Source organism: Aristolochia californica, unplaced genomic scaffold (genome assembly GCF_029961685.1).
Source record: "Aristolochia californica isolate CCGP_79_NKW_82.1479 unplaced genomic scaffold, dmAriCali1.0.hap1 SCAF_12, whole genome shotgun sequence".
NCBI lineage: Eukaryota > Viridiplantae > Streptophyta > Magnoliopsida > Piperales > Aristolochiaceae > Aristolochia > Aristolochia californica.
Window position 1 is genome coordinate 1235128 of NW_027181793.1, and position 72089 is coordinate 1307216.

General features: G+C 38.6%; 2 protein-coding genes across 2 annotated transcripts; one reads left to right on the forward strand and one right to left on the reverse strand.

Annotated features, from left to right (window-relative positions):
- The first annotated feature begins 9441 nt into the window (after window positions 1-9441).
- Window positions 9442-44539, forward strand: LOC137946018 (protein root UVB sensitive 6-like). The gene is made up of 13 exons (XM_068792166.1): window positions 9442-10082; window positions 11167-11265; window positions 11358-11471; window positions 11765-11836; window positions 11980-12090; window positions 12286-12405; window positions 12675-12776; window positions 12976-13048; window positions 26999-27082; window positions 27167-27231; window positions 27323-27424; window positions 27549-27752; window positions 44092-44539. The coding sequence occupies exons 1-13, from the start codon at window positions 9708-9710 to the stop codon at window positions 44155-44157; spliced, it is 1587 nt and encodes a 528-aa protein (XP_068648267.1). The 5' UTR covers window positions 9442-9707; the 3' UTR covers window positions 44158-44539.
- A 23370-nt stretch (window positions 44540-67909) lies between these two features.
- Window positions 67910-70351, reverse strand: LOC137946356 (zinc-finger homeodomain protein 4-like). The gene has a single exon (XM_068792618.1). The coding sequence runs from the start codon at window positions 68885-68887 to the stop codon at window positions 68111-68113; it is 777 nt and encodes a 258-aa protein (XP_068648719.1). The 5' UTR covers window positions 68888-70351; the 3' UTR covers window positions 67910-68110.
- Window positions 70352-72089: the final 1738 nt, after the last annotated feature.

A 72089-nucleotide genomic window follows, 5' to 3' on the forward strand; every position in this document is an offset into this window, starting at 1 on the left:
ACACTCTTTATGATCGTGGAGAGACAACCTTCTCCCTTGAAATGTCTAACGCTTGACTATATGAATGTAAGGAGCAGGATGAGGATGACTTGGATTTGGAAAGAAGGTTATTTCTTTCTCGCAAATGGACTTAGGAAGGAATTTCAAGTTAGAGAGTATTAAATGCAGCGGGTATGCCAATAAATGCTGATTAATGTTAGAACTTAAGATTTAATGAAATGTGATCAAAGTAGAAGAGGATTAAGGGTTGAAAAGAGGAAGAAGAGTTGTGGAGAGAAGGTTTAGGAGGAGAAGAGTAAGAATGATAAATTTGGAGAAGGAGAAAAGAGGAAGAAGAATAGGATTATGAACTTGTTTCAAACCCTTCCCCTTTAGTTCTATTTATAAATCATAAAATATAATATTATAATTATACCATTCACCCTATTAAGAGTGAAGAAGAGACATAAAACATAAACTAATTACATCAATGGCCCTCTAATATATTCATATCTTCAAAAACTCACCTAAAGCTGGTAGGTAATGACAGTGATCCCAACTTGAAACAAATAACATAGATGCAGTAATAAGCTCTTCCATCACGGTGTCCCAAGGATAAGTGCGACACCGGGTACAGACTTTCAAATAGTAGAAATTGGTGATAAAACATAAGTCAAAACCAACCTCAAATGATTTCGAACAAATATAGTGATAATAATCATTAAAGTGGGTAATGTTTATCATTCATAAGATGACGATAAAAAAACCCAAGGGTAATAATAAAAAGTCTTAAAGGACTTAAAAACACCCATATATATATAATAGACCAACTAAAGCAACATTCCAAAAGGATTTGTTAAGGAGAACACATACCCTAGAGCTCGTTGTGGAGAACTCAAAATCTCTAAATCCAGACTTATACTTTCTCATTCCTTTCACCCCTTAAGTAGGGTTCACGCTAACAAGGGTTCAAGAGAAACAATTACAATAATGCCCCTATGGCATACTAACTCGTCAATTGAAATAAAAATATAGTAAAAGCAAATTGAAAGAAAAACAATTAACTGAATAACTCAATGACTCAGCCACAATTCCTCTCAATGACTCAGTCTGCTATTGAGTCCATAACAGTATTACATCCGAACTAAATGTGATCCATCTACAATCCCATTGGGTCGATGGCTTGAGTTGGAGAAAGTAGGTCCATGTGTTACCCATATGAATGCGAAGGGGAATATAAGACCAATTTAAAGTCTAAAAAATAAAAATAAATAAAAAACTCAGATAAATAGAAGGGAAAATAAACATAAGAGAGTGGAATATTTGGACTTGCATTTTTTTTCTTTCTTTTCCCCTCTCATTATCTTAGTGATTGTCTCCTGAATTTGGGTTGGTTCGTTACTCTTTGGTGGTCTTGGTTTAACCCCCATTAAGAATTTGGACCCATCCTGGTCCGATCCACCTCAGCAAGACCCTCGAGCTTATCGGCCAGCTATTGGTCGGCAACTCAACTCCCGATCATGCAAGAAGCGCTGAAAATGAAAGCCACTACCCCCATTCCCCGTATTACCCTTCCCACATATATGAAATCCCGAATATAACCTAATGAAAGATTTTGTTTCCAATTTGGGTTCGGTTTGAGTTGGGTCAAGAGGGAACCGGAGTTGATCCGAATCAACCTAGCACTACTTTCAATATAGTGCATTTTAGAAATAATATATAACTTCAACAAGATAAAATCAAAATACTTAATAAATGAAGGACTTATGTTTTTCTTTTTATCTATCTAAACAAAATTTGTGCGAATGAAATCAAGAACTTACAACCATGAAAACGTAAAAAAAACCACAATGAGAACGGATGAGTTTTTCTTCTTCTTTTATCGTTGGAAAGGTTAAATATGGTTTTGACAGAACGATTCTTCATACATAATGTTAGGTAAGAAGATGTTAATAATGTCAGTCTGAATGGGTCATCTCAATGAGGACTAAATGGTGCTATTACATTGATTTTCTTGTTTTTATGATAAGCAATGCTTTTGCTACACTAAAATTTTAAAAAACTAGTACAAGTTGTTCATATATGTCTAAGGAAAAAAAAAATTATCCACACCTTCTACAAAAGACCACATAATCATAAGAAAATCTTATCTGGTCCCAAGGGGAGGGATCCCCTACCCCATCATCTAGTACAAGTTGTTCATATATATGTAAGGGAAAAAATTATCTAGACTTCCACAAAAGACTAAATAATCAAAATTGGTCATGATTGTAACATACAATAGCCTCACTTGGAGTATACTCAAGGTTTTAAAATCTAACCTAATCATTGACCCAACAAAGTCCCTGACCCCTTCCTCCTTTGGGTTTTCTATGACAAGGGAGGGATCATGCAATCGTTAGGGACCCCTTCCTCCTTTGTGTTTTCTATGACAAGGGAAGGATCATGCAATCGTTAGGGATCCCTCCCCTGTCATCTACAAAGGCACAATGTCCCTCTTCCTCCTCTATCCCTCTTTATCTCAATGGAAAGCGGTCAACTCCTTTCTTGTTTGCACTACACTAAGAAATTCCCCTATGTGAAGAGTCATCTGAGTTGTTAAACTAGTCAACCTAGCTTAGTCAGTCGGGCTTTGACCCTCCTCCCTTCCGGTATTAACTGGGACAAGGCTTGAGGTCTAGTTGTATCTAATTCAATTAATTGACCTCGTTCAAGTTTTAAAACACTAATCATACTTTGAGCTAGCCTACTTTGTAAATTAGTAGTTCACCAAAAAAATCTATTGCTCGGATTTGGGGAAGCGCATCACTAGCCATTGAGCATATGGTAGTTCAATTCACCATCAGTTAGAAACATTGATACCATTGATGGGTCACCCCTGAATGTTTGTAATGAGAAATAAAAAATGTAATGGAAGAACAAATACAAAGAGGAATGAATATATTTGTTAATTTTTCTACTAATGTTTTACTTCTTTTTAATTAAGCTAAATTGTGTTTATACTTTTACATGATCAATGTGAAAAATGATTTTACAATCAAAGTTCAAGCACAAGTAATAATTTAAACAACAAACATACAAGAAATACACAATAACTTATTGTCATCCACAATCCTCTCTCTGGATTGCTAATCTACTCACTATGTGTTTTGCACCTTGGAAATCCACTATCTTGCCAAGTGGCACTTACATCAAATTGCCTTTAAGGCCAATTACGATGCTACCCATAAAGAAACTTATGCCACTCAATTTACTATAATAACCAATTTATAATATAAACCTTCACATTAGTTTATAATAGCAAACTAGACATACAATCTAGACCCACAAAGGGATTTTCAAACAACTAACTAGGCTACATAAGCCTAGTCCCACAATGGGATTTGTAGTAGTTAACTAGATACACCAATTTAGACGTATATAGGGATTTCAACATTGCCTACCTACACAAGGTCTTACTACTCACACAACACCAAACATGGTTTCTCAGTCTTTACTCTTCTGCCGCACAAACTTTTTCTTAATCAAGTTGAGCTGAAGACGGTCTTGTCTACACAAGGCTTGACTAGTGCTTGCAAGGGTTGCTTGTTTATACTTCAAAACATATAAGAGCATCTTCAATTTGTAGATATCATAGATCAAGCACAAGAATATAGGTACACCAATCCAAGTACATACTTTGTGTAACGTCAACTCATAATAACTTGATTCCAAAATTTATTGCTTAAGGCCAGTCGCATTATTGGTTTTTAAAATGTAGGAAACACACAAAATAAATCAATAGAATAAATGATTTTAAAGTATAACACACGAGTACTAACCTAAATTTTAATGAATGATTTGAAATATAATGGAATTTAATTCAATATACTCAACCAAGTATAATCAATAGGGTTTAAAGTAAATATATTTAGATATTTGGATTATTAATTTCCTGCTCCTATACTATAATATTATGCAATAGCCTCTTCAAATGCCCTACATGCTAGACTGTCTAACAAGATTTGAAAATAAAAATGCTTAAACAAAGGGTTATCAAAGTAGTTTTGAGTGGAAGTCAATCAAACAAGTACTAAAGGTAGAAATGCTAAATTAAATATAACTTAAAGTTATTTGGCACACGATCAATGGAGAAAACAATCAAGTACTTAAATACTTAGCTCAATAGAGAAAACTATTAAACTTGACTTCCTTTTGATCTATGATGGAGGTACAAACTCTCCAAATTGTGTGTGAGGGCTTAAGAGAGTTGGAGCTCACTATGGCAAAAAATTTAGGCTATTTGGGGCAATCTTTGGTTAAATAGAAATTTCTCCATTATTAAAAAAACTTATCATTATGGTGAAAAATGACTTTGTCATTTAGAAAAAAACTAGGTAAAATAGATAAATAATTATGGAAAGTATTTTTTAAATGTTATTTTGCTAGTAGACAGAATGGTAGGTCACCTACATCATTTGGAGACCTACAACCCTTGGGTTTAGACTTGAAAGTATGACCGTTTTAATTTTTTTTAAAAAAGGGGTTGACTCCTTCCATTGTGATCGACTCCTTTTGGTCTTTTGGCTTGACAAAGGGGTCGACACTTTTGTTTTTGAAAGACTGATTTTTTTGCACTATTTTGTAAACTCATTTTTCCAATTCACAAATTATTATTTTTTAGTGGTCGATTACTTTAGGCTTTGGCACTTTAAGACTTCAATTTTCCTATTTAAGTGGTCAAATCCTCTTGCCATTTTACTTTTATTGTCTCTTATTGCTACCTATTTTCACAAAATAATTTTATCTCTTGTTTGGTCAAACAATGCTGCTAGGCTATTTAGAGAATTGCTTGTCTCCTTTGTGTATGGATTGTTTGGACAATCTTTGACCGTTCAAATGGTTATACTACCAAAACTTTCTTTGGGAAATTTTTGTGTTGAAAATATTCTAAATGGATAATATTGTTGAAGAACGAGTATGAAAGAGTCTTACGTGACACTCACAACGAAAAGTCTCACAAGAGCCAGAACTAATATGATGCAATCTACGAGGAGTCTCACATAAGAGTTTATTTGAAGGTGTTTTAGTTGTATTAATCTTCTATTTATGTTCAATTGTTCAATTGTTTTAAGATTTATGCTTTAGTGTTTAACTTTGAGTGCAATTGGGACAAATGTAGTTTAATTATAATTGGATTGTACTTGTTTCCTTTATTATAAATAGAGTCTCATTGTACTCAAATTATATCAAGTTAGTGAAAGTATTTATTTTTCAAGAAATTCAACATGGTATCAGAGTGGGTTCTATGAGTTGACTTGGTCAACACACAAGGATAATGTGATCCTTTTCTGATCTATCATCTCTAGTAGCTTAGGTTCGAATTCTATCTTTTTTTCTTGGCATTCGTACCTCCATGCTAAAAATTTTATATTGTGAATTATATATTTATGGAAAGATATTTGAGTCTACTTTCCAACTCAAAAATAATTTTGGAAATAAGTTTTTTATATGTTAGCCTGCAAGAGAGGTTTGAGAAGCAGAAAAAACTTCAACTTTCGAGACATTTTATACCATCAAGAACGAGACTTTATATGGAGAATTATATATCAAAAGAAATCTGCAATTATATTTGCTTACCTATCCATCCAATTCTCAATCTGAGTTTTTTAGAGGGAGATATTGATTTCGAAAGAGTCAATGGTCATGCTGGCTAAAGAAGAAAGAGTACTTAGTTCGGCCAGATTAAAGAAGTTCGAAACCTATCAGATTCTTTCTCTCAAAATAAGTATATTTTATGAAGAAAGTGTATACTTTGTTGAAAGGTATCAAAGTCTATTTTTAGAAAAATAAAATTTTATGTCAATTTGATATATATATTTTAAGAAGATATTCACATTGGAGTCAGCAAGGTCAATCTATAAAATAAAGAAAATCATGAGGTCATAAAAGATTCAAGAACAAAGATTTTTATGTCAAATTAGGTATCCAATAAAATAACTTTGACTCTAATTTCTTGTGCAATAAACCATTTATGATTCTGAGTTATATTTTTGGAGATATCGATATCAAAAGTACCAAATGTCAGTTCTGCTGAAAATCTCTCATTTTTCCTATTCTCTCCTATTCTCTCTCTATGCATTGATGTGAATTGAGATTCATTTTCTCTTAGAACCCTAGTTTTCCAGCCAAATTTCTCTTCTAACCAGAGAGTTTTGGTTAGAATTAATCATTCCAAGATGAACTTGTTCAAGGTAGGCAAAAATTTCTTGTTTCGATGTTACTTTTAAGTTTTACGTTTTTTTTACTTGGTTGTGTATCTTAAGAATTATCAACTCCGAAACTTGTGCCTCCCTCGCCCCCAAAAAAAAGTTATATTTGGTCAAACTACCATTATAGTCTCTCCTACGTTTTTTTAAAGGTTATATTCCAGATTCATTTGGAAGTATGAGTGTTGCATAGTTGCCTCCTAGTTAAAATTATTTTCCTCTAATATTTCTTCAATTTATCTTCTTGTATTTTCATCATTTCAAGCAATGCCTAGACCTACTACCTAAAAAATATAGGAGTGTGCCTAACATCCAGTTTGAGTCAAGTTTTTTATTCTTCACCCAATAGGTGATTTGTGTTTGAACTATCCTTAAAAAGTGAGTAGTCTCTTTGTTGCGGCCTAAAGTTGGGTCATTTTTCACCTTTAAAATTGAGTGGAGCGTGTTTCAGACTATAACCATTTTGACTAGTGTATGGAGTTTTGTTATACAACTAGGAGTGATTTTCTTTGCCCATATTGCATTTTGTCCAAGTTGGGTCTTTATGTCTTTTTTATCCCCAACTTAAAGGGGAGAAGTAGAAGTACAAGAAAGAGGTATGTTATTCCATATGTTGTGGTAATTTTTATGTGATCAAAGTATTTAGGAAAGGGGGAGCACAAAAGAAGATTTTTTTTGCATATTTGAAGAATTTTTCAGCAAAAGAAGATTGAAAACCAAATATTTTTTTTTATTGCAAGCTTCAACATGAGGGGGAGTGTAGAACAACATGTATGAAATAGTCTTACGTGATTATCACACCAAGAAGTCTCACAAGAGCCAGAGCTAATATGGTGGAGTCTATGTGTAGTCTAATAGGAGGAAGCCTCACAGAAGAGTTTATTTGAAAGAGTTTTAGTTATGTTAGTCATACGTTCAGTTGTTCAATTGTTATAGAACTTTTTTTTAGTGTTTAACATTGGCTGTAATTGGGACAAATATAGTTTAATTGTAATTGGATTCTACTTGTTTCATCTATTATAAATAGAAGATCATTGTACTCAAATTATATGAAGTTAGTTTTCTTTTTTTATTTTAAAAAATTCAACAACATTAGTAACTTAAATGTTTGTTATCATCAAAATTCAACGAAATGTTATCGCCATTGATGGGTCACCCACTAGTTGCCCAAAAATAGAAGTCATAAATGACTGCCAAAATTTTTGGTCACCCTACATGCCCAAAAATATCAGTCGCCTTTATTAATAAAGTGTACTCTATTTAGCTAACTGCAATGGGTTAATGCATTTAGAAAGTAGATGATGTAGGGAAAATGGAAAGTGAGAGTGAATTCCAAGGTAATCTACTTTTTCTAGAGTGTCACATTTTTGCATTACTGTGCCCTATAAAAAGTCCAACAACATATGGAAAGATGTAGGAATTTATTAGTAAAATGATAGTTGCCTACCTTCAAGCTAGTTGAACTACCTCGAAAAGTTGATTGAGCTACCCAATGGATTTATGAAGAGATGCGTAGGAGAAAAGGGGCAATCATGCAATTATTAGCTACTCCAAGTTATACAATATTTTTAAATTACATAACATAAAATTGACTTTTGAAGATAATTAAGAATTCATAATTATGCCACATAATTAAAATAATTCATTTAATAAAAATAATTAAAAATATTGAGTACTTAAAAATTAAATATATAATAGTTTAAGTTAAACATTAAACATTAATTAATTAATTTTATTTATTTATTTATATATTGTTTAAATAACATTTTTAGTTAATTATTTAAAAAATTATATTATGAAAGATATTTTTTAAAAACTTGTACCTTATAAAATTATTTTTATTACACTATTTTTAAATATTCATTAGTCAATTTAACTTAATCTTATTAAAATATTAATTTTTATTCATAATATTACAAAATATTTATATTAAAATTAAAATTATTATCAAATAAAGAAAATAATTTTAAAATTAAATAATTATTATCTTAATAAAAAATATTTAAATTAGATAAGGTGAATTTTAATTTTGATATGATTGAGAATTAAATCTATGATTGATTCGATTTTTGAAAGAATTTTATTTTATTTACTTAATATAACTAGTTGATGATAAATAATCATGCACTTTTATACATATTAACTAAGCAATTACTAAGTAATATAGGTTTAATTTATAAAATATTCATGAACTAAATATATAATAAATTTATTTACTTAAAATAAATAAATGTGTGTTATTAGATGAAATGAGTGCTTAGAATACTTAAATTAATGAGCCTCATATAATATTTAAGTAATGAAATTTTTAACTCATGGTTTAAATAATAAATTAGTTAATTTTATCAACTTACATTAAAAAATAATAAACATTATGTTGTGGTCTTAGGTTAAGTACCTATGTCTTCCGCTCCTACCAGGTCGATCTTTTGGGTAGTATTGGCTAGGTGTTTAACAAATACCAAATGTTAAGCAACTAGCCAATACTACCTAAAAGACCGGCCTATTAGAAGCGGAAGACATAGGTACTTAGCCCAGGACCACAACATCACACCCACTTTCATGAGCCGACGAGCACGGCAGCCACACTCTAGCGATGACAAATGTTAAACACCTAGCCAATACCATCCAAAAGACTGGCCTATTAGGAGCGAAAGACATATATACTTAATCCAAGACCAAAACACATCAACCCCAACTTGTAGATAACATATTTAATGGAGGGTGAAGAAAGAGAGGCTCTTTCCTTACTTTTATTTGCTCTTTTTCACATAGAGTAGGTAGTGATAGGAAGAACACCTTCCCTTACCCTTGTCGCTCTCGCATCTCCTTCCTCACTCTTCTCTGATGGTTAAAACAGATGAGAGAATAAAAAAAAAGAAAGTGAACTTTTACCCTAAGAAGTGAAATTTTATATTTTATTGTTTTATGGAAAATAGAGTAAAAATTAAATTCCATAAAATATTTTGCATAGCCTAATGCATTTTTTATCAATTAAATTAATCAAGAAAATTCATGTTCCACTTCAATGTTAATGCTCTAACATGTCCAATGGAGAAAGCAATAAGCTCGGTTTGGCATATGGCCTGGGTTTTTTTTAGAAAATGGAGGGTATTTGAGGCATTAAACTTATTTTGTTATTTCGTACAAAATCGTAACTGTCATGTGTGTGGCTCCTCTCTCTCGCTCTCTGTCTCGCTGGCTGCCACAGGGAACTCCTCAGTCGAGTCAGAGGATCTCTTTCGATTCGAGACGAGGGAAAACCGAAGTTTTCGTTGGAGCCTTTTTCTCTCCCTACTCCGAAGTCTCACTCTCTTCCTGTCTCTCCGTTCATTACTCTGCGTCTCCCACACACGGACATAATCCACGCGTCTCCTCCATCGGCGAAACCGAAGCTCAGGTCCTTCCTCTTTCTAAACGACCGCCGCGCTTCATTCTCACCCAAATTTCACCGACCGCCAATCTTCTCTCCTCTGTCTCATGGCTCCCATCCAAATCAAGCGATCGACGCCGTCCGCTGCTCAAACGTTTGCGAGTGCTCAGGACGCTCGGATCCTCGTCCGGGAGACCATGAGAATAAGTGCCAATCTTGCCTCGGCTTCACCGCCTTCCACCGCTTCTTCTTCTTCTTCTTCTTCTTCGGTGGTCGCTGAGACTTGCGGCGCCAGGCCGGACCTCAAGTTCGGCCTCGTTGAGGACGATTTTGTGGATTCCAGCTTGAGAGTCTTGTGCTGTGAGGTGGTTGACGGCCGGAGGTGGAAGTATGTCGCGGAGAGGGAGAGTGGCGGAGGGGGAAGATTCCGGAAGGGTTCGATCCGTGCCTTGGGATTGCCGACAGCTGACGTGTCCGTTAACGTGAGTTTCGCTGTTCGTTATTTAGCGTCTTTCATTGTTCAATTTTTTTCTTAATCGTCATTACCTCAACATCTTAACTACAATAATATAGAGGCACCGGACGCGACCGTTAACGTGAGTTTCACTATTCGTTATTTAGTGTCTTTCGTTGTTCAATATCTTTCTTAATCGTCATTGTCTCAACATTTTAACTATGATAACATATGTCATGCATCCTCTGAAATACCCCTCTAAATTTGGTGCTGATCGCCCAAAGTTAGTGGTGATGAAGGTGGATGTAACAGTTGACAGAAGATGGAGTTAGCACAACTTCGGTCATTCTGCTTTTGCTTCTGCTTCCATGAAGGCTAATTAAATGGTGCAAGAGGCAGGGGGTGCTACGTTAATACAGTTTAAGGAGCTATCTAGAGTAATTTGTTTTCTTTCTCTTTTTTTAAATCTTTATTTTTCATTTTGTGGAAGTTTTGTGATTCCAAATTAATGAAACTAATTGATTCAGTAACATGCATTTGATAATGAAAAATTTTCCGGGAATATTCTAGCACAAAACTATTTCCTGAGATGCCGATTACATATTTTTACCTGCAGTTTTCAAAACGAAAAAAAAAAAAAACACTGCATCTACTTCTTCATCAGCTGGATCTTTTAAGAATCAGCCAACTTACGCTTATCGGTTACAAAGTATGGGAAAATATAAGGAAATCTAATTGCACACTCCTCATGGCAGTGGTCCTCATGGCAGTGGTAGCAAATGATTCTTCAGATTTCCAACTCATGGGCAGAAAAGATAAAAAATTGTTAGAAGATTATAAAAGTTATTGTTAATTCACTTATTTCTATACTGAGTGGTGGTTACTTGTTGCGCATGGGTCTTTTTTATATTAAAAAATGTGTATTAACGATTGATTGAAGAAAGATTCAAAAAGTTGGAAAGTAGAGTGCTATGGTTTTCAATGTCGGTCTTATAAGTCATAAGGCCACACAGCTGGGAAAAAAAAAAAGAAAAAAAAACCCGAAAGGAGCAGCATATTTGAAACTTTAGCCAATTGAGTTTGATAGTAATGAATGTTGAATCTCCCTGCAGGATTTGATGGCATTTATAAGATCCTATGTAGTACCTGAAGGATTTCCTGATAGTGTTACTCATTCCTATGTGCCTTACATGACATGGCGAGCTCTAAAGGTATTTGTTTTCATTAATTTTTCATAATGTCATACTTCTTCCTATTTCTCTTTCTCTCTTTTTATCTGAGAAAATGTCTATGTTGCTTTTAGCACTTCTTTGGAGGAGCCATGGGTGTTTTCACTACACAATCATTGTTAAGCTCAGTTGGGATATCTAGAAATAAAGCTTCTTCGGGAGCAGTGGCTATCAATTGGATTCTCAAGGTAATCACATTCTGCACAATTATGAGAATTCCATCTCTAAGTACAATACATTTTTTTTTGAAAAGCCTCTTGGGTTGTATACAATTCAAGGTGGTGCTTCATATTCGTCCTGCAAATTTAAGTATACTTGGTCTTCACTTTAGTTTAGCATCAGTGGGTTTTGTTATAGTTTGTTCTCCTCATATGTTTCATGCTGATGTATCTTTCTGGAGTCAATGGCTTTTGCCTAGCAGATTTTTTCTGTTTCTTTGAAGTGTCAAAGTCATATTTTTTACTTTTTTTTATTGAGATAGGATGGAGCAGGACGTATTGGCAAAATGCTCTTTGCACGTCAAGGAAAGAAATTTGATTATGATCTTAAGCAGGTATAAATATTCACATTATTTATGGGTTTTTTAGTTACAAATTTTGTTTAACTCAAATGACTAGCATAATACTCCTCTAAAGGAAGGGGAGGGCTAAAGTGCCTGTGAATTTCACATGATGACTGGAATTCAACTGCTTCCAGCTGCGGTTCGCTGGTGATCTTTTAATGGAGTTAGGTGCTGGAGTGGAGTTGGCGACTGCTGCTGTGCCACATCTTTTCCTTCCATTGGCTTGTGCAGCAAATGTGGCAAAGGTAGTTTTCATTTTTTCATCAGAGACCATAAGTTCACTTTATTCTGTCAATGTTGGTGGGAAAAGCAATAAATGTAGATTTGTTTTTCTTTCTTAGTAATTGTTTCTTCAGTGGAGACCATAAGTTTTCTTTATTCTTCCAATGTTGGTGGCAAAAGCAATAAATGTAGGTTTGTTTATCTTTGGTTCATTTCAGAATGTTGCTGCAGTGACATCAACATCAACTCGTACACCAATTTATAAAGCATTTGCCCAAGGAGAAAATATTGGAGATGTTACTGCTAAAGGAGAATGTGTTGGAAACATTGCAGATCTGGTATGCTATGCCATTTTCTTTGCATATGTGTACACAATTCTTGAGTTAATTCTCTCATAAAAATCTCATAATTTTGAAAGGATAATAAGCCCCAAGAGTCCATGCTATGTGTAGTCATTCAGTAGAGAGATGTAGCTCAAAACAACCAAATGGTCTTGAATTATAAGCATTTGTGGTTCACAACTTCGTTTTTCTAGTAACTAGTGATAAACTTTTGTTGGTTGCAACTATTGTACTGATTCTGTTATTAACTGCTTGTCATGTGAAAGTTGGGGACTGGACTAAGTATAATGTTGTCAAAAAGAAATCCTTCTCTGGTTACAACTTTTGCGCTCCTTTCCTGTGGATATGTTTTCAGTTCATTTCAAGAGGTTTGTACTCTCTCAATTTCTTCCTCTTTTCTCTCCTTCCTTTCAATCTTTCAGTTCATAGGTGCATGGTAGACAAGAAACATTGAACCTGTTTGTCCCTCTACTACTTCAGGTTATTAAATAGCCAAAACTAAGTTAGCTAAATAAAGGAGTCATCATCTTTGAATGTTCTCATTGGAATGATGGATGCTTTTGCCAGGTTAACTCGGTAGTATTGCGGACATTGAATCGGGCAAGATTCACAGTAGCTGTGGAATCCTTTCTTAAGACAGGTATTCAATTCCTGTAACTTATGCATGTTCTTGTGGATGTTATGATGTAGCACATGGCTCAATTGTGGAAGAACAGAGTCATCCAAAACAATTAAGATGCATAAAGGAAGAAGGAAGAAGACTGAAATACTGTTGTTTCTATTTCTGGAAAATTACTATTCTAGGAAAATATTCTATTTTGGTACTTGTTACATAGGAAAAGTCGGCATATTTCTACTTCTATTAGTATCTTAGTTTGTTATTAAGTCCCAATTAGGAGATTTTTATTTAGGATAGTATTTGGTTAGTACTTTCCTTTATGAGTAGTCAAATTGGGTAAGTATAAGGGTTCATTATTGGTATTTTTTATTTAATTTAATTGCTTGATTCTTTTCCAGCAAGAGTTTTTCAGTTTAGTAAGTCAAAATTCAATTGTAATTAGGAAGTCCTGTCCTAGGAGCGTTCTATCAAAGTGACGTATCCATTTTGACAAGGTCAAGGTAGTTTTAGAGTCTATAAATAGGGAGATATGCTGTAACTTTCATTGGTTTTTCAAGATCAATACATATTATCTGTTTTGGCTGTTGGAGCACCATTATTTTCTCTTTCTTTTGCTGAGAATAATTTCTTTGTAGATTTTTCTCTGTTGTTAGCTATTGTTAGTTATAAAATAGCACATGAAAATTCAAGTTTTACTAAATGCACCTGAAAATTAAGTTTTTTCTTTGGAACTTGAAAACCAATTATTTCCTATAGTTGAAAAGATAAAGTTTGGGTTGCCCATATTCCAGCTTTCTCAATCAACTTTATTTCTTTAAGTTGGCGGTGTGACTTTATGAATCAGATGACTAGTTTTTTGTAAATTTTTTTTGAATTTATGGAAAAGAGAAAAACTTTATTGGCTTATTGTAATCAGAGTACATGAACCCCTATTTATAATAGAGGAAAGTAGTAGAATCAAATTACAATTAAACTACCCTTGTCCCAATTACATTCAAACTATCCACTTGTAGAGCCACAAAAGAGGGCCTACACAAATGATAGGCCTTGGACCCAACTTCACACTTTTAATGGTTGGAGATGTAGTTACTTGGTTGTTGGATTGAGTTATTAGATTATCTTGAACCACTGCTGCTTGTATTTATTGTATTAGTTGCGCAAGAAGTTTGTTTGTATACTACATTTCAGACTTTATCCATAATGTTTGAAACCGTATTTCAAAATTTGCTTTTGTAAAATAGTGAACTTTAGGGTTTTGGAGAAATAGAGAAAGAGGGAGAGAGGAGAGATAGAAACGAGAGTGCTTAATAGACTTAAGTAGATTTCTAACACTCCCCCTCAAGCTAGAGCATATATATCCGTAAGGCCCACCTTCCTTTGGAATACTTCAAATTCATGTTTCCCTAGTGCTTTAGTAAACATATCTCCAACTGATCACCGGATCTCTTTAGTAAACATATCTTCAGCTGATCACCAGATCTCACATAGGGGGTCACAACTTCATTTTTCATCACAATGTTTCGAATGAAGTAACAATCTACTTCAATGTGTTTTTTCTGTTCATGACACACTGGGTTTCTTGCAATAAATATAGTAGCTTGATTGTCACTGTATATGCTCATTGGCCCCTCCTTTTGTAATTTCAACTCTTTGACCACAAATCTTTCACACATCAATTCACTAACTGTATGAGCCATGACTCTGTATTCAGCTTTAGCACTGGAACGAGCTACAACATTTTGTTTCTTACTCTTCCAGCTAATCAAATTTCCTCCTAGGAAGACGCAATAACTAGTGGTAGATTTTCGGTCAAGCTTAGATCCAGCATAATCAATATTTGAGAAAGCTTCTATCTTCATGTGATCTTAAGGCATAAAAACTAGTCCCTTTTTGGGTGCCCCTTTCAGATATCTCAAGAACCGCTAGGCAGCTTCTAGGTGAACCTTGAGAGGACACTCATGAACAGACTAACAATTCTCACAGTAAAGGATATGTCACGATGAGTGACAGTAACATATACGGATTTTCCACAAGCCACATTCTACTTCAATGCATATTCTCTTGGAAGATGTGGACCCTCATTCTTAGTAAGTTTGGGTTACAATTCTGCATGGCGGCTGATCTACTCTCGTTCAGTAAGTCGCTCATTGGTATCCCACTGCCTGCGTTGGTTTCATCCCGTGGGGGCTTTGGAATGAGCGCAATAGAAGACGATTTGATGCAAAATGTGAATTTGTAGATTGGGTAGCGGACCGAGTGATGGGTCATATATCTACTTGGTTTCTGACTAAGAAAGCTTTCTCTTCTTTTTTGGGCACCCCTATACGTGAAAACTGGAGAATTTTGGCTATGATGCATTCTGGGACAAAGATCCCGGTTTTGCAAGAATGGACTCCTCCTGCACTTGGTTACTTCAAGTTAAACTTTGACGGTTCGTCTCTTGGTAATCCAGGGATTTCGGGTTTTGGAGGAGTTATTTCAGACCATTCCGGCAATCAACTTTTCTCTTATGCTGGCCCTCTGGGCATATCCGACTCTACGTCTGTAGAGCTACATGGCCTTCTCTTCGGTCTCCGTGTCTTTAGAGACAATTGCAGCGGTCCTCTTCATATCGAAGGAGATTCAAAAGTGGTTATTGAATGGTGTGAGAGTGCTTCCCTTCTCCCGTGGTGGTATTGGGATACCTTTCGGGAAATTTTAGATATTACCTCAATTGTTTCTTGTATTTGGACTCACATTCCGAGATCCGCTAATTCGGTAGTAGATGTGCTTGCTAGGCAGGGAGCTAACCTACAATCGCTGGTTGTAAGGGACTTGCTCCCCCAAATTTTGTAATTTTCTCTCGTTTTATTAATACATCCTTTTTTTTTTAAAAAAAAAAAAACATATACAAATTTTCCAACTAACCGTCGATATATTGTCTTATCGCGAAGTTCATCACTCTGTTCATCATGAAGGTCATGTCCCACCTCCATAGGAGTTTCAACAGGCTTAGCACCCAACAGTCCATACTCGTGTAACATGTCAGTGACATATTTTCTCTAATTCAATACTAGACTAGCCTTGCTTCTAGCTACTTCAATACTCAGGAAGTATTTTAGTGACCCCAAGTCTTTAGTCTAAAACCGCTTTGGTGAATGTGCTTTTACCTCCTCAATGGCTTGTATATCATTGCCAGATAAAATGATATTGTCTACATATACCACTATTACCACAATGCTAGATGATGTCATTTTAACAAAGTGTGAATGGTTACAATGGCTAAAGACATCAATCCCATATGTTTGTGTATAGCCCTTGGCCACCAATCGAGCCTTGTATCGTTCAATAGAACCATTTGGCTTATACTTCATAGTGTATACCCATCTACAACCCAAAACTATAGCACCAGTAAACAAGTCACACAACTGCTAGGTGCCCTAATTCAGTAGTGCCTCCATTTCAACATCTATAACTGTCTTCCACTGAGGGGAAGAAAGTGCAATTTGTACAAACGGAGGAATAGTGTAGGAGGACAAGGACAATGCAAACTATTTATACTAGTCAGTACGAAAACCACAAAGTGAGACAAGGGATAATGAGTACTTTTTCTAACACCTTTCCGAAGATTAATAGGCAGGTGTATATCACTTACTTTAGGATCAATAGACAAAAAAGGTTCTTTGTCCAATGAGAGACAAGGAACAACTTTATCTTGAGTCACTTTCTGTTTGATATACCTGTAGCAGCTTATCTGCAATAGCATCAGGAATTGGTCTAGGAATTTCTTTCACAGGAGCTTGATCAACAACATCAAGAAAAGGAATGTGTGGAGACACATTTATGGAGGATGAGGAAAAGAAGGGAGTATCCTTAAAGAATGTAACATATGCAGAGAAATATGTTTTTTAGTAGATGAGTAGTTGCACTTTTATCCTTTTTGTGTGCGTGAATAACCCAAAAAATACATACGACGGCTCAAGTGGACAATTTTTCTATGGAGGAACCAAAGACGTGTAAAACAAATGCACCCAAAGACCCGAAGAGACACCGGAAATAAGGTGATTGATGGTAATAGTACTTGTATAGGAATTTTACCATTGATAACTGAGGATGACATTCGGTTATTGAGGAAATAGGACAACATCACCTTAATATAATTTGCCAATATGATTTGGGTACATGCATATGGAGACGCATAATACGGGCCACTTCTAACATATGACGATTCTTACGTTCAACAATACTATTTTGTTGTGGTGTAAAAACACATGAAGACTGGTGTATAATACCATGATCTTTACAGGATAAGTCAAACTTTTGATTCATAACTTGATTCCTTAAATCAAGATCTAGACTATGAAGTGGCCAGGCCATAACCTGACTCTCCTTGGCTTCCTTGTCATCATTCAATGGGACAGGAGGGTCATCTCTAATGAATTTTGTCTTTTTGCTAGCCTTTAAATATAAAGTGACTGATTGTGACTAGCTTAGATAGTTTTGGCCATCCAGTCTCTCAGTAGTGATCATAATAGTTTCATTTCCTTTCGACTTTACAAATCCCTTTAAAGGGGTAAAATTCTTGGCAGAATCAGCGATGTATACTGCCAATATGGTCTCTAAACATCCCTAGAAGAACGCACAAAAAAATATGCGCAGGTGTTGTGGGCCCCACTTCGCAGAAAAATTAGGTTTTACAAATTGGAAGGCCCCTCTTCGCAGAAAAATTAGGGTTTTATAAATTGGAAGAACCAATCTGCCCTAATATGCAATTCATTACCGCTGTAGGTAATATCCTGAAAAATCCACAGATTTCTCAATTTCTAGGGCTGATGTCAACCCACCCAGTGTTGATGCAGGCAATCTCAGCCCAATAGTGGGCTGCACAGCAAGAAAAGAGAAGAAATTAAGGTAAAAAACTCTCATTTAAGTCATAATTCCAGTTTTCTGCACTCAGATTTTCATAAGTCATGAAAAATTCCAGAAAATTAGGGCTGAAGTAGGCAGACCCAAATATGATGCAGGCAGAGGACCCAATACTGGGGTGGCACAATCCAAACAAGTGATTCTTATCACTCAACTATCATTCATAGGGCAATAAGTAGTTCATAATTGCTCAATAGGCAGCAGGAGCCATCAACCCCAGGGTTACGGTAGGAGAAGAAAGCAAAAATTCAGATTTTTACCAAACAGTCAAGGCTTAGGAAAATCTCCTTTCTTGAAGTCACATGTATTAATGGAGGGAACTAGAGAAGAATGGAGGCCTTTGACCAAGATCTACTGCTTTGATACCATGTAAAAGGGTGAACTTTAGGGTTTTCGAGAAAGAGGGAGAAAGAAAAGATAGAAACCAGATCGCTGGAAAGACTTGCTTTTATATAGTTTGAAATAAAAATTACAGAGATGCGCCTAGTCACTTAAAAACACTTAAACCCTTATATTTCTTTATATATTCAAATTACATTCAAATTGAACTAGAGATAAAAACTAAACAAGTCGGTCTCTCAAGCCGGCTGGCTGTTCTCCTGGCACGGGTTTTCTCTAAACGAGACTATGGCAAATGAAATCACCTGTTTCAAATTCAGATTCTCTAGTTGTTGTTTTGAGACACTACAGTTCACGTTCTGGGAAGATGATAGCCGGATTAACGTTTGGTTACTCTGGTGTGTATTTGATAATTTAATTTTTTTAGGATTCAAAATGACATTGTTGAAATGAGCGGGTGCAAGTGTGAGCAACCAAGCGTACAGGGGTGGCCCCACCAGCTACTGGCCCTAGTTGCCCCCACCTTGTTGGCAACCTCATCGCCGGCAGCCCCGCTATCATCAACTCCGACGCAGGCCACTGTCACTCCGAGCCCGTGCTTCAAGAGATGAACAAATGCAGGAAGGTCATCCCTTCCACCAGCAGCCAGAACACCGGACGAAGGTCAGAAACCCCCCCATGATGAGCACCAGACGTCCCCGACAGAAGAAGCTGACACTGACTGGACCATTGTTTCCTGATGACGGCGACAACAATTTTTTTTCCGTTTCTCCTACCAAAAAAGCATGGTGACTATTGAGCAAGTCAACCGCACCTCTGACCCTGTCGTCCGCATCAGCTCAACCAACGGATCTAAGCTGTCCTTCATCTGCGTTCTGCTTGTGGCCATCTCGGTTTTCGTTCATCAGCTTGATCGTATCACTAGTGCAGAGAAGGACGACTCCTGTGAGCTCTGGTCTGGAAGTTTCGTCTTCGTCTTCTCGGTGACCACTTACCGTGAGTGCCACCTAGTGCCGGGGAACCTCTATTCTGGCCTGTCTCTTCATCCCGGAGCGTACGAACAGTGGATTCGGCTGGAAAGAGCTGGCAGAGGCATTATGGAGCTTCTCTCCGTCCCCGACTACGGCCAGCGAGTCGCAGCATTCCCTGACGCCCCCATTGGCCTTCTCCCCTCTCACCTCTGAGTTCCATCGTAGACAGAAGCACCCCCCAATCCCAAATCATGGGCCTGCTCCCCTTGTCTTGCCCCTTCCGAAACTCCCTAAGCCTGCGTCTGCCCCCCCTCCCATCAACCAACCAGAAAAGTCCCTAGAAATCATCCACCTTCCTTCAAACCTCCTTCACGATGGGCGTTTAGTGCTGGTGCGCTCAGTCGTCATCAATACCAGTCCCGACGTCAAAAAATCTGCCATCCTCTAGTGGCTGAGCACTGAATTAAGCCTCCCATATAACCCCCGAATCTCTTACCTGATCTCCCAAACCTGGCTTGTGCACTTCTACACCCAACGAGACATGGCGGCAGCCCTCACCCTCCAGCCCAACCCCCTTGCTGGAATCATCAGAATCTCAGAGTGGCTTCCTTCGATTCCTTCCAGCCAATTTGGCCAATGGGTGTCCATCATTGGCTTACTGGTGGAGCTATGGCAATCAAAGGTCTTCTCGGGCATTATCCCCGAATTAGGGTCAATCATCGCATTGGACCCCCTCACTGAGCACTGGCACTGGCTGGATGAGGCCCGAATCCACGTCAACCCCCTTCGCTCTTGTGAAGGTCAGTACTTCAGGTGCATTGTTGTTGACAATGCTCGGTTCTGGGTCCGGATCACCTTTTGTGCCATGGCGGATTTCCGACATAGGGAGAATCATCTTTTAGACGAACCATCTCGCGACGCGCTGCTCCAGATTGCTAGCTCACCCATGCCAATAGAAGGCCCCTCCCCCCCCTCCCCCGAGATTAACCCTTCAGATTTCCAACAACCTTCTGTCAGTCCCCAACTACCTCCAACCGACATCTCCCCCATCTTTACTCTAGAAATAACCATGCCATTAACATCACCCCTCTCCCCTCCCCTCTTCCCCCCCCCTAAATTATCATTCTGATGTATGGGACCAGCGAACAACTATCCGTCAAGGCCGCCCCCAAAACCACTCCCCGCCTACCGGCACCACAATCCCCCCTCCCTAAATTATCATTCTGATGCTGAATCCTTCTCTGGGACCCGCGAACAACTCTCCGTCAAGGCCGCCCCCAAAACCACTCCCCGCCACATACCGGCGCCACAATAGAGGCTAGCCTCGGCAGTTGCTTCAAGGTGAGCCAAGTGATCACACCTGTTTCCCCCACGACTCAGCAATGGGACTTTTTGTATTTCTAGAACCAGGCGAAAGATCCCAACACTTCGTGGAGGCATTATAGTCTGAGCAGCACAAGTGTGACCCTGAAGCTGGGCGCAAATGATGGAGTTAGTGAAAGTAATGGCCTTGTTTTCTCGGGGCCACTTCCTGGGGACCACCACCCCTCTGAAAAGTCAAAGAATAAAAGGAATGGTCAATGATTGTGCTCTCATGGAACGTTTGTGGAATTGGTTCGTCGTGGCACTGAGCATCTATTTGGAGCTTCCTTTTCTCTGCCAAGACCAGCATTGCTATGCTTCAAGAGACTAAGGTTGCATCTCTCCCCCACAGTTTTGTTTGAGATATCTGTCCTTTGAAGGAGCCAGGCTGGCTTACTATTGACACCGTGGGCACGACGGGAGGTATCCTCCTTATTTGGGACATCTGCATTATTGAGGTTATAGACAGCTTTTGGGGTAGCTACTCTCTCGGCGTCAAGCTTCGGGATAAGTGTTTGGGCAACACTTGGTGTCTTGTGGGGTTCATGGGCCCACTAGGCATAATGGAGGCACCTCTTATGGGATGATCTCCTTTTGGTCTGTCAGAGATGACCTATCCCTTTGTTACTCGCCGGGAATTTTAACATGATTCGTTTTTGCCACAAGAAGTCTCCGCCATCACGGAGGATCACTACCTCCATGAGGCTTTTTACCGATTTCATTGGCTATTGGGATCTTGATGAAATTGCCTTATCTAGGAAAACTTTCACTTGGTCCAATGGTAGACAACCCCCTATCATGTCAAAGTTTGACAAATTCCTCGCCAATGAGGATTGGCTTTGGCTCTATAATAATGCAACTGGCAAAGCGGTTTTAGATCATTGGCTGATCATGGTGGATACTCATTTTGGAAGTTGGGGGCCCTCGCCCTTCAGGTTCAACAATACTTGGCTTAAGGATGCCACCTTTGATTCTTCTTTGCAATCCTTTTGGAAGAAGATTGTGGCTCTCAGTCCTAGTGGGTGGTTCCTTCTGATGAAACTCAAGCTTCTCAAGCCCCTTTTGTGCTCATGGTCCTTGGAGCGTCAATCTTCCTTTTCGTCTGAGAAGGTCTCTGTTCTTTCCTAGGTGGCTGCCCTTTGACTCTGATGAGGAGTCCAAATATCTGACCCCCTCTAAAATAGCTCAGTGCTATGCTCTTCAAGGGCAATTGCAAGTTTTCTCTCGTTGCGATCTCATGCATTGGAAGTAGCAGGCCCGTTTCAAGTTGCTGTCGGAGGGGGATGCGAACACAAAATTCTTCCATGCCATTGCCACTACCAGGAGGAGAGCCAACCGGATAACCTCACTTTGCATCAATGGCAAGGTTACCTCGGACCGGTCTCTTATTTCTAACAATTTGGTGAGCTTTTTCTATACTAAAAGCCAGCCAGTTCTGCCTTTTTTCCAGAGTGTTAACATACTAGCTATCCCCGCGGTGGGTGCTGATCTTATTGAGCTTCCTTTCTCCAAGCGAGAAATCGAGAAAGCTGCTATGGGCCTCCCTTTGGACTGAGCCCCGGGTCCGGATGGGTATAATGATGAATTTTACCGTCACTGTTGGTCTTTCATTGGCAAAGACATCACTGATATGGTCCATGCGTTCTACCACCGAGGCATCACATTCAAGAGTATTGGGGCTTCCTTCATTGCTCTTGTTCCCAAGAAAGACGGGGCGGAGCAACCTTCAGATTTTCAGCGTATTAGTCTCACCACCAGCACTTACAAGGTGCTTGCTCGTCTTCTTGCCAATTGTCTCTGGGTGGTTCTTCTTGTTGTCATCCATCAGGGGCAAAGTGCTTTCATCAAGGGAAGGAATATTCTGGACTCGGCAATGACTTGTCATGAACTCCTTCACTTCAAGGCCTTGAAGCTTCCTAGGTTTATCCTCAAGCTTTTGAGAAGGCATTTGATAGAGTTAATTGGTAGTTATTGGACACCCTTTTGGGAAAAATGGGGTTCGGGAACAAGTGGCAGTTCTAGCTCAAAAGTCGCATCTCCTTAGCCAGCTATTTAGTGCTTCTTAATGGGACGAAGTGTGACTACTTTAAGGGAACTCGTGGCATCTGTCAGGGGAACCCTCTATCCCCATTGCTCTTCGACGTGGTGGCTGAATATCTTTCCTCCCTGATCTACTCGGGCAAAGAGTTGGGGTGGCGCCTCCCTGCTACAATATCTGAGGCACTATGGATCAGATTAGAAAGCTAAGGGCTGTTCTTGGCTTAATCAAGTTGGCTTCGGGTCAGAATATTAATTGGAAGAAAACCGCTCTACTTGGGTACTATATAGACAACGCAGTTCTTCGAGATGTGATAGATTTTTTTCGATGTGCTCTTGACAACACGCCAGCTACTTATCTAGGCCTCCCTCTATTTGATACTCGCCCCACGGCTGCGCTTTGGCCTCCTCTGATTGAAAAGTTTGAGAAGAGGCTTGCCACTTGGTTTGGAAAGCTCTTTTCCACATCGGGAAAAGTTACATTGTTGAAGTCGTGCTTGGCGGGGCGGCCCAATTATCTCTTGTCCTTCATACAGTGCCCGTCCTTGGTGTGTTCTAAGATTGATGCTATCCGTAGGTGTTTCTTGGAGAGGCTCCGACGACACCTTTAGATATCATCTTGTTAGTTGGAAGGAGGTACCTCGGGTTAGGGGTGGTCTGGGTATCCGGCCTATGAAAGACATGAACTGTGCCCTCCTCCTTAAGTGGATTTGGAATCTCAATTCCATGCATAGCGGCTTGTGGAGGAATATGGTGAGATTCTCTCTTTAGCTCTCGAGTCATTGGTGGAGAGAGGGAGGCGCTCCTCACTGTCTGTCCCCGATTTGGAAGTTTGTTTACAAGCTGCTCCCCACATTCAAGGCTGCAACTTCCTTCTATCTTGGGAATGGGAGGACTCTCCTCTTTTGGACTTATGACTGGTGTGGCCCCCGCCCCCGCCCCCTTATTGAGGATTACCTGGGGCTATCTAGGATTGCTGTGGATTTGTCCTACTCGGTGGCTTAATTGTGGAACAATCAGTCTTGGAGCCTTCCCTTTTCGTCGGGGTTTGAATGATGAAGAAGTTGTGGCCTTCTGCTTGCTTCTATCTTGCCTCAGCAGTGTCATCATTCGGGACCGGGTGCATGATAAGTTGATTTGGAAGCCAAGTATCAATGGTATCTTCTCAATTACCTCAACTTATTCCCACATCAGGGAGGATGACCCTAGCACGCCTGAGCACAAGGCCAATCTTGCCTGGAAACTCTCTGCTCCAAATAAGATAAAATTCTTCTTATAGACAGCCATTGGGGAGCATATCCTCATTGCAGTCAACCTCCACAAGCGGGGCTTTACAGCCTCCGATAGCACCTGCCATCTCTGCGGCGTTTGTGAGGAGTCCGTTCAACATGTTCTCCTTCACTATTGTTACTCTTGGAGAGTTTTGTTGAGGAATCGTCCCACATGGATTAGTGAGTACAAAAATCTTGATTTTATTTGTTGGGAAAGAGGTTTCTTAAGTTGGCTAGTCATTTTGGGATGGGCCTTGGACCCAACTTACATGGCATCAGAGCAAGTACTCATATGTGAGCCTAAACCTAAATTATCCACTTGTAGAGCCACAAAGGAGGGCCTACACCTAAATTATCCACTTGTAGAGCCACAAAAGAGGGTCTTCACCTAAATTATCCACTTGTAGAGCCACAAGAGAGGGCCTACACCTAAATTATCCACTTGTAGATCCACAAAAGAGGGCCTACACATGAGGTGGTGTGTTAAGGAATAGTCCCACATGTATTAGTGAGTAGAAAGATCTTGAGTTTATTAGTTTGGAAAGAGGTTTCCTAAGTTGGCTAGTCATTTTGTGATGGGCCTTGGACCCAACTTACATGGAAAGCAATCTTTCAGAAAATTGGCATCCAGCTGGGCCTTCATCAAGATCTTTTTGGCACTGTCTAGATGGTTTTGGGGACTTGACTGCCTAGAATCGGCAAGTTGCTTCTCTCTGCTTGCCTAGCCCATATCCTGTGGTGTCTTTGGCTTGAGCGAAATCACCGGTGATTCAACCTCAAATTCAGCAACCTGGAAAACACTGTCTCTTGTGCTGTAGGAATGATTTCTAGTTGGATGCATACAAGGAAGGAGTTTGCCTCCTAGGTAGGTATATCTCTTCGCTTGAATTGGAGTCTACTGGCTCATATGGCCGGTCCCCAAAAGGTGCTTACTATGACATAATGGGAGCCTCCTCCTTGTGATTGCATCAAGTTGAATTTTGATAGGAGTGCTTTGGGATGCCCGGGGCTAGCGGGTGCGGGGGAGTTTTTAGAAACCACAGAGGAGAGACCATTCTTTCCTATACGGGACTGGTTGGTATTGCAGAATCTAACACTGCTGAAGTGACTGCCCTTCTCCATTGATTAAAAATTTTCAAGGGCCGTCTTCATGGAAAATTGTTCATTGAAGGGGATTCCAAAGTTGTTATTAGTTGGTGCTCGAGCACAACCTCCCCCATTGGTGTCATTGGCCTACCATTTCTTCTATATCTGACATTGTATCTACTATTTCATGTACTTGGAATCATATTCCTAGATCAGCCAATTTTTCAGTGGATAGATTAGCTAAAGTTGGAACATCCCTGCAATCACTCATTGTATGGGACGGTTCCTTCACCTTGTAATTTTGCTCTTTGCAGTTTTTTTATATAACTTGGCACTATTTAAAAAAAAAGAGATAAAACTAAACACATAGAATAAGATAGTGTAACTGCTGGACTTCATAGTAAGTGGCAAATGATGATATTGCCCTTTAGTAGATTTTCTTATGGTTTTTTTACACATTGTTTGGGAAATACTGTATCTAAGCACCCCAGGAAATTGCAATGCATAATCTGTCATAGAAATCAAGATTATTACTTATGCCTGTCCCCTTTCTTCCATCAAATAATTTTAGATTAGAACATATAGAAGGATTTAATAGCTTTACAGAATAGTAAACATGTGTTCTTTGTAATGTGAACAAACTTTCCCACGTTGTAGTGGCTAATACAATTTTCTGTCAAAGGGCCTCATGTTTTTTTTTTTTTTTTTTTTTTTTTTTTAAATGAATGTGTGTATATTGATAAACAGAGAAAGGAATCCAAACCTAGCTTTGGGGGGCGGACTCCACAACAAAGAGTTGGAGAGACACACCCTTTTTAGCCTAAGAGTCTGCTAAGTGATTAGCAGAGCGTGGAATTTGTTTCCATATACAATTTGACCCAGAAAGTAAATTACAGATTTCTTTAAACATATCCCAATGTCGCCACAGAGGTTGACCATGGTTTGCACACCAATTGATGACTACTGTTGAATTGCCTTCGATATAGAGGAGGCCTGTGAGATGGCTGGTGAAGACCTTGAGACCGTGCAAAAGGCCAGAAAGTTCTGCAGTAGTCGAATCTGTGCTGCCAAGGGGACCTGCATAAGAGGAGGAGTTCACTATTTTCATTATGGATAACACCATTAAAGCCTGTAGGATCAGGGCAGCCTAACACACTGCCATCAAAATTGAGCGTTATGTATCCAGGTGGAGGAGGGGTCCATGTGGCCATAGTGGGGGGGCGAGTGGGCTTCATGTTTTAAGTACAACTAAAGACAGTAAGAGAAGTCAGTGCAGGAGGATGAAGAGCTTTAAGGGTTCTAGGGTTTTGAGTAGAAGAAAACAGTGAGGTGGGAGTAGAGGGAAGATGAGAGCAAGATAATGAAAGAGACCAAAATATTTCGTCAAATATAATACTACTACTGAAGTACTATAAATAAACCAGGTTAAAAATGGAAGACTGAAAAAAAAAACAGGGAACAACTTAAAACTGTCTAAAGCTCTAGTTGAGCTTTGCTACTACAATGCCTTTATTTGTAATCAGTTTGCATCGGCCCGATGTGGGACCCATCAAATAGGCCTATGTGTAGCCATGAAACAGTCAAGACAATGTAACTTGTTTTAGGGTTACTTCTATTCTTTTACATACCCATTTTCAAGTTTCACTTGCAACTGGATCACAACGAGGTGCACATGTTTCATGATTTAATGTGCTTGGCAGAATACCATTTTCCAGGAGAATGTGCATAAATTAATTTTCTTTCCGGGGTGGGGGTCCAAAATATGTTGAAAGAAGTTTTGTGGACATTTAAATCAGTAATCCTATACCTCTGAAGCACATGAAAATTCCAATGGTGTTTTTATATCTTTGCTTGTATTTTATGACTACTTTCCTGACCTTTGTCTGCACCTTCACATCCGTTTTCCTTGATATTCTCCTTTAATCTCTTTATATATATCTTGTTTCTTATCGCATCAGATTGGGCTTTGGCCGTCTCTAATCCTTCTGTTGTTTATTTAGGGTGTGTTCCATCATTGGAGGAGGGGAATGCAAAGGAAAATATATTTAGCTTCCCATGGTCAAAACAAAGGCCTATCATACTAGGTATGTTAATGAGCATTAGTTCTTAGAAGTAACTGATGAGTAATTAGAGGCAGCAGCAATGATATTTGTTTCACTGTAACACAGGACCAAGATTTTTGGATGCATTTCAGGAGCCAGCTTCATTCCTGGCTATAGAGCCGCTGTTTGAGGTGTTGTTTTTGGCCCCATTTTCTTAAAGCAGAAAGGTTGTTATTAACATTCTTTACATGTCCACTAAAAAGCTTTGTACTCTCACTACAGAGGGAAAGATACATGGTAACATATAATCCTGCAAAGGGAAATGTGTATGCATTATTCAAAGATCAAGCCAAGTCTGATGACATTCTAAAAGCAGCTTTCCATGTGAGCTTCTCTCTGTTTGTGTGTGTGTGTGAGAGAGAGAGAGAGATTCCTATTATTCAATGGGAATTCTTAGAGGTTTTACTATTAATACTCATACTTAGACTAAAAGATCTGGTATTCTCAGGCCCATGTACTTCTCCATTTCATCCGTTCATCAAGTGCCAACCACCCTTTGAGAAAAGAAGGCGTTAACACTCAATCTGATTGTGATGGATCCCTGATAAGTCATACTAACTTGAAAGTTGGCAACTTAGAGTCTCTTGTTGCAGAATCTTGTCAAGTTGTCTCAAATGCATATGGGCTCTTCAAGAGCAAAGCAGCTGAACAGGTAAACCTGCTTGAGCCATTTGTTTTTTGTGAATGAAATTAAGTATTCTTATGAAAATAAAACTAGAGGAAAATAGTTATTGTTTTTTATATGGTGATGAAATTTTACTATAAGGAAGAGAGAAAGGAGAGGCTAAAAACCCTAATTGTCGAGATCCATATATAGAGAAATTGCATTAAGAGAGGGAAAGAAGGAGAGGAAAATAGTTATTATTTTTTATATGGAGATGATATTTTACTATTAGAAGAGAGAAAAGAGAGGCTAAAAGCCCTAATTGGAGGTCCAGTTATATAGATAAATTGCATTAAGAGAGGGAAAGAGCGGGGGGGGGGGGGGGGGGGGGGGGTCTAAATCATGATCCTGACCATGGATGGCCATATCTGAAGCCCGATATGTATCTGGTCACCCAAAATCCCATACATATCAATCGATATGGGTGACATATTGGGTTGCGCATTGGATGTTCTAAGGTTATGGCCTGATATGGGGATGAAAATACATTTTAGAAATCTAAAAAATCTTTTTTTTTTTAATGAAAATGAGAAATTTATTAAGAGAGGAGAAGCAAAACTACAATACAATAGGGAGAGGCACACTCACGACAAGGAGAGCTTGACGGGAGGCGCCTCTATTAGCTAAAGAGTCGGCCACCGAGTTGGCCGACCGATACACATGAGTCCAAATACAATAAACAGAAAGATACAATGTCCATAATTGAGTGGTAAACAGTCCAATGACACCATTTTGCAATTTAATTTACTTCGGTTGCCTTAGCTACATAATGTTTTTTGAAACATTGCATAAGAATAAAAAAATACTAGAGATACACCCATTTTGCCGTGCTAGTGCTGTTTGAATTTGAAGAAAACCTAGATTAGGGTCTGTTTGGAATTTGGATAGGGGAAATAAGAAAAAGTTAAAACTTGCCTTTTCCATGAATCCATTATAGAACTCTACAACCTCCTCAAGCCTAAAGCCTTTGAGTAATGCATACGATGACACTAACCCGATATGAAATCAATATTAAATATTTGAAGTAGTTGTTATTTATAGATTCTATCTGATATTTATTAATATTTGATACCATTGTATTTATTAATACTCATTTAATAATATACTATTATAATATGCAATAGAAATTTTCTAATAAAACTTTGGGCTTTGATTCTTTGCCCTTGGGCTTTGAAATAAAACTTTGCCTTTCTCAAAAAAGAAAAAAAAGTTTCTAACATAATATTACGTTATTTAATGTTAAGTTAACACAATATTTTAAACCAACCATAAGCATAATCTTATTTAAGTTAATCTTTTATTTTTTAATGACATAACATATTTATAATCATATTTTGGTTAAAATTAAGATATTGATATAATGATTTATTATTAATATAATATCAATATTGTTGATTTTTAGAACTCCATGAATTTAGCTCATGGAGAAAAAGGAGAGGCTCATTGAGAGAAAACAAGAGGAAGACGAGGTTATGGACTTGATGTCCTAACCCCCCCCTGAAGCTCTATTTATAGATTAATGAAATTACTGTATTACAAATACCCCTGAACTTAGGGTTTAGGGTTTTAACCCTGAAACTTTAATCTAATTACATCAATGCCATCTTTGTGAGATGACTCTTTATTTACCATCTTGCCATCATTGTATGTGGGCCTATGGGTCTTCTCCTTGATCTGTGGGCCTTGAGCCCGTCTTCTATCTCTTGGATGCATGGGTCTTTCTTGGTCTTATGGGCTTGGGTCCATCTTCTAATACACTTGGATATGTGGGCCTTCCTTGGTCTCGTGGGCTTGGGCCCTGTCTTCCAACACTCTCCCTCAAGCTGGGGGTGAGAGAACAACATGAACTCCCAACTTGCTGCAAATGATGTATAAAATCTTCTTTGTATAAAATGACACATCTTCCAATATGCCTTCATCTTCCAACACTCCCCCTCACGCTGGTGCTCTTGTTCATGAGGCCCAACTGGCATAATATCAGTGAGAGTAAATCACTCCTAGCCGTTAAGACATTGCTCCATACTCTAGTCTTAAATCATGCTAGATGTAGGGCACACTTGTTAAGCACCTAGCCAATACTACCCAAAAGACCGGCCTGTTAGGAGCGGAAGACATAGGTACTTAACCTAGGACCATAACATCCTAGCCCATACTAGGGTCGTGTTATGGGCCAGCCCATACCAGTCCATAACACCACACCCCCCATCGTGAGCCGACGACCACAGCGGCACACCGACACTGACCCGACCCAAGGATTACACAAGGACCTATCAGTATTCACGCCTTTGTGCGCTTAATCCAGCCTATGCGCCCACCGGGATTCGAACTCGCGACCGAGCGCTAGCTCTGATACCAAATGTTAAGCACCTAGCCAATACTACCCAAAAGACCGGCCTGTTAGGAGCGGAAGACATAGGTACTTAACCCAGGACCATAACATCCTAGCCCATACTAGGGTCGTGTTATGGGCCAGCCCATACCAGTCCATAACACCCTCCGTCTTCTGTAGGTAGTGTGTCTATCGACATTGCTCTGAAGTGTCCACCTCCACCACTGTGTCCCTCCACAGGACAACGAATCTTAAGTGTTAGAGTAATATATGACATTAATGGGGGAAAGTAACTTAAATGTAATAATAAGTTCCTCTGTCATGGTGTCCCAACCTTTGACATTTGATATTTTTGACGGGTATTAAGTTCTTCCGTCATGGAATCCCAACCATTGACATATTTGATATTTTTGACAATAAATAATGGTATGAGGCCACCTCTCCTTCAATAATAATGTCTCATCCAAAGAGACACAATAGCAGCAACTGAAATGGGATTGGGCCCATATAACACGAACCAAAATAATCATTGTAAAATAACCCATGAAATAATCCAATGCAAATATCTGTACCAAATAATATGCTGACCAAGGAATAATCTGTCAATTCTTCAAAGTAATAATTCAGCAAGAGAAAAAATTTACTGAGTCGCACCGAGTCAAATAGTAGACCAATATATCTGAGTCGCGGCAGAAATATGTATAAGCTTTGGTCTAGACATGTATACCGAGGTAGAAAATAAGTGGCCTGAGTCAGGTTGACCCGGACCGAGTTGACTTGGTCCGAGTTGGCCTAGGTTGACTCGGCAGAACATAAGGGAGCACCTTGGGTCGGCAGGTTGGCTAGTTCACTGGCTCGTTGGCTTGACCCAGGCGAGTCTGGGTCTCAGCAAAACAGGAGCGACCCGGTTGATTAATTGAGTTTCCTAACTTAGGAAACAATTTAATTTTTCTACAGTATCTTCTTCCTCGACCAAACAGAGCGGAACCAAAGATCTCGCAGCCTTCTTCTTCCCCGATGCCGAAGGACTCTTGGCGGACTGGTGTGGCTCGATTTCAAGTGGCAGCAAAACAATCCAGAGAGATCTTGAAGACAAAATGAAAACAAAAGCTTTCCGAAATAAAAGACATCATCGAGAATCAAGCAGAACGTTGAAGGTAAGATTTTGACGACGTCGGCAACTTCCGAAAAACAATAACGTAGAATAATTTTTCGAAGACAGGTAGTAATGAACTTTCCGATAGCAGTAGATAGAAACATAACAGAGTCGTCTTCTACCTCCAGAACAGAATCTACGGCAAGACAACTCGGATTGTAAACATTAAAAAAAACAGAGCAATGCTCGGCAACTTCCTCACCGTGAGAAGTTTTCTCCGGCGTAGCGGAAAAATACTTCTAGTTGCAGTAGAGGCTACCGGCAGAGCAGAGTGAAGGCCGGCGAAGAACATCGATAATTTGCGGAGAGAAGTAACTCAGCGGCAGGTAACTCTGCGAAAGTTCGACGGGAACACAGTCCTCGCCGTGAGAAGTCCGTCTCTGGCGCTATCAAAATTTGAGAGCTGGACAACAGCGAGAGCAGAGAGGTTCTAGAAAAACCGCTCTCTGTAAGGTGGCAATGGAGCTCTGATTTCTGCAGCGGAGCAACAACAAGAGAGTTGTGTTGGCGATGAACCAGCAAGAATCAGAAATAGCCGGGCTTCGTCCTCCGGCCAGAGCCTCAAAATAAAATAAATCGGCAGATGATGGTTTTTGGAAACTAATATCACGAGCAACTTTAGGAAAAATAAAATAAAACACGAGCAACAACAAAAAAAACTATGGGAAAAACGAAGGAGAATGAATTCTGAAAATCAAAGCTCTGATACCATGTTGATTTTCAGGACTCCATGAATTAGCTCATGGAGAAAAAGGGAGAGAGACTCATTGAGAGAAAACAAGAGGAAGAAGAGGTTATGGACTTGATGTCCTAACCCTCCCCCTGAAGCTCTATTTATAGATTAATGAAACTATTGTATTACAATAATACCCTGAACTTAGGGTTTAGGGTTTTAACCTTGAAACTTTATTCTAATTACATCAATGCCATCTCTATGAGATGACTCTTTATTTACCATCCTGCCATCATTGTATGTGGGCCTATGGACCTTCTCCTTGATATGTGGGCCTTGAGCCTGTCTCCTATATCTCTTGGATGCATGAATCTTCCTTGGTCTTATGGGCTTGGGCCCATCTTCTAATACACTTGGATATCTTCCTTGGTCATGTAGGCTTGGGCCCTATCTTCCCACAAATATGTTACTTTAATTATAATATCATAAAAATAATTTTAAGTAATATCTAATTGTATTATATATTCATATTATAATGGCATTTAATTTGAATCTTAAGATGTAATCCATAGTTAATAATTTAATAATGTTATTTTTATAATAAATGTTACATATTTAATTATTTTTTCATAATATCAAGTTACAAATCAACAAATATTACAAGAAAACAAATATACTTAAATTTTTAACCCTAAACTTTAGGATAGGACCACATTTAGCAATAATTTTTGAATATAAGTAAAATCTAATCAAATTGTAAAAAAAAAACAGATGAAGGGTAGTTTGGTCTTTTTACATTGATAGTTGCCTCTAGAGTAGATATTATATTGTCTAGTATGTTTAGATCTGTCTCGAATTCAAGTTTGGTGTAATTTGAGTAGGTGTATTGGGAGATACAAGGGTTTAAGTGATTTGTAAGAGAATAAGGGCGTACTTGTAATTGTTCATCACTTAAGTTATAAAGAGGATACGAAAGTCATTCCAGAATTTTCTATCCTTCTCCTTCTCAATTTCTCTTTCTATACTCTTCAATTTTATACTTTTTCACAAATATCCTCCAAAATTTAGTATCATTTATGACAGACTTGGGTATGAAAATTAATCAAAGCTTAGGAAAATAGGGATTTTTTTGGTTGGAACCAATTATTATACCTGGGTTGGATTCGAAGTCCCATTTACCTGTATCATATCAACCAAAACTCCTAATGTTCTTTTTTTTTCCTGGGCAATCTTGACGAGATTTCTTAGTATTTTGTAGTTCTGGAGCTCCTCTACTCAGATCTGTAATAAAATCATGGTTTTAGGGCACATTGTGGGAGGAAAACGGAAAAGAGACAAGGAGCTGATGCCTAACTTACCAGATCTGACTTCTGGCAGCTTGTTCTCTTCTGGCTAGAACGACAAAACTTTATTTTTTTTTTTGAAATGGTGATGATTTTATTTCAAAAGATAGCAAGAAAATACATAAAAGGAGGCCTCCCTTTACAACAAGAGATTGAAGGGAGGGACCCAATTTAGCACAAGAGTTTGCACGACGAAACTTGAATGCTTGGAAATCCCTCAAGAACCCTCTAAATTTCAAGATGAGATTCACCCTACTTTGCTAGATGTGAGTGAAAGGGGTGTGGAGAGGTCTGATTTAAGGCGTAAGGTAACAATATATGTCAGCTGTATTGACCAATATGTAACCTGTAACCCCTGATACCCTGGTTTTTAGAGGGGTAATGATGTTGCAGCTCGATACATTGGCCGATACCTGATCCAAATTGATGATACATGCAACCGTGCCTACCTATCAAGCTAGTCAGGTATTTAGATAGCTCATCTGGGCAATGGTTTGAAGTAATAAGAAGCTGCTTAGAAAATTCAATTGCATCTGGGCAGTGGTTTCAAGTTATAAGAAGCTGCTTAGAAAAGTCAATTGCTTCCTCAAAGAATTGACTCACTCTTTTCTGAGCTAATTGAATTTGGAGATAGGTTATTTTGGACAGTGGTTCTAATTGATAGGAAGCTGCTTGGAAAAGTGAGTGACTATCTCAAAGAATTATGAGATTATAAGGAGGATCTTTTCCCTCCATTGTAAGAGATGCAAGCAGGGGTTTCCCTTCAATCTCTCATTATTAGGGATCCCCCTGTTTTTTAATACTTGCCTTTGGGTTTGAAGAGTTCCATCTTTTTCATAAAAAACAGACAAAAGATGTTTTAAAAAATTGTGTTCCTTGAAGCAGGGAATGAATCTCTTTGTCGTTTGAGTGAGTAATCTCAAGAGGTCAAAAGAAACTAAGATTATTCCATATTGTTCTCTGACAATGCCTCAATAACCTGCTAGCCTTGGAATGGCTTTAGAGCTGTCAGTTCATGCAAGTTCAGAACTTTCATGCAAGGCAGCACTAATGTTTTTGGAATTCTACTCTTCAATAATTAGTCTTCCTTGGAAGGAAATCAATGCAATGGTATATCTGCACATGATGGCACTGGAATGATAACGTCAATTCAAACCTAATGTAGAAAAGTACAGAAAATCCTATTCAAGGCCTTCCACTATTTAGCCGTGTGTAATTACATAGGAACAGGTAACATGGTTGGCTAATAGGAAAAGGCTGATGTTAGTGACTTTTGAAAGAAAACCTAAAATTAGAGTTGGTCTCTCTACCTGATGTAATCAACCTGTTTTGATCTGGGTTCAGATGAATCTTGTTCAAGGCCTCCATCACATAGAAATTTCTCAGCCCCCTTGAGATCCTACTTTTCATTTATTGTGCTGTAAGATGTGTCGGAAGGTGTAATTAGATCTTAGTTGTTTATTTTATTTTCTAGGAAAGTGTTTTTCTATAGAAAGTAGTTTCCTAGGGTTTACTAACAAGATATTATAATATTTTTAAGACATCTTGCTGCATTGCATCTCGTCACTCAAAATAGGGAGCTATGCTCTTTCTAAGTTTGATATGATTGGTGCTGGCCTCATTCTTTCTTAGATTGTGTGAAGTTGGGTCCAAGGCTCATCCCAAAATGACTTAGCCAAATCTAGGAAACTTTTTCCCAACTAATAAACTCAAGATCTTTGTATTCACTCATCTATGTGGGACTATTCCTTAACACTCCCCATCACGTGTAAGCCCTCTTTTGTGGCTCTACAAGTATATAATTTAGGTGTAGGCCTTCTTTTTGTGGCTCTACAAGTGGACAATTTAGGTCTAGGCCTTCTTTTGTGGCTTTAAAAGTGGGTAGATTAGGTGTAGGCCCTCTTTTGTGGCTCTACAAGTGGATAGTTTAGGTGTAGGCCCACATATGAGTTCCTGCTCTAATACCATGTTAGTTTGGGTCCAAGACCCATCCCAAAATGACTAGCTAACTTAGGAAACCTCTTTTCCAACTAATAAACTCAAGATCTTTGTACTCACTAATCCATGTGGGACTATTCCTTAATAGATTGTGTGATTCAAAGTATGACATGTAATGACACTTTGGCGTACCTAGAAGGAGAGAAATAAAGAATTTTTTGTGTGTAGAGTGAAAAAATCAAAGAAGTAGAGAAGTAGGAAAGGAAGAAGGAGAAAAGAGTGTGTTGGAGCAGGACTCTGTTAGGGCTGAAAATTGAGCTCTATGTGTTTAAATATATCACTTATGTGAAAAAAGGTACAAAAGTATAATAATGCCCCTATGTCATTGAATTCAATAACTCTCTAAATACCTATCAGACTAACTTGAAACTTGGATCATAAACTCCTATCATGATGCCTAACTTACTACAACACTTAGAGAGACACACCTACAAATAGAAAATTACCAAAATGCCCTTATACTTGTATTTCAACACTCCCCCTTAAGTTGGAGCATAAATGACAAATAGCTCTAATTTGTGATAGAATGAATAATGTTCATGCCTTCCGAGTGGTTTAGTAAATGTTTCACCAAGTTGGTTAGACGACTTTCATATATGATGTAACAACCTTCCCTTGCATTATAATATCTCTGATGAAATATCTACTTCAAAGTGTTTGGTTCTTTGTGATAGACAAGATTACTTGCTACAAAAATTGTCACTTGATTGTCACACTTCTTAACTATAGGTTTAATGATGTGAATACCTAACTCAACCAAAATAGATTTAACCTACATGAGCTCACTCATGGTATGAGCTATTGCTCTAGACCTTGCTTCAATGCTGGATTTGGCCACTATATTTTGTTTCTTACTCCAACTAACTAGATTACCTCCAACAAAGCATAGTAACCCATTGTGGATTTCCTATCCATCTTGCACCCTGCATAATCCAACATTGAAATAGCTTAGCACATCAATTTTCTCATGAGAGGTATATAACAAACCTTTTCATGGAGCACCTTTAAGATATCTTAGTATGCATAGCTTCCAAGTGTAATTGCAGGTTGCTCCATAAATTGGCTTATTACACCCACTTCAAAGGATATATTTGGTCTAGTGACAGTGGCATAAATTAATTTACCCATTGAGCATCTGTACTGAGTTTTATCCTCAAGCTTAGGGCTCTGATAATTTTGAAGACTAACATTAACTTCCATAAGAGTATTCATTCTATGTGTGCCCAGAATCCCTACTCATGTAACATGTTTAGAACATACTTTCTCTGCGAGAGAACAATTCTCTTCTTGCTTCTTGCCACCTTAATACTGAGAAAATATTTTAACTACCCTAAACCCTTTGTATAAAACTGCCGTGCCAGATAGTCTTTGACCTCACCAATTCCTGCCAGATCATTCTCGTCAATACTATATTGTCCACATAGACAACGAGAACCACGACTCCCAACTGTCTTTTCAATACAAATATGGAATGATCACAATGACTCCATGTAAACCGATACTTTAGAACAACTGTACTAAACTTTTCAAACCAAGCTCTAGAGCTCTTTCGCTACTTGCATACCTTTCTCGTCTCCCCTTGAACAAAATAACGAGGAGGTTGTTCCATATACTCTGCCTGAACTCACCATATAGAAAGGCATTCTTGATGTCTAATTAATGTAGGGAGTAACCCTTATTCATTGCCAAAGACACTAGAATGCAAATCGAAGTAAGACGAGCAATAGGAGAAATGTCTCAAAAACATCAATTTCTTGGTATGAGTGTATCTCTTGACTACTAATCGAGCCTTGTACCTATGAATATTGCCATTAGATCGATATTTGATAGTATATACCCATCGACATCCAACAATAGCTGCCCCTTCAGGTAGGTGATAAAGTGTCAATGTACCTCGAGAAATCAAGGCATCTATTTCTATAGCTTGTTTTCACTTTGGCAACAGTAAGGCCTTCTACATTGTACGAGGAATAGAAGAAGCCGACAAGGACAGGGCAAAAGTTTTATAGGAGGGAGATAAAAAGTCAAAGGGACACTTATTTAGAAACTATGTGATAAATGCATGACCTTTTTTCTTCCCAAAAGTTTGTGTAGAGAAGAATCAAAAGGTCGAGAATCTGCAGATGAAGAATCCAATGGTTGAACTTGAGAAGGAGGCTCTTGTTGCTGTACGCAGTGGTGTTGATACACTTGGAGTGGCTTTAATGGTGAAGATAGTGGTGGAGGAGTAGGTTGAGGTGTACCTGCACTATAGTCATCCATAATAGCTATAAACTGGATTGTCAACAACTGGATATCATTAACAGGACCCAAAGGGAGTGAGGACACATCTAACGATGAAAAATAAGATGTATTCTCAAAAATGTGACATCAATAGATATTTAAGTTTTCCTCGTAAGAGGATTATAACACATACCCTTATTGATACCGAGAATAACCCAAAAAAAATACATTTATCGGACCTTGGCTACAATTTATGGCTATTTTTACCATGAGAATGAACAAAACAAGTCAACCCAAAAACTCATGGACAAACATCAATTATCTTGGGTTGATGTTTTAGGATCACAATAGGTCATATCCCTGGAGAACAAAGCATGACATACAATTAATCAAATAACACGATGTGAGAAGCGCATCGCTCCAAAACGACAAAGGGACATTCATTTGAAATAACAAAGTACATGTGACCTCAAGTAGATGTTTATTTTTGCGTTTAGCCATCCCATTTTTATGAGGCGTGTAGGCACATAAATGTTTGATATAAAATACTATGCAATGAAAAAAATACTTTGAATTTTTTATTACGAAATTCCAAATCATTATCAATATGGAAAGTGTGAATAATGTCCCAAATTGGGTTTTTATTTCATTGATTTTTTTTGGTAAATACATCAAATACTTTCGATTTCTCCTAAAGGAGAAACATCCAAGTCATTGTACTAAAGTCATCTATAAAAGACACAATTTTTAAAACCAAAGACACTTGGAACTCTACATGGTCCCCATACATCTAAATGAACCAATTCAAAAAGACTAGTACTTTGACTCGAATTTAACTAGAAAATGTGATCTATGATGCTTTCCAAGTAGATAGGTTTCACACTCAAAAGACAAATTAGATGATGAAGGAAGTGATGAAGCTTATCTGCTGATGGTTGCCCCAAGTGCAAGTGCCACAAATATGGTAAAGTGTGTGTTGATTTTCGGAACATTCATGTCATCCAACAAATAGAGCCCACCCTTCTCATGCCTGGAACCAATTGGTTTCTTTGTTTGCAAATTTTAAAAAAATACACATAAGTAGGGTAAAAATTTACAACGTAGTTCAAAGATTTAGTAATGTTGCTAACAGACAAGAGGTTAACAAAAAATTAGGGGCTAATAAGACATTTGAAAGGGACATATGTGGAATGGTTTGTGCTACACCCTCACCATGGACCTGTGAGGTGGACCCATCGGCTAGAGTGACAGTGCGGTAAATGTGCGAAGGAAGAAATGATGAGAATAGGGTGGGCATACCTGACATATGTGCGCCAGAATCAATGATCTAGGATGTACTAGAGGACAATCATACCTGAGTTTGCCATTGTGGCAGTTGCTATGGATGTAGATTTGGTGTCCTGACTCGCGATGGATGATGTCATGGACTTCAACTGATTTAAGCGCTGAAGCTATTGCTGAATTTTCCCTTGAGTTTTGCTGTTTGAAACTCAATCATTCGTAGCTGTACTAGAGTTTGCCCATGCTGTTTTTTCAACTTATCCTTGCATTTGTCTGAAAAGTGATTACTTTTCCTACTGTGATTACTTATCTTTTGTCACTCCTATCACCACAGCCACAACCGCAACCTAAACTTTCATGACCTCAACCTTGTCCACCTCCTCCACGATCTTTGGGGGTGTTAGATCTGGCAGGGCTATAACTGAGATTAAGTGCTGAAGCTGTTTCTTTATTACCTTTATTCACAACTGCACTTTTTAGCCAAATCACACGGTTAAAGGATTTCTCAAGGGTAGTTACTATCATTAGCTAACACATGTGCTCGGATTGCATTATATTCTGGTCTTAGTCCTTTTAAAAAACGAACTATTTGAATTTTGTTCTTTTCTTTTCTAAGCCCTGTATTTGTGGTAAACGGATGGAAAATGCTGATTTCTTGTAGTATACCCCGCATCTCAGTAAAATAATTGGTGGCAGACCTAATTCCTTGTCACATGCTGAAATATTTGGCATATAGATCATATACCTTGGACAAGTTACTCTCTTGAGATACATAGATTCCTAGGTTATCCAAATCTCTTGAGAGGTATCACAACTCATCACCTGATCATTGAATCTTGTTTCCATACTATTAACAAGCCAAGTTATGACCTGATTGTCTTCTACTTCCCAGTCCTTTGTCATAGGGCTAGGAGGATCCACTTTAAGGTACTTTCTTTTCTTTTTGCCTCTAAGAACATAAGAATTGATCTTGACAAATTCAAATAATTCTTCCCATTCAATTTAACTGAGGTGATCTGAATTGAATGGGTTTATTAATTGGAGTAATAACCTCTCCTGAATCCATCTTCTTAACACGACCAAATAATAAACTAACCAGTATTAATCACCACCAGTCACAATCCACAAAGCACAACAGGAGCAGCATAAAATTGGCTTGGATAATTTTTGCAGATGCAAGTGGGCCCCACACATACAAAATTGAATTAGGGCAATCTCTAGTACATCAAACCAGCACCTTCAACTTCATTCAACATCAGTTAGGCATCAATTCTAAGTCAAAATCCACAAAATATGCAACTGTGATTGTATAGCACAGAATGTGCAATTCTGTGCAAGTATAAGATTTAGGTCTAGGCAGTTATAAACACTCTTGGGGCACCAACAAGAGTTGGAACAGCTAAAAGGCAACACAAGCCATCACCAAGTGGTTGTGGCCCAAAAAAAGGAGGAAAAGATTGAACCTTTACTCACTCAGATAGGGAAGATTGGTACAATCTCTAGAAAAGGGGTCACAGAATATGCAAGTCTGTGCAGGTATAGAATTTAGGTCTAGGCAGTAATAAACCCTCTTGGGGCACCAACAAGAGTAGGAACAGCTAAAAGGCAACACAAGCTATCACCAAGTGGTTATGCCACAAAAAATGAGGAAAAGATTGAACCTTTACTCACTCAGATAGGGAAGATTGGTACAATCTCTAGAAAAGGGGTCACAGAATGTTCAAGTTTGTGAAGGTATAGGATTTATGTCTAGGCAGTAATAAACGCTCTTGGGGCACCAACAAGAGTAAGAACAGTTAAAAGGCAACACAAGCTATCACCAAGTGGTTATGGCACAAAAAAGGAGGAAAAGATTGAACCTTTACTTACTCGGATAGGGAAGATTGGTACAATCTCTAGAAAAGGGGACACAGGACTTGAGAGGAGGAATATGGCTGAGGAAGGCTTCCCAAGTTCGCAATTCACTACTATGATTCCATGAAAAACATCTAAGAAGTAGAGTAGGAGAAGGAAGGAGAAAAAAAGAAGAGGCAAGAGGGAGAAAAGAGTGTGGTGAAGCCTCACTCTGTAGGGCTGAAAATCGAGCCTTATCTGTTTAAATATATCACTTAGGTGAAAAAGGTACTGAAGTACAATAATGCCCTTCATTACATTAAACTCAGTTACTCTCTGAATACTTATTAGACTAACTAGAAACTTGAAACCTAAACTCCTATTATAATGCCTAACTTACTGCAACACTTAGAGAGACACACCTACAAATAGGAAATAACCAAAATACCTAATACATGTATTTCAAAAGAGATGCTCTGCTGAAGCTATTACCGGAAGGACAGCTTATTTGATTCTCTCGGGGATTATTTTTATGGATGCTTTTAAAGAGTTCTCCAGCCAAACGTTTGCTGAACTTTCTTCTCACATTCCCTTCACTGCTTGCCATAGAGCTCCTCCTGATGTTGGCTTGACCATATTAAATTTTGATGGTTGCTCTAGGAGAGCTGGCTCAACCTGGTTAAACTTATATCTAGGGCTCTGGGTTGCTGGTGTTTTTTGGATTACAGAGTCTTTTCCTCATCTCCTATTCAGGCTTGCTTGGCAGTGTCAATTTGATTACCAAGGTTTTTCTGACAGGAGTCATAATATTTCAAGAACTCACTCTTGGTTCCAATTGTAATTGAAGGTGATTCTAAAGTTGGTTGTGGACTAGTGGGAAACTGTTCCAGCACATTATGGAATTTTTGGCACATATTTGAAGAAAAAAATAATTTTGTTCTGAGGCCTTGATATTTCCTGGTTGCACGTTTTTGTCAGCAAAGAGCTTGTTGACAAGCTAGCCAAGGAGGTGGTTAACCTTCAAAGTCTTCTTGTGCATGTTCCTCCAGTTCTTGTTTCTGATGCTTTTCATGTTGTATCTAGGCCTTATCCATTTTTTAAATAAAATTTCCCTTTCGTTCAAGCTTTATCTTGTACCAGTATTGTTTTATGTTAGTGGGCGGCTCCCACTTTTCTTTGGTCCGTAGAATACTGTACGTTTTAGGCTAGCTGCCTGCTAATGATGGTGGTTTTGGATGAACCCAAGTTTGTTAGCTGATTCTTAAGGTGTGGATAGTCCCACATTGAGTGTGGGTCTGGATGAAGCCAAGTTTCTTATCTATTTTGAGGTAGACTTGGCTCAACTCCAAGATGGAATCAGAGCAAATCCAAGTCTATGTCTGTTTCTGGTGTGTAGCCGTCTATATGTTCCCCATGTTTTGTTTTTGGTTCTCTTTAATTGGCTGATAGAGGGAATGTTGGTGAAACGCCTGTATTTTATGAGTTGTACATAAACACTGTGACATCTTTGACTAACTTGTCTGTTAAGGCCTGGGCATGAGATGGGCTGTTAATGGGTGAAAAGTTCCACATTATTAGGAAGTTGTAGAAGCTAACCTTGTTTGTTGTAAAAGATTCCTAACTTTGCTTGGGCATTTGGGAGTGACCAACATATCTCCTACAGTTTGCATGCATGGATGTGGGACTTTGACTGCAGTCACCTTAGTGGTATTGCGTCTGTGAGATGTTTGGATTGAAAGTTGTCAAAAGTTTAGAGAATAGTAATTTCATCATTGTATTTTTTATTTTTTTATATGTACTATGGGATTAAAAACATGTAACTTCATTATGCAATTTGCTTTAAGTAGTGAATAGGATGCGGGAGGTCAGCCCTAATTTCCACATGGAACTGCCCAACGTCTTTCATTCTACTTTTCTCCTTTCATCATTCTTCTGCTCTCTCTTGCTCTCTCTCTCTCTCTTTTTTTTTTTTTTTTTTTTTTTTTTTTTTTTTTTTAAGTTTTCACTTGACTATCATGTTTGAAGTACTCACTTGACTATCATGTTTGAAGTACTGTTTAGCAAAAAAAAAAAAAAGAGATAGGATTCCGTGAAGTTGCACTGCAGTGAGAGAATCTAGTAGAAAATGTTTATTTAATGTATAGTAGATATATTATGGAAAGACATTGTTAAAGTTGGGTTGGTTCCTCCCCAAATGACTAGCTAGAATTAGGAGGTCTCTTCCCAGTTGATAAGCTAGGATATTTTCAACCTCAAATCCATCTAGGGGTCGGAACGGGATGGGTCGTGGTCCGTTTATTTGAACCCGACCCAAACCCCAACCCTGAGACCCAGGGACAAACAATTAAAGGTCATTCATAGTAATACACTTTCCCTAGAGAATATGCTTCGGTTAATGTGTACAATTAGACAATGTAAAAGAAAAAGGTTAGGATAATGAAAGTTTTATAAAAACATAAGGTTGAGATCAAGGATGATATCATCCTGCATCGTCTCATTTAAAAATTATTTAGGAAAGTGAAATATACCCTTTCAAATGGAATTCACCTTTTCCTTCTTTTATTCATTAACATTGTGATTCATTTTTTATAAATAATGTGAATTTCACCCAAACTTTCCATGTCTCTTAACACATTTTGGCACTTCTTGAGAATTCATATTACCTTTCAGCTTTTCTTTTACTTTTCTTATACAATAACTGGGTCTAGATCATTTATTTAGGACAAGTCTACACTTTCAAGATACTTGCAGCTTTCAATAGAAGTGGAAAGAGCTCTTTTTTTTTTTGTAGAATTTAGGACTCCTTCATATTGATCTCGAGCCAAAGAGGGAGAGAAGGAGGAGGAGAGAAAAAGGGAAAAAGAGATAAAAGGAGAGGGAATTTAGAGATCGGATTCCAAGAGAAGGGAGAGGGGAGTTCGGACGAGATGCAGAAGTGAGGAGAGAACTTAATGCTCTACCTCTTATTAGCCAAGGGCTTCTATTTATAGTTTTTACAATGCCCTAAGGGCTACAACATTACAAGAGAAGAGACATAAATAGACAAGTAATTACATCTTCATTCTATCTTTATGAGAAGTCTTTTTGTTTACCAATATTCAACCTCTTGGACGTGTGAGTTTTCTTCCTTAGATGTGTGGCCTTGAGCCCATCTTCTAACATTTTTTATGCATTCCCTTTTCTCTGTTTTGGTGGGCAGAGGCCCTGCCTATTTCCCCGGACACTAGGAGATGGGAGGCAGGCAGGGTCCTCTTCTTGGCAGCAAGGGGGAGGCCGAAGGGTAAGGGAAGTCCCTCCCTCTCCTGCTCTCTTGCTATCAATATATTAAAAAAATTTAAATTTTGAATAAGTTTAGTCATAAATCATATGAGCCACTAAGTAGGAAAAAGTAGTCTGCAATTGATTTTTTTTATTTTTTTTTGTGGCTGTCTAAAGTTATCTTTATATTGAAACCACATTCTTTTCATTTTTGCTGCATAAAATTTTGGCAGGGCTGGGTGATGTCAGAGTCTCTTCTTAACCCAGGGAGGGCGAGACTTAGTTTGAATGTAGGCTAGGACTCGCAGCTTGCAGTCTCCAACTCTTGCCCGTCGAACTGTATTTAGGACAAGTGATGTGCAAAGCGATTCTCACAGAGTCACAGATCTTGGTCCGAGTGTGCTCCATTAATGGGGAAAAATAACTGTTTATATAGCTGTAAAGCTCATAAATATTTGTTTTAGGTTTTCTTTATGTTGTTTCGTAACTCGTAGAGCTGTCATTTCTTGCAATTCTCTTCATGTTTTCTTGTGAGCTGTTTTGGGTCTTCCACATCAGTTGTAATTTTAGTTGATAGAAAGTTTTGGCTTTGAAATTTATTCTAGTCTATCACTAGAGGTGTTATAATCCTAGACCCAAAACGATTGCCAGAGGGTATTTATTGTACTCATGACGAACCCTCTAATCAACGGGGTCAAATTCCTCTCTCTATTTGAGTCTGGAATACCTGTTCTTAATTGATTTTAATTAAATAACAATAATTTTTTTAATCAATTTCTAAAAAAAGCCCTGAGCTCTAGCATTTGTGTGGAGATGCTGTGTAGAAGGGACTGAAACATTTCTATCAGGGTGTGTTTGTGCCAATAGGAAAGTGTAACATAAAATGTCAGAAATTTTTACTCTATTAGCTGCAATTACATGCAAAGAGATTTATGCTCTCTTTAAGCCAAGAGATTTTCTTACAACTAGACCCTTCTAGATTATGTTTCTACAACTTTTTTTTCAGAAGAGGATGAGAATACAAAAGAGAAAAGATAAACTTACACCTTCAAATAGGAGGAAAAACCTTATCTAAGAGAGGTTCAAGCTTCCAATCCTTTAAGAACAAGAGTATTGTGTACAGAGCTTTGATATAGCTAGGAACACCAAATGATTTGAGAAAAATTGAGGGATTTGTGTAGATTTAGACTTTTTTCACACTGAAAGGTAGATTTAGAATTTCAAGTGAGAAAACATTTTTTAAAATTCTTTAATATGCCAATAAATGCTTAGTTATTGTTCTCCAAAGAGTTTGGAAGCCTATTTATAGGATTCCTAGCCAAAATAGTCATTTTTTATTGTTTACAAAAACCTACAAAAAGTATTGATCAATCAATGAAAAGGCATGAATAATCAACCATATATAACAACTATATTGTTTGAGTTTCCTAAACCTATTGATCGATCAATGTATTAATCAACAAGTTTTCAAACCTTTACAAAACACATTGATTGATAATGCCTCATTGATCGATCGATCATGCTTAATAGATTTGGGCAGGTAGTGTTTTGTATGATTGATTATGTTATAGTGGATTATTGATTATGCCTATGCAGGATAATCGATCAGGCTTAATGGATTTTTCCATATTTCATGTTGGATGGTCGATCTTGTATAACAGGTTGATTGATCATGTTTACTGCTAGTGTGACAATTTTAAATTTAAGCATGATATAGTCTATGTTAAGGGATTTAAACTTTTCAAATCATTTGTATGCATCAATAAAATATGGTTTTGAATAAATTTCATGCCTTATAGCTCCAATGCTCATAAATACCTTAGGAATGAAGTTTGGATGATTGTTTTCTTATAAAGCTAAAGTTCTTGAGATTTTTCTATGTGACTTAGACTCTAGGTCTTCAAGCTTCTTTGTACGTGTTTTTTCAAGATGTTGATTTTATGTCTCTTGAAGGAAAAACACATGAAATTCTTAAATTACAAATATTGGCTCAAGTAGGTCGAGTTTTGTTATCATAAAAAAATGGGATGTGGGTCAATCTAGGTCGAAATCTCCCCCATTTTGATGATGACAAAACTTAACTTATAGAAAATAAAATATAGTCCCATTGAGTATTCAAGCATAGTTGTTTTAGTACTCTTGCTTCCCTGAAATTGTGCTTTCAATTTGAATATGATATCAATGTTTTCTCCCATCTTTTGTCATATATAAAAAAAGATAAGTTTAAGGAGTAGAATGGCAAGAAGATATGCATTTCATTTCGTAATTGTTAAAAATGTTACAAGAGTACAAGAAGTAAAATTGGACACAAACTTTTGATTACAATGAAAAGTATAATCATCATAAATCGGGTCAATCTTAGGTCAAAATAGGGCTGATAAAGACACCAAGTCAAGGGTGGAGGCGGGCGAGGCGAAGAGAGAAAGTTGATGACAAAGAAGTGGTCTTTTTATCTCCTCTTGTCCATCTTTTAATTCAATTTGGGCTTCTTTCAAAAGTGTTCCTTTATGTTATACATTATTAAATTAGGTTCAAGGTTTTATCCCAAAATGACTATCCATCTTAGGAAACCTCTTTCCTAACTAATAAACTTAATATATTTGTTATCACTAATCCATGTGGGACTATTCCTTAACCCTCCCCCTCACATGTAGGCTTTCTGGGCTCTTACATGTGGATAATTTGGGTGGAGGCCCACATACAAGTACCTGCTTTGATACCATGTTGAATTTATAGAAAAAGGGAAATACTTCATTGACTTTATTAATTTATATAATCAGAGTACATGAACCTCTATTTATAATAGAGGAAGGTAGTAGAATCTAATTACAATACAACTTCATTTGTTCCAATTACACCCAATCTCTAACACTTAAAGATAAGTCTTAGTATAATTAAATAACTCAATATAAATAGAAGACAAACATAACTCAAACTAGAGCTCTTCTATGATATGACCATAAGATAAAGATGTCAGCTCGTGGTTATCTTTGTGAGTCCTTTTTTATCTTCCAACCAACTTGTCGTTATCTTTGTGAGTCCTTCTTGATCTTCTAACCTATGTGATAAAGATGCCAGTTTGTGGTAATCATGGTGGGTCCTACTCCTTATGTGTTTGGGCCTATCTTGTGGGCCTTCCTTGGTCGTGTGACCCATCTTATAATATTCTTAGATATGTGGGTCTTCCATGGTCATATGGGCTAGAGCCCATCTTCCAATAGATACATAACATTCAATTCACATGAGTTGATCAGAGCTAGAGGATGTATCATTTCTCTTCGTCTTCATGAATGCAAATTGTTCTGCTTGATCTCGATCCAAATTGGGCTCATCGCCCAAGTATTCTTCTTCTTGAATGTCCCCTTCTAGTTTTTGGAGATCCAATGGCCTCTCACTATCTCAAGTCCAAACTTCTTACTTTAAGCTCACTGGTAGTCATCTTCTTTGAACAAACAATGGCTTCCTCCTACTCCAAAGTAACAATGTGACACTTCATGATAAGAGTAATAATCTGCCCAAATGGAATACCATTGGGTCTTACATGGTTTGCTACATCTACCATTTGATGTAGCATGAAGTACCAAAATCAAGTTCCATTCGTTGGGTCAAATAGTGAGAAAGTTCATTTTTTTTATGGATTTAGGATGTGGCTCACAATCTCCATGAGAGCCGAAGCTCCATTCTTAAATCCTTGATCTTTACCTCATAAGAACTCCCTACCGCCTGCTCCAATACGAAGCTAATGGCATCTGTGAGTGACTATGGTCATTCTTCTCAAAGCTCGGAAGGGCAACTCTCTTTGACATACCTCTTTAATCCATGTTTTGGGGTACCCAAAATGAGATTTTTTGAACGTAGCACATGAACTTTGAGGTCTCCACTGTCAAGGTCCTCCAACTCAAGGTTGGTATAGAAAACCTTGACTAGATTTGGGTATATGCCAAGGTTACCCTCCAATAAGGTGGATTCATAAACCCAGTGGCTGCTTAAGGACAAAAGCTACTAGGAGCAAACATAGAAATAGTTGCTTGGACAGTAAAGAGGGCAGGTGTTAATATAAACTTTTAGGATGCACAATGATGGGCTGGTAATCATTGGGCAGCGAATTAGGCAGCCAAAGCACAATTACCAGTGCCTTTGATAGAAAAGATGGTTGATTCTAAGGCAAAAAATAAATCCCTTTCTCCTGTGATATGGGAAACCTGACAAACCTGATGAAGGAAACAACTTATGGAAAGAAGAAAGACACAAAATGACGATGCTCTATTGAATATTATAACATTAAGAGAAAAAAACCAAAAAGCCGCTAGCAATTGAATAGGTAGAAATTAAAACTAAGTAAACAAGAAAAGACGGATCAAAGAACAAAGGAAACATCTTCTCTGTGGTTGACAAGGTCAACTCACAAACCGCTCTCATACCATATTGAAATTTTATGGAGGGAAAATAGTTCATTGACTATGTGTAATTGAGTACATTGGGTCTCTATTTATAATAGATATATCACATAGAATCTGAGTAAAATTAAACTGCCCATGTCCTAGTTACACCCAAAATAGAACTTCTAAATCGAATCAAAGTAAACAAATATCGATAAGAACTAAAAGAACTAGAATACCTTTAAACTAAAACACTTTTGTGAGACTTTATCCCATGAAACTTTTGTATGACTCCCATATTAGGTTGTCCTTTGTGATTTCTTCCAATGAGGGCCGTGTATGACTCTTCTATATTTATCTCTTCAACAATGATGTTAGTCGTAAGATCCTCATTGTGACAATTTTGATGATAAAAGAGATGCAAGGTACTAATGATTTGCATTAAGTAAAAGAGACGATAAGTGTTGATTTCAGGATTCCATAATATTAAGGTCTTCAATTTAGAGTGTAGGAGAGAAGAAGGAAGGAGGAGAGGAGAAGGAGTGAATTGAGGCTAATGAAGAGAGGTAAGGACGGATGTGAGAGAAAGAGAGAGATGGGCACATAGAGGAGAGAAGAAAGGGGAGTATAAGGGTTGTGGAAGATATCCAAACCCTCTCTCTTAGCCTTTATTTGTAGATGTCTATATAAATTATAAGTATACCCTTCTCCCTAGAGAAAGTGAAGAAGAGAATTTTTTTTAAGATATTTACAATAATGACACCTAAGCTTGTCTATGTCTTTCAACACTCCCTCTCAAGTTGGTGATTTTAGAAGTTAGGACTCTATGAGAAAGACTCTAGTTAACGTGGAAGAAGAAGGAGAGACTAGAGAGAAGAGGGAGAAAGGGGAAGGACGTGAGAGCGGAGAGTTTGGATTAAGGGAGCCATGAGAAGGACTCTAGGTTAACGTGGAAGAAGAATGAGAGAAGAGAGAGATGAGGGAGAAAGGAGAAGGACGTGAGAGAGGAAAGTTTGGATTAAGGGAAGAAGAGAATGCGTCAAGGGAGAAGAGAGGGTGGTTGGACGATTTCTCAAAGAGAGGAGAAAGCTTGAATGCCTTACCTCTTAACCAATGCTCTTTTATAGTGTTACAAAACCCTTAGGGTTACAACTCAATAGATTAAAAGACATAATAAGATAACATATTTACATCTTCATGCCATCCTTATGGAAACATACCATAAATAACCACTTTGCCACTCCTTTGACGTGTGGGCTTCTAGCCTTGAGCTTGTGGGCTTGAACCCATCTTCCAACACTCCCCCACAAGTTGGAGGAGAAAATACATCATAAATACCCAGCTTGCCACCTATATAAGATATAATTTTTTATCTAACTGGTTTGGTGAGGATATCAACTACATGTTCTTGAGATGAACCATCTTTAAGAGAAACTATTCCAGCTTGAAACTTTTCCCGTATAAAATGACAATCCACTTCAACATGTTTAGTTATTTCATGGAAGACTGAATTTGACGTAATGTGAATAACTGTTTGATTATCGCAATGTAGGCCCATGGAGCCTTCTTTATAAAATCCCAATTTGGTAAGAAGAGTCTTTATCAATAAAACTTCACTCATAGTGTGGGCCATAGGTCAGAATTCTGCTTCAGCACTAGATCTTGCAACCATGTTTTGCTTTTTGCTTTTCCATGTGACCAAGTTCCCCCCAACAAGGGTACAATACCCATACGTAGATTTTCTACCATTGGGTGATCCAGCCCAATCTGCATCTGAGATTGCTATATAAAAAACCATATGTCGGTTTAGGGGGAGTCAGTTCACGCACAAACCACAAATTACTCACTGGCAAACTTTGGAGAGAATACTACGATACTGAAAAGGTGCCCCAGGAAGAGGATTGCTATATAAAAAATCGACATACGGACTCCCCCTCCACCACATATCCTAGTGGTTGGACCATATAAATTTCTTCACGTATATCATCATTTAAAAATGCATTTTTTACATCGAGCTGATATACTAACCATGATGAGTTAGTAGCAATAGAGAGGATGAGATGTACCAAGTTTAGTTTTGCAACTGGAGAGAGTCTCTTCATAATCTATCCCATAGCACTAACTATAACCTTTTGCAACTAGTCGTGCTTTAAGGTGACCAACCAACCCATCGGGGTTGTGTTTCACCGAAAAAACCCATCTACAACCAACTGATCTTTTACCTTCTGGGAGCGATGCCAATGTCCAAGTTTGATTTTCATATAGTGCATACATTTCTTCATCCATAGCTGCCTTCCATCCTGGATGCTTCAGGGCCTCCTGATAGGATTGTGGTATGGAAATAGACAAAAGAGAAGCAAGAAACTGAACACACTCAGAAGATAAGTGATGAGAAGACATAAAATTGGCAATTGGATGAGACGTAGTACACGTACGGGTTGCCTTTCATAATGCAATAGGCCGAGTATCAAATTCAGGCCCAAACATAGGAGGAGGAGAAAGACTTACCTCAAGTGGATTTGACAATTCCACAAGTGAGGGGACGACTGGTGCTTCAGGGGGATGAGGAAGATTTTCATTAATTGGCACAAACGGACATGGAGTGGTAGGAGGAAATGTAAATCCTGGAGGAGTCTCATGTGAGGAGTTGAAGGAAGTGTCTGAAAAGAAAGTCACATCCCAAGATACCATCAACCTCCAAAGTGTAGGATTATAAAAAATATATCCTTTCTGAGTACGAGAATACCCCAAAGAATACACTTCAGAGACTGAGGATCAAGTTTACTTTTATGTAGTGAAGTATCGTGAATAAAACATGTGCAACCAAATACTTTAAAAGGAAGCGGAAAAAGATCTTCACCATGAAACAAAACAAAATACGGACTTTGATTTCTAAGCACTGATGAAGGTAACCTATTGATGAGAAAACATGTAGTAAGAATAACATGAGGACAATAAAAGTAGGGTATCTTCATCGAGTAGAGGAGGCCCCGAACAACTTCAAGGAGGTGACGATTCTTTCTTTCAGCAACACCATTTTGTTGAGGGGTATAGGCACATGTTGTTTGATAAAGAAGCCCATTACCCTCACAAAATTATTTAAACTCGGTAGACAAATATTCTATAGCATTATTGAATCGAAGGATTTGATTTTTTTTCCAAATTCCGTCAGAACCATTGCAAGAAAGTTTTTAAAAATAGAAAGAATTTCTGAACGTTCTTTAAACAAAAACAACCAAGTCACTCGGGTAAAATCGTCCAAAAAAGTAACAAAATATTGAAGTTGAGAAATGTTAGAGACTTTTAAAGGTCCCCCATACATCAGAATATATTAATGCAAATGGAGCAGTACTGGCAATTGTAAGACGCGGAGAATATATACTCCTAACATGCTTACTTAATTGACATGCCTCATAATTAAAATTAGACAAAGATTTAAGAGATGGAACTAAGGAACGAAGTGACGAGGTTGATGGATGACTAAGCCAGTTGTGCCAAAGTTGAGCCTCGGATGTAGTGGATGAAATAACAACTATTGGTGGAAGAGTAAAATAGTATAAGCCCCCTTTTTCATGGCCGCCACCAATCACCTGTTTTGTAGTTAGATCCTGAAATATACATAAAGATGGGGAGAAAGTGACAGAACAATTCAATTGTTTGGTTAATTGACTAACGAAAAGCAAATTTAACAGAAATAGAGGAACAACCAACACATCTTAAAGAGGAATAGATGTGGTAAGAGAGGTGGAATCCTTGCCAAGCACCTTGGTTTGGGAACCATTATCAACAGTGACAAATTTATGAGGAAGACATGGAGACAAAGAATGAAGCATGTGTTTGTTACCTGACAAGTGGTAGGAAGCCCCAGGGTCAATGATCCAAGAGGAAGGAGTTGAAGAGGAAGAAAGCATACCTGAGCCAATGGTAGTGGCAACAGTAGGTCCTGGTGGAGTAGAAGACTGATCCAATAAGGATTTCAGCTTTTGAATTGCAGCATAGTCTTCCGCAAAATAGTCACATTCCCGGAATGAGAATCAGTCCTATCCTCCTTTTTCTCAACCGTGACTGAGGCTGAATTGGTTGTGGCCCAATCAGGCTTGCCATGGAGTTTCCAGTATGAATCCACAAGGTGGTTTGAACCACCACAGTAAGTGCACACATGAGGCTCAGTGCAGGAATGGGGTGGACCCATTCGACCACCTCTATTGCGGCCTCCTCTTGTATTTCTGCTGCATCCTCGGAATTGGGATGATGTACCCCGATTACCAGAGAACATAGCTGATGAAGCATCAATCGGAGAAGGAGGAGATGGATCAAGAATCCATAACAATGTGGCACTTATGTCATCAAAAGAAGGAAAGGCAGAGAAATTAAGAGGCTGAGTCTTAGCCACCTCTAGATAAGGCTTAATATTGGTAAGGCAAATAACTGCTGCCAGGGCCTCATGCTGTTTTTCTTGAACAACAATGTGTTATGGTCCCTAGTCATAGATCGTGTAACTCGGTGTGGGATTTGTGAATCCAGCACAGTAATAGAGCAACTTCTCTCTGTAAAGGCAGATAAAGAGGCTCCTTTCTTGGTCCGGTCTTGGGTAGGAGGAAAGCAGCCTCCTTTGTGGGGCTAGGTTGTTGGTCGGTAAGGGCAGAGGACCCTTGCTGCTGCTACTCGAGCAGGAGGGGAAGGGGTCCCCTTCTTGGTCACAGAAAATTGGGTTTGGACCCCTCTTTGTTGTTGCTCGTGTTAGGGCTGCAAGCCCTTGACTTGGACAACCCTTGGACCTGAGGTTAGGGGTTCCTAACCTGGCTTCTTGCTAGTCTTGATGCTGAAATAAACTTTGATTTATGGTTGTTCGTGGTGTGGTGATGGAGAAGCCTTGATTCAGGCTCAAAAAGAGAGGGAAAAGCCCTCTATAGCTATTGTGAATGGAGGGGAGACTGAAGCCCCTGATTGAACTCGGAAAAGGGACAACAATTCCCCTCTCCTCTTCCAGTATGGATCGATGTAAACAGAAATCAAAATAGGGAAGAACGAAATTTAGATTCAAGAGGGAACCTGGACCTAGAGTTCATCAAGGAGATCTCCAAACCCTAGAGCTCGTCAAGGAGAACTCCAAACCCTATTTAACCTAATTCAAGACTTGCCTTCTCATTCCCTTGCCCTCTAAGTAGGCTTGACGCCCACCCTAGTTTTTGGGTTAAATATTACAATTTTGCCCTTATGGTAATTTAATTTAATTAATGCATAAAAAAACTAATTTAAAACAATATGGAAAGAAATCTATTAACTCTATAACTCAGTGCGCCTCCGTTGTATGAGTCGGTTAACTATTGAGTCCTCAATATTTGCCTTCCCTTGGAGAAAGAGCTTGTCCTCAAGCTCGTAACCTGGGTAGACCTATTTGAAGGTGTCCCATGTCTCTGGGTCTGGTTCTATAGCTGTCCACTGGACTAGAATCTCCCACTGGTCATTGACCAAACGGGCGCGTAACACTGCAGCTGGTGTAAGAATGTCGTGTCCGTTGTCCACTAGAGGAAGGAACAGAGTGGATGTGGGTGGTGATCTCGTATATGGTTTCAGGAGGAATATATGAAACATGTCATGCAGCTTGATCGTGGCTAGAAGTTGTAGTTGATAGGCCACTGGTCCCACGTGTTGAAGAATGGAGAAAGGCCCAAAGTACTTGGGTGAGAGCTTAATGCGTGGTGGCTCATCAATGGACTATTGTCGGTACGGTTGGAGGCATAACCAAACAAAGTCCCCTACCTCGTACGAGACGTCTCGGTGTCCCTTATCATAAAAATCTTTCATGAGAACCTAAGCTCGCTGTAGGCTTTCTGTAATATTTTGTAATACCTGGTCGCGATCCATGAGTGCCTGATCAATGGCGTCCATGCGGGTGGACCCTAGAGTATAAGAGAGTAGTCTAGGGGGATCCCTGCCATAGACAACCCTGAAAGGAGTGGATTGCAAGGTGGAGTGGAATGAAGTGTTGTAACAGTATTCTGCCCACGGTAGCCACTTAACCCAGTGTTTTGGATGATCGCCCACAAGGCACCTTAGATACATTTTGATGGTGCGGTTTACCACTTCGGTTTGGCCATCTGTCTAGGGATGATATGAGAACGAAAATTTAAACTTTGTGCCGCTTAGACGAAAAAATTTCCCACCAGAAAATGCTGGAAAATACCGCGTCCCGATCACTGACAATAGATTTTGGAATGCCATGTAAGCAGACAATATGCTCAAGGAAGGTCTGTGTCGCTCATGATGTTGTATATGGATGAGACATAGGAATAAAATGTGCACACTTGGAGAACCGATCGACCACCACAAATAATACTTATTTGTCGGCTGACTATGGAAGACCCTTGATAAAGTCCATCGAAATATTGGCCCAGACTAGTGTAGGGAGTGTGCAAGGTTGTAGAAGACCTGTTGGACTTAAGTGGTTGGCTTTTTTGCGTTGACATACCTGACATGCTGAGACATATGTCGCTATGGTGGTCTTCATGGCTTGCCAATAAAAATCTTCTCGAACGCGCTGCAAAGTTTTCTGGATGCCTTCATGTGTGTTGTCATGGTAGGCAGAGAGGATGGCTGGAATCAACTCAGAAGTGTGGTAGATAAATCCGTTGTTTGTAGCAAATAAGGGAATCCTAGATGGACCACTTAGAATCCATTATCCCCTCTGTAATTTTTTTGTGTAGCTCCTCTAGGATAGGAAGAGTGGCATGGGTCTCTCTCACCAAGTCTAGGATGAGGAAATGAGGTTGGCTGATTGCATATATGACCTGTTGGTGTTCAAAACGCCGTGACCAGTCATCCACTACCTCGTTTAATCTTCCCAAACAGTACTCAACTAAAAAATCTAATCCCATCAACTTATTAATCGAGTGCTGATGTGACGAAGTCGTGAGGCGCTGTTCAAGTAAGAATTTAAGGCTCCATGATCAGTACAAATGAGAAATGCCCGACCTCATAAGTAAAGACGCCAGTGTTGAACCGCCTTGACCAACCTGATTAATTATTTTTCATACGCTGCCAATTTGTGATGTCGTGTTGCCAAATGCTTGTTGAAATATGCAATGGGGCGTGACTGCTACTATAAGACGACCCCAATGCCCCCACCAAATGCGTAGCACTCAACTACAAATAGGTCCTCAAAATTGGGAAGTTGTAGGACTGGTGTGGAGGCGAGAGCTCGTTTGAGTGCCTCAAAGGACTGTGTGGCCTCCTCATTCCAATTAAAGGAATTCTTTTTGAGGAGACTAGTCAATGGTGCTGCCAAGGGACAGTAATTCTGAATGAATTTGCGGTAGTATCTAGCTAGGCCCAAAAATCCTCTCAATGCTGAGCAAGACTGAGGTTGTGGCCAATCATGAATTACATGAATCTTCTAGGGATCAACATTGACCCCGCATGTAATATAATATGGTCGAGATAGGCGAGATGTGATGCCACAAAAGAGCATTTGGATTTCTTCAATTATAGCTGATGGGCTCGTAACAATTAAAAAACTATCTGTAAATGCGCTAAATGCTCTTCCCCGGACTTGTTGTATATGAGTATATCATAAAAAAAAGTACAAATTTTCGAAGATAGTTGCTAAATACCTCATTCATCAGTGCTTGAAAAGTGGATGGTGCATTTGATAACCCAAATGGCATGAACATAAACTCAAAATGGTCGTGATGTGTGCGGAAGGTTGTCTTCTCAATGTCGGAGGGGTGCATACGAAGTTGATGATATCCAGAGCATAAATCCAGTTTAATGAAGACCCACGACCCATGTAATTCATCCAGGAGCTCCTCTACTACCGGAATAGGAAACTTATCCTTCACAGTCTGAGCATTTAACTCCCTATAATCGATACAAAATCTCCATGTGCCATCATGTTTTTCCATGAGCAAGATGGGTGAAGAGAAGGGGATCGACTGCTGCGAATAAGGTCCTGTTGCAACATGGCCTGGCACTGTCACTCAATTTTATCCTTCTATAGGTGGGGATACCGGTACAACCAAACTACCACCACATCAGAACCTGGTTTTAAACAGATCCTATGGTCACAGTGTCTCAAGGGAGGCAATCTGGAAGGCTCATGGAAGAGGTCTGAGAACTCGTCGAGAAGTTTTTTAATAGTACTGTTCGGTTGCTCTTGTGTGTGAATGGTATGAAGGTAGTGGGGTTTGTCTACCTGACTGCCCTGTAATTGCATTGGGTGTCCGCTCAAGATAAAGCTCATAGTTAAAGCAGAGAAGTCCCACAGTATGAGTCCCAATTATTGTAACCATTTAATGGCTCACCATATCAAATCCTACCAAAGGTATGACAAAAAATTTTGAATAAAATAAACTCTTACCAATTGAAATTTTTACCGCTTTGCTGATCCTGTAGCTAGGGACTTTCTCCCCATTAGCCACTGAAACCGTGGTTGTTGGGTGTGGATGGATCTGTAATTGAATATGCTGAGCTGCTGTCAAGCTAAGAAAATTGTTTGTACTTCTCGAATCCACTAGTCCCACAAGTTCTTGGTTGAGGATTCGAGCTTTGACTTGCATAGTTTTGGCAGATTTCTACCCAATAATGGCATGCAGAGAGACGGCAGGTGGTTCCTCCTCAATAAGATCCTCACTATTTTTTGTATCCTTTGTTTTATCCACTTTGAGCCAGAACGACCTTTTACATTGGTAGTCTGCCTTGTATGGTTCATCACAGTGGTAGCACAGATTCTTGGATCTCCATTCCGCCATCTCAGAACTGGTTAATTTTTTATATACTGAGGTGGGGGGTTACTAGAGCATATGTCAGCTGCCAGAGTATGAATCGGATTATTTCTAGGTGGTGGTAATGCAGGATGTGGCACTTGAGGAGAAGTATTTCATCGCCCTTGCCAATTGGAGGAAGTGTTCTGTTCCCATTGCCAAATTGGTCTACGATGCTGAAGTCGTCGTCGTTGTTCCATTGCTCGAGTTGAATTCATTGCCCGAGCCAAATCTGAAGGTGAATGAAGTTCCACCTCTAACCTCAGAGATTTAGTGAGGCCTGCTGTAAATAAGTTGACCTACTGGTTGACTCGTACTAACCGACCAGCGCGAGCCAATTTTTCTTAGAACTTTTTTTGATACAGTTCAACAGATCTGGTTTGTCTCAACATGACCAAATCTCCCAAGGGGTTGCTGTGGGTGGGAGGGCCAAATCGAATTGTGCATGACTCTTTAAATTCATCCTAATCCAGCACTAATCTTTGTAGTTCCACCTGGTGAAACCATTGTTGTGCCTCATCTAACATGTGGAAGGTAGCAAGTCCCACCTTGTCAAACTCAGTAGTCCCTTGATTTGAAAAAATTTCTCACATCTATGCAACCAAATTAAGGGATTGACGGACCCATTATATGTAGGAAAATCCAATTTTGTGTACCTGGGTATTGTACCTCCAATCTGTGGTGCCTGGACAATGGTGCACCCAGCAAACTGATCCTCCCTTCGGCTGTGCAAATGATTCTCCCCCTTCGGTTTGGGCTAGAGTGTCTCTCTGCCATGAGATTTGATATCATGCTAGTGAGTCGTTGGAGTTGCAAGCTCATGCTAGGAATTTGTTCCCACTTTTCTCGTACTTCAACTTCTTCATCTTGCATCCCTTTGATCATGCTTTTTCAATTCTTCATTGCTGGATGTATCCTCCATGTTACCCTCCTCTGATACCAAGTTGATATGGTCCCTAGTCATAGATTGAGTAACTCGGCGTGGGATTTGTGAATCCAGCATTGTAACAGAGCAGCTGCTCTCGGTAAGGGTAGATAAAGAGGCTCCTTTCTTGGTCTGGTCTCGGGTAGGAGGAAAGTAGCCTCCTTTGTGGGGCTAGGTTGGTGCTCGGTAAGGGCAGAGGGCCTTTACTGCTACTACTCGGACAAGAGGGGAAGGGGTGCCTTTCTTGGTCACGAAAAAGAGGGTTTGGACCTCTTTGTTGCTGCTCATGTTAGGGCTGCAAGCCCCTAGCTTGGACAATCCTTGGACCTGAGGTTAGGGGTTCCTAGCCTTGTTTCTTGTTGGTCTTGATGCTGAAAAAAAACTCTGATTTATAGCTGTTCGTAGTGTTGTGATGGAGAAGCCTCAATTCAGGCTCGAAAAGAGAGGGAGAAGCCCTCTATAGCTGTTGTGATGGAGAAGCCTCAATTCAGGCTCGAAAAGAGAGGGAGAAGCCCTCTATAGCTGTTGTGAATGGAGGGGAGGCTGGAGCCCCTGATTGAACTCGGAAAAGGGACAACAATTCCCCTCTCCTCCTTGGTATGGATGTAAACAGAAATCAAAATAGGGAAGAAGGAAATTCAGATTCAAGAGGGAACCTGGATCTAGAGCTCATCAAGGAGACCTCCAAACCTAGAGCTCGTCAAGGAGAACTCCAAACCCTGTTTAACCTAATTCAAGACTTGCCTTTTTTCTCATTCCCTTGCCCTCTAAGTAGGCTTGATGTCCACCCTAGTTTTAGGGTTAAATATTACAATTCTACCCTTATGGCAATTTAACTTAATTAATGCATAAAACTTGAATTTAAAAACAATATGAAAAGAAAGCTATTAACTCTGTAACTCAGTGCGCCTCCATTGTATGACTCGGTTAGCTATTGAGTCATCAACACAATGTCGGTAGAGTATGGTTGAGCAAGTTTCCATTCTTGGAGAAGGCCACAAAATCGGGTCAGAAACTCATAAATATTATCTCCTTGTTTGGTAGCTAGCATACTTTGGAAAACATCATAGATTCTTTGCAAGGAGGCGGTACTTGAATAGAGCTTAGCACATGTGTCCCAAATATCTTTGGAAGTTTCCAAGTGGACCACATTGTTAGCGACATGCTCATCCATGCTGTTAATAAGCCAACTGTTAACCATGTTATCGTTTTTAACCCATTTACAATAGACTTCATCTTCTTCATCAATCGAAGGAGGGATTTTGAGAGCATGACTGAGAAGGTCACGAGTAATGAGAACCCTCCATACCAATTCTGACCAGTTGAGGTAATTGGAAAGACCTCTTAGTGGAATTGTAGTAATTCGGAGTATGTCACTCTTATTACTCAAATGTCCACTCTCCATGTTGACACAAATCAACTGTTGTGGTCAATTGTCAAATGGCTCAAATAACAATTACAAAACGTAATTTGAAGCACCCATAGATATAATTAGTCACAAAAAATAAGCAAAGAATATTTTCACAAGAAAAACCACCAAATCATGAAAAAAATTAGTGCTTTTGTCAAGCGATAACAAACCATTACTCAACTTCTCTTATATTTATAAAAAAAATAGAGAGAAGAGAATAGATGCAACTCTTATCCTTAATCCAAACTTGACCACAAAAAAGAGAGCAATTGTAGACACGACCTTTCTTGACAAACTGAGAGCAATTTCTTGGCAAAAAAATGTCCAACTCATGGGAATACTTCAATACAAAAAAATTCAATTGCTGAAGTTCAAAAATAGAAAGAAACATTAGGAAAATCATAAAAATAGGGACAAACAACCTTTGATCAATCACGTAATTGCTACAAACTGATCAAGACTATAACATCTTTTTCTTCATAAAAGATAAATCTTCACAATGTTTATGAAGATTATCTGACTTGATGTGACTCAAGCATTCAAGAAGAGAGAGAAAAAATAGAAATCATAAAGAGATAATATGAAAAAAAACCCAGATCTTACCTATCTCTTCATGGTAGAACTCCTTCTTCTATAGAAAACTTCTTCAATGGAGGACATAACTACTTGAATAGGGATCCTAAACTCCATGCTCTGATACCATGCATAAGTTAGGACCCCATGAGAAGGACTCTAGGTTAACGTGGAAGAAGGAGAGAAGAGAGAGAGGAGGGAGAAAGGAGAAAAACGTGAGAGAGGAGAGTTTGGATTAAGGGAAGAAGAGAATGCATCAAGGGAGAAGTGAGGTTGGCTGGACGATTTCTCAAAGAGAGGGGAAGGCTTGAATGTCTTACCTCTTAGCCAATGCTTTTATTTATAGTGTTACAAAACCCTTAGGGTTAAAAGACATAATAAGACAACGTATTTACATCTTTATGCCATCCTTATGGAACATACCATAAATAACTACTCCGCCACTTCTTTGATGTGTGGGCTTCTAGCCTTGAGCTTGTGGGCTTGAGTCCATCTTCCAATAGTGATGAAAAAACATCATATATCTCCAGTTTGGTACATGCTGTGGAGAAAATTTTGGAGTTGATTGACTTCGTGAACATATAAAAAAATTATCTATGAGTTGAGACATGTTTAAGGCTTATGATATTTGCTTGTAACTTTTTCTCTCACAAAGTGATAATCCACCTCGATATACCTAATTCTCTCATGGAAACTGGGTTAGAGGCAATATGGATTGCAAATTGATTATCACAATAGAGTTCCACGAGTCCTTCTTTGTGGAATCCCAATTTTGTTAGAATAAGCCCTCAAACCAGGGAGAAGTAAGATATTTTCTTGATATCGCAACTCAAAAAGTGATGCAAAACAATGGGCTGAAATTTAGATTTTCCAATGCAACAAAATACTAGCATGACCTTTGATTCTTCCAATGCGAATATATCTTTAAATATAGATCAGATTGACATGAAATTTTATCCTTCTAAAACTAGACTTAAATGCATTTTATTCAAGTATAAATTCTCTTGATAAAATATAATTATTAGAAAATAAATAATCTGATAGATTTTGGTATCTGTGATCTGGTCGAACTAAGTATTGTTTCTCCTTTTGTCTGCTTGACCATTGACTCTTCCATGATCAATATCTCCTTATAAAAAACTCAGAAAGAAAATTGGTTGAATAAGTAAGAAAATAGACTTACATATATTTTTTTGATAAATAATTATCCATATAAAGTCTCGTTCTTGATAGCATAAAATACCTCCAAAGTTGAAGCTTTCTACTGCTTCTCAAACCTCTTTTGCAATCTGACCTTTGCTGCTTCAAATATCTTTTTTTCTCTTTATAGATAACTCCGATAGGAAACAAACCTTTTTTCTTGGAAAGTATACTTGAATATCTTTCCGCCAATATATAATTTGCAATATGAAAAGCTCATTATATAGGTGAAAATGCAAAAAAATCTAATGGGTGTAGGGACTAAAAAGAAAAGAAATACAAACCTAGACTTAGGGTTTAGGGTTTAGAGAAAAAGATCTCATTATCTTTGTGGGTTGACCAAGTCAACTCACATAACCTGCCCTGATACCATGTTAAATTTATGAAAAAGAGAAATACTTCATTGACTTATTATAATCAGAGTACATGAACCTCTATTTATAATAGAGGAAGGTAGTAGAATCTAATTACAATAAAATTATATGTCTCAATTACACCTAAAGATAAGTCCTAGCATAATTAAATAACCCAAAATAAATTGAAGATTAACATGACTAAAACACCTTTAAACTAAAATTATTTTGTGAGATCTGCTTCCATAATAATTGTGGCTCTGTTAGACTTCTTATTGTGTAAGACTTCTTATGCCACCTCTCATGATCATGGTGGATCCCATATCTTATGGGCTTGGGCCTATCTTCTAACATTCTTAGGTATGTGGGCCTTCCTTGGTCGTGTGGGCTTGAGCCCATCTTCTGGGGATCTATATCTTATGGACTTGGGCCCATCTTTGAACACTCTTAGATATGTAGGTCTTCCTTGGTCGTGTAGGCTTGGGCGCATCTTCCAACAGTTATAAATAAATTTGGAGAGGGAGCATACAAACACATCTCACCCTAATCTACTTGCTCTGTCTCTCTCTCTCTCAAGTTCTCTCTCATTCAAGCATTCTCTTCTCATGCTTCTTTCTACTCACTTCTTCTTCCTCTCACTTTCACCTTCTTCCACATTTCTAACTAAGTTCTTATAAGTCTTCCAAACCTAGAATCTAATATTGTATTAGAGTAGGAGTCCTACGGTTCAAAAATTTTCCCTACTCATATGTGGATAAAGATACCTTTGCTTTGTTACCCAACAAACCTTTCTTTCTCTAAGTTTAGATAAGTACTTAGGTTCATTGGTTACTTGTTTGTTTTTTCATTGGCATCGAAGAAGAAAAGGTTATTCTTTTATAATCTATATGCATTACTCTAAGTTCTCAAAATTTTGAACTTGAGTGGTCTCTTGGATCATGCATATTGTTAAAAGACACCCACATGTGTAGGTGTGGTATAATTAGTAAATACGAAGAACTTACATAGAGATGTCATATAATTTTAATTATGCAAGCTAGTATATGTCCTCTTATGTCATTTTTCTTTTGAATCATGTAGCCCTAGGGTATTGTTATCATTGTAAACACCTTTTCACAACTATAAATGCAACCTCAAGGAATGGGGTAGGAGCATTCAAGCCTCTTCTTCTTGTCTCAAATTCGTCCATACACTCTCTTTTCCTCTTCCTTATTTCCCTTGGTTTCTTCTCTCACAAGAATTAGAGTTCATTTCTTCTTTCATTCCTTTGAGATCTTTTGTGTTTATGTGTGGAAGAGATCTCATGGGAAGGAGAGGAGAGAGGAACTCTAGCTCTTGGAAGAGTTAGCCCCTTTCCTCTTCTTTTAATCTCATATTTCGATTCCTAATAGAGTTATTACATTTCCCTTCTATTGATTGTATATTGGACTCTTTTGATTTTCTTAACTAACTATACCAAAGATATACCAAAGAGATGCAAGAATGACCTTGATTGCTACAATGAAAAGGAACTTGGTAGATGAAAAGGAACTTGGCAGCGAATGTTGAATGGGTGCCAAGGTTTATACCAAAGAGATGAAAGAGTAAACTTGATACCTTGACACAAAAGAAACATTAATGTAGCTAATAAAAATTCAAATCTAAGTAGCATTCATGAAAGCATACAACATTCATATCTCTTCTATTCCTCTGCCCTCCTCCATCTTCCTCCTCCCCAAACGCCCCCCCCCCCCCCCCCCCCCCCAACAACGCTTCTCTATCTGGTTGATAGTAGTCTATGTGGTTGATAGTAGAGAGTCCCCAAGTCTCTCAAGTACAACTTCTATAACAACAAAAAAGCCCATAACAAATAAGCTTTATCGGTAAAAGTACTCCAAATCAGATAGTAAACAATTTGATTATTTTTTTTATCACACTTTGCAATTGTGACCAAGAGATTCTAGTTTTACAAAACATCCAATCCTAAGAGTTGTAGTTTGAAATTACAAAAATACATCCAATGCTATAAAATAGAAATAATAGTATCACCTGATAAATTGAAAAATAAATAAAATCTACACCTGTCTTTTTAATACAATGATGTATTACACATGGAGATGGATACTTGAAATGGCTACTCGATTAGAAAATTGGGTGAAAAGATGATAGACACTTAATGCATGTGTAAACCAGTAGAAAATAAATGACTTATTTTCGTTAAATAGGTACCTTGTTCTTTAGGCCACAAAGTTTAATGTGTAATGAGTTATAGGCTACATTAACAACCTTCTTAAAATGGAATGATTGCATTGTTGTTATCCCATGCATTGGTGTTTCAATTCCCATGCTAGTGGATTAGGCCTTACAAAATGCACTTGCTTCTAATCTATACCCACTTCAACTTCTATTACAATGCAACATTCAAGTAATTTATCTCTAAGAAGAAAATACCATCCAGAAAGGCATTGGCTACTTTAGTTGCCTTCGGGTTGTTAAGATACTTGAGTGCTCTATTATTGTTGGGTTGGTTATACAAGATACTAGTCCTTCTAGCTCTCTAGTTTGATTATTGAAATGAAAACAAATACATAGAACAATCAATTGGACTGCAAATAGAGTAATAGGTGTGCTTATGCAATGAAAACAAATATATAGAACAATCAATTGGACTGCAAATAGAGTAATAGGTGTCTTTATAAGCACACCGGTGCTTTTTTCTCCTAATACCCATGCTACGGACAAGATCCAAGTATAAATAGTATAACACAAATAAAAAATACATTCGATTGAAAAAAGCATATCTATTGGTGGAGCCCATTATTCTCAGCCAATGCCATGGAGATTGAATCTAAAGAGTCAACAAAGGTCCTTATAGCATGTTGCAAGTACAAACAAATGAATTAACAAGAAGCATTGTTGAAGTCAAAAATAAGAAACGAATGCATATTATCATGGTCACCTTCTCAACTCAAAAATATCTATATGCACTAGCCTCAATAGCAATGGAGTAACTGGCAGATCTACCACTATATATGATGGAATTGTAACAGATCAGATTACTTCCCCTATACAGGGCCATCCTAGAATCTACTTTTGGCTGTTCTATCATCATATTCCTACATAGTCCAAAATACATTGATTCTTTCACTCAAATATATTATGCATTGTTATAACTGCAACATCCATGAAAGTGAAGTACTTTATGGAGAGCTATCACCAATTTATTTAAGAGAGATATCAGATTTTACCACCACGAATGAATAATATCACAACCCTTGAATTAGCGTATTGCTCAATAGATCCTATCTCGTTCCAAATGATTTTTCGCCAACATAGAGTATATAGATCAATATCTGTCAAATTTACTCAAATGATAATAGAAAACCACCATTAACAAGAGACTTCTAGCAATCTAAAACAATAACTAGCAAAAACCAGCCTACTTCTCAAAACCATGAGTGGCTACTGCAATTTCAATAAGCCTATTTTTCGATCAATAAAATAACTCTTACGGTAATACCATGAACTTCTAGATTGTTAAATAATTTAGGAAACAGAAGGGGGATCAGAAACAGAGTAGAGCCAAAAGGAAACAAAACAATAGCATAAGAGGCTAAGGTATGGCTTCAAGGAGACAATAGAAGAAGCAAATGGGAGAATCAATGACAACGATGAATGGGAATTTTCGACTCATAGAGGAGAGAAGCCACCAAGGTTGCTCTTGGTCAGGCAGGGAGAAAGACTCGAAGTAAAAAAAATTAAAGCTGACCTCGATCAAGCAAAAGTTTTTATCAAACACTCATCATTCAAATTTCGTATTTTTCGCACGATAGGGATTTTCAAATTAGATCAAGCCATATATATAAACTCAGTATAAAAACAATGATGGATTATACTTCACTTTTTTCATGCCAAACAACACATAGATTCCTTAACATATCTTTTCTTACATGAAAATCTCCTAAAGTTGAGCACTAACACATTATCATTAAAAGCAGTTGACTACTCTAGGCCATACAATCAACTACTTTAGAACCATCTTAAGGCAAACAATTGACTACTCCTCCAAAAGCAACCAATTGTTAGAAATAGAAAACACGGGTATTTTTTGAAGCAATCGACTATGTTAAAATCAAAACTATCTTACCAATTTGTAACATATTATGGTGTTTACAGCCTAAATACTATATTATCGACCGCCTACGACTCCTTGCCAGCGTATTTATAAAGACACATATCTTAGTGTAAAATTGTACACTAATTTTTTTTTATTAGTAGACAAATGATACTATTAGTATTATGTTAAGTAGTTTTCCATAAAAAATATCTCCACCCTGGGACCCTTAGCAAAGTTGGAGCATGATGCAGAGGTTCGTCATGACCGTTGAAGAAGGCTAGGCCTGTGGTCACAAGAAGGTGGGACTAGTGCAATCTCAGACGTTTCAGCCAGGCTTTCAAATCAACAAAATGGCCTTCTCATCGTTGCGACCCAATTGGGTAGAATGACAACACGAGACCCGACCAGACCGACTCGGACCCACGTGATGTTACATGGGTCCCATCACGAACAGAGTCTGTTCATACTGAAAGAAGAAAAAGTGTGTCCTCCCAGAGGGACACTGACCCTTTCCCCCTTCCCTTTGGAGGACACTGTTGACGAGACCTCCCCTGAAATGACAATGGAACACTCCTGCAGTCTTCTTTTCTTATCATCCGTCCCATCACCTCCTCTCTCTTTCCTATTCTTTATCCATAATAGATAAAAAATTAGAGGGTGGGCGTGTCCTTAATAGAGAGACACCCTACCTTTGAATTGATCAATTAGGCCTATAAACTATACTCAACCTATGTTTTTTTTTGGAGTATCCAAAGTTCTTTGTTAGTGGAAGCACATGCCACCCAATTACCTGAAATCTCTCTCTTTCTCTCTCTAAAGAATGGCCTAAAGAATGGCCTATGGGTGTGAAGGCCCACCTGATGGCTGCAATCCCAAGCAACGTTTTTCATCAGAGGGGACCACCACTGATGAAGACGGATTCAAAATTCAAATGAAACGTTGGTAGGGGTAGAATGGACATTTGGTACCTTAAATGTTGGCCATTAAATGAGTTTTATCTCTTCTGCTACTGCTGCTGCTGGTTCTGTCTGTCTCTGTGAAACCGGTCATTTTCCCAAATGTGGAGGGTTTGGATGCCACAGGTGATAATGCTAAAAACTTTGTTTTCCTTTGGAAAAATGAAAGAAATAAGTAAATGTGAAAGCTGTCTGCGAAGATTTTAGTGTTTGCATTGAAATCCATTCTGATTTATGAAAACAAATTTGCTGGGTTTGGAGGACCTGAATTAGAATTTACCCAGAAACGAAACCCATCATCTTGTTCTTGTCTGTCTCTTCTTCGTGTATTTTGAAATGATGGGGTTTACTCATTTTGTTCTTTCCTTTCTTCCATTGATGACTTTCGTGAGCTACACCCAGCAGAAGACAAATTTCAATCTCCGCCTCTCAGTGAACAGAAGAGGATTAAACTATTTCTTATTTCGGCAAAACCACATCAAACCCAGAACCCTGGATGTGATTTTTTTTTTTCAGTTTCAGAGAAGAAGAAAATGATTGCTAACCTCTTTTTGATGCACGCTGTACCCACAAATATATTATATAGAATTGTTTCGTTTTGGCTGAATGTCTCCTCCATGACAGATTTCTCTCTCTGTACTGCCATGGAGGACAGGAAAAACAAAAAACAAGATGCCATGATCATTGCAAAGTTGAGTTGGGGATTATCTTAACATCCTTTAACTTAAAGGCTTAGTGATCAATGTGGGAATTCAATAAATCATTACAAGCATCAACTCTAAGAGTGGCAAATTAAGGTTCAAATCAGATCTCTGACTGGTTTATTAAAAAGAAGACGCATCCCAGCTTTTTTTTTTTTTTTTTTTTTTATATTCAGCTTTTTAAACTGTTTGGTGTTTGGATTACTTGCTTCACTTTTTGTGATTATGTGCGAGTCTAGGATGCACAAAGTATCCACATTGCATCTACTTTCATTATATTCCTGGACAGATTAAGATAGAGACTGAGAGAACGGAAGGGACCTCCATGTTGCTGAGCTTTAAACAAAAAAAGAGAAAAGCTGAAAATGGATGCATTTTTATCTTTTCAGAAATCAAGAAGTTCACTAGAAACCTACAGGAAGATGAAATGTAAAACGAAATGATGACAGGAATAGGTAGATTTAAGACTACTATTCTGTTTCTTGCGGAAAGGTTTGAGCTTTGCATTGCTCAAAACAAAAGCTCAGAGATGATTCCAAGAAGAAATCAGAATTCCAGAAAAGCAGAAATGCAGGAAAGGGGAATTACCTTTGTAGCTCTTTTTTGTTGCTTCATGAGCTCAAGGTTGTAAGAGATAACACCCCAACTGAACTTAACACAAGCAGAAATTTTTAATCAGTTTGTTCTAAAGAGAATTAAAGTACAAGCACCCTCAATATCAGATCTGCTAGAACACCTAAATAATACAACATTAGCTGGGTAATGAAAATGCAAACAGGAAGGACCAACAAAGAGAAAAGAAAAAAAGATGAGAAAACAATAAAAACATTCTCTAGAGATCCAGAGAGAGAGAGGAGAAGAAGAAGAAGAAGAATATGCCCGATAACTATTAGAGCTCAGGGGGAAGAAGTAGTTTTCTTGGCCAAGTTATGCTTGTTATTGTGCATCCAGACCTTGAGAACCCTCCTCTTGATTCCAAGCTCCTGACAGAACTGTTGCACCACAGACTCCTCTTGCTTTTGTATCCTCCACCCAACTTTCTCCGCAAAGCTCAACATCTTCTCTTTCTGCTCCGGGGTGAATTTTGTCCTGAACCTCTTCTTCACCAGAGGGGGCCTGGCCACTGTCCCACCACCGCCTTCCTGTTCATCTGATTCCGAGGGCAAGCTCCCCAAGTTGTAAGACATTATCATCTGTGGGTGCGGCCTGGGTATTAGGCTGCCGGTAGGGTACCCGAAGGCCTCCGACCCTGCAATAAGGACACCTTTCTGGCCCACAACTTTTCTTCCTTTGAGGTGGTAGCAATCACATGAGGTCTCCCCTTCCATCTCTTTCCTGTGGAAGTTCCTGTGACAGTTGCAAGCCGAGCATTTGAGAGCTTCCAGTGTGCCTTCTTCGCCGCTTGGCATGAACTCGCCACACCCGTCCGTAGCATTGCCCCCCATCGAGGCTGCATGGTTTTTGAGGCACTCCCTGTATCTGATCATCTTCTTGTACGGCAGGTGCTCCTCCATGCTGGAAGAGATGGGTCCATTGGAGGGGAGCTGCGGCGGAGCAGTGACGGAGGAAGGCAACAAGTGATTGTGCGAGGGGGGCTCATGGATTATGTGGCCGTGACCGTAGCTACTGGTTATTGGCATTGGGATATCACCTTCATGAGCAGACATATCCATTTCCTCTCTACCTCAACCCCCCCTTCAAACTTGCTCCTCGGTTTTCCTTCTTCAGCAACTACAGAAGACTGCTGGAAGAAGGAAATGGTCCGCCGCAGAGAGACTAGCTGTTACTGGATCATGAATTAGCTGGAAAGAAAACAAGAAATCACCGTACTCCCCACTGATCTATCTTATCTTCCACCTTCAGCGGCAACACACTATCAGAATCAAGGCACAGAACTGGCTGGGGAGTTTCCCGACTTGCAACGCTTGAATATCCACTAGGTAGATTTTTTTTTTCTTTTTTTAAAGAAGAGAAGAGAGTTCAAGCTGGATTAGAGACTAATCTTTCTTGCTCGGGAACCCAATTCAAGGAGATCAAAGAACACCCAGATGATTGGAGTCATCAACCGGGCTGCTTTCGTATTGAGATTCTCGGAAGGAATTAAGAGGCGAAATTCTCGATCCTGGTTTCGTCTGATTACTAGACCTTGAAATTAAAGAAAGGCGAAGAGAAGATAGCAATTAAAACATGAGACATCGTTTCAGACATTCTTCGTAAGTCATTCCTAAAAACTCACCTTTTTCTCTTTTAATACTTCTTGGGAGTGGAGAAAGAGAAAATCAAAATCAGGAAGAACAAAAAAAAAAAAACACACAGAAACAGATGTTAGCAGTTCTACGGGGAGGAAGACTTCCGTACTGCAAGAACAGTAAAACAATAGAGTTGCTTGGACTATCCAGGGAGGCGAATCACAGGGCCCAGGTCCTTGTTTTGAATAAAAGAGGAGCAAAATATTTACCAGAAACAGATAACTGCCCCCAGTCGTTTAGAGTAACATAACAATGTCGAGTGCAGGTCGCTAAAGAAGGGAGAAGAATATCAAGCAAATGCACCTCCTCCTTCCAAAAGTAAACTGATAAACCGAACTGGTTTTCCTCGCACCTTAAAATGAAGAAGTGGGGAAGAAAAATAGCAAGAAGAAATATACCCCTAAGCCATGGTTGCTTTGGGATAACCCAGGAGCAGCTGCCCCGGAACTGAACGGAAACCTTCAATCTTGTTTAGAAGCTTAGGTACAGATACCAAATGAGAGATGATGCTCAAAACAAAAGTGAAAAGTGCAACAAGAGAGGGTGGGAGAAGGAGGAGAAGAAGAAGAAGTAGGGTGAGAAATGAAGAAGATTTCTGCTTTGCTCTGGCGATTGAAGTGCTAAACAAACGCTTATACTAGTAGTGAAAAGAGCGGAAAGGCGAGGGTAGGAGAAAAGAATAGCAGATTTTTTACGGACAAAGAGGAGGCCAGAGATCTTTTAGAGAGTCTGATAAAAAGAATTAAAAAATGAAAAAATAAAAAAAGTGGGGTTCTTGCTTTGCTTGCACTATCAGGCATCAAGCTTACGCCATACAGGGAGCAGTGTGTCAGAGAAGAAGAAGAGAAAGAAGAGTGGCCCAGCTACAAATTTCAAAAACAAAACTGTCAAAATTTACTAAAAACTCCTCAGTCTTCTCCGTCTTTCAGCTCAAAATGCCTCCTCTTCTTTACCCAAACAACAGAAAAAATCAAAACTCATCTTCATTAATCACACTAAAAAAATCTTCACGGTTTAATCTTCATTGTACATCACATATTCTCTGTTTAAATCATGGCTGCCTTGACCACTAAATCTATAGTACAGTCCACAGATCCACTATTGAAGATAACAGCCACCTTTTCTAAATCTTAAATCACAGAAAATTACAGGTGAGAAACCCAGAAACAGGACGGAAACAGCCACCTTTTCTAAATCTTAAATCACAGAAAAATTACAGGTGAGAAACCCAGAAACAGGACGGAAACAGCCACCTTTTCTTAAATCTTAAATCACAGAAAATTACAGGTGAGAAACCCAGAAACAGGACGGAGGGAGGAAGTTACTTAACCTGGAGTAAAATGAGTTGTGGGTTTCTAGATGACAGAGATGAGTCCCAAGTCCAGGCTATCATCATCTCCTAAGAAGATAACATTGAAACTGGGAAAACGAAGGGGAGAGGGGCAATGAATTGTCCAAATTGCCTACTTGCAATTACCATGGTAATTGATAATGTGGCAACCTCATCTTCCCATTCTGGCTTCCTTCTATTTCTGAGACCAAACCACCCCTTGTAAAAGGATCAGAGACAGTGACCCTTTTCCCCTTTGGAATTTAAGGGCTGGCTGTCCTTCATAAGAGTAGGGGTAGGTGAGGGGGGACTCCGGCCTCAGAAGTCAGAACCCCCTTTCACCTGTCCACCAGATTTTCATCTTTTTTCTTTTCTGAAGAATTAATGCAGGAGAGAGGAATCCATAAACATTAGAAGATGGAGTTTAGGGGGGAAATTTCAACAAGCAAATCATTATAATGTTGTTTTGGTGGGTTATTACGCACCATGCACGATGTAGATAACACCCACGGACTTGGTACTGGGGGCCATTTGGGGGACCTCCCCCCCCCCCCCCCCCCCCCCCCTCCCTCTATTTCTAATGCTTGCATGAATACACGCTGGTGACTGTTTCGAGTGAGTGCGCCTGTACTAGGTTACATTTGGAGTCAATTTATCATCTTTCACGTACTCAGCTTCCTCTTTGCCTAATTATCATGATCCATTGGACTCGGAAACTTCATCTGAGCAAACCCTTCGTTCGAAATAAGCATCATTTCGATTTTGAATTTTTGTTTTTGGTGAATGAAGAATGAGTTGATCGTTTACAAAAATAAACGAGAGAAGCAACGATATACGGAACAGGGATTTATAGGAGATATGGAAAGTCTGGATCAATCTCCGGTCTAGGTTGCATCTCAAAGTATATTCACTCTATCAGTCCTACTTTATTCTTCACTATCCCTTCCCTTTATTCCTCCATGCTTCTTTCTCTCTTTATTTTTTTGTTTCATCTTCTTTTTATCTCATAATTCTCTTTCCCCCACCCCACGATTTTGACATTTTTGCATTCTCCCCCGTCTTGGTATCTAATCCAACATCTTTAGGTAAAACGATGGAAATGATTAGTAGCTTTTTGAAGTGATTATCAGTGTAGAAGAATCATATTTGCCTTTTCAGAAATGGTTCTAATTTATGGTTAAACCAAGTTGGTTTGGATCATGGGTGTGGCTGCGTTTTTATTGAAATGCGTGGTGCAAAAGAGGAGATGAGGATTTTGATTGAGAGATAGAAAGAGATAGCGCATTGAGAGATGAA

What these genes read in the sequence shown, in the direction of transcription:
- LOC137946018 (XM_068792166.1), top strand. Translation starts at nt 9,708, where the DNA reads ATGGCTCCCATCCAAATCAAGCGATCGACGCCGTCCGCTGCTCAAACG. An exon ending in CTATCAATTGGATTCTCAAG is followed by an intron (nt 11,472 to 11,764) that starts GTAATCACATTC and finishes TTATTGAGATAG; the next exon opens with GATGGAGCAGGACGTATTGG. An exon ending in AGAGCAAAGCAGCTGAACAG is followed by an intron (nt 27,753 to 44,091) that starts GTAAACCTGCTT and finishes AAATTTTGGCAG; the next exon opens with GGCTGGGTGATGTCAGAGTC.
- LOC137946356 (XM_068792618.1), bottom strand. Translation starts at nt 68,887, where the DNA reads ATGGATATGTCTGCTCATGAAGGTGATATCCCAATGCCAATAACCAGT.